Here is a 52,612-nt window from a genome sequence, read left to right as displayed (position 1 = left end):
TTTGCTGCTAGTACCTTTTCCCAGTTCAAATGTAAGCAGGACTAGTAGGTAGTACTAGCATGCATGTATGCTAACAAGGGTTACATCTAAAAGTTTCGGTGCTGGAACTGGTTTAGATGCAAAATTTAAAATTCCAAAATTATCACATCGAATGTGTGCGGCACATGATTTGCTTGTATTACGAGATGAATCTAATGAGTCTAATTATGTCATAATTAGACACTAATTTACTACAGTAATTGTTATAGTAAACATGTGCTAATGACAGATTAACTAGTTTTAATAAATCTGTTTTGTAATTTACAAATGAGTTCTATAATTAATTTTGTGATTAGTCTATTTTAATACTTCAAATATAAAAAATTTCACTTTAAAAACTTTACACGGTTCATCTAAAGGCCTGAGAGATGTTTTTGCTCTGCCCACCCCAGTGTAGTATTGAACGCTACGTAGTCACGTTCGTGAGGAATTTTTGGAGACAGGTTTGAGCTAGACGCCGGACCGGTCGTACTCGCCCTGGTCCACAAGGCATTTCAAATTTCCAACCCCTCGGCTTTTGTCCGCATCGTTAACCCCGGAAGAGGGCGGAAAATGCTAGTAGTTTCTGTTTGATGGAAATACTGTTTTGACATCACACATCCTAATAAACTGAACAGGCATTTAGAAATGTTTTGAGTACCTTAGTCGACGCCTAATAAACTGATTAGAATTGCAAAATATTCCTAATGAACTGAACATGCATTTAGAAATGTTTTGAAATACGCTTTTGACGGTACACAGTACACACCCTAATAAACTGAACAGCCATTCAGATTTTCCTTAAGTTACAAAATATTCCTATAGTAATGCTTCATATCTTTATCGATTAGAGTTATCTAACCACTAGCACTACTCCAATTCTCATAGGTTAAAAGTTTGGTCCAATTCCTACCATGAAAAGGTTGCATACACGAATCCAACGCCATCTTTCACCTTCTTTTAGCCGTGCACATAACCTATTTACTTTTGGCATCACCTTTAAACCAGGAGGTTTCTTTCATTCGAACCATTAAAAGGTGAAAGGAAACTTCCTAACCACGCGGTTTAAGCAAGGAATATCACTGCACATTACGTCTACTTTGCACCTTTATTATCTTCGAGGAGCATATGTACTGATGCTTGGATAACGTCCTTTTGAAATGAAAATGGTAAAGTAAGGACCACATTGGAAAAAAAACCATCAATTTTTCCCACATGATTATCCACGTAGTATTGCTTGGTTTGGAAGAATGTTTGGTTAATGTTTAATTATATAAGTACATGTGTAGGGCCATCAGTCAGACTAGAATTAGGTATCCTTGGCAGATTATCATGGACAAGTACGGACTGCAAGGCTGAGGGCTTGAAAGTTCAGACAATAATGCAATCTGGAGTCGTAAACAAACTAACAAAAAAAAGTAATGCAATCTGGTCGTGAGCTGGAGCTCAGATCTTCAGTCTACTTGTTCTTGGGTCATGGTGGGTTCCACATGTCAATTTAGTTGGCATAGTTGGAAAACAGGGAAGCAGACAAGCATGAACAAGGAAAAGGCTGTATCCTGAAATGCCTGCTGAAGAGTTCGTTATTGCCGCATTTTTGTTTCATTTTGGCAATTTAAGGTTCTATTTTCTATATTTCCGTTGAAGTCCATCATATGGATCGACTTCAAGATGGAGAATCATTTCGTAACGTGGTTCAGAATAAGATACAATATCTGGCAACCAAGTTTGTCATTGTAAGGAAAATTAAAATGTCGGTACCAATTGTTTCACACGTCTATTAAAAATTTGTAACGCGAGGCAAGAATCAAGATGTGATTTCTTTTTAAAATATTGAAAAAAATGAATGTTTTAGTTTCTATTTTGCATTGTTGACTTCCAACCGATGGAACGAGGTGGTTGGCAAGCATACAGCTAGTTCTTCAATTTCAGGCAGACCGCAGACACACTCCCATTTTTATACTGCTACTGCTATCATGTGGCCATTGGTCAGTCTATGAAATTCTGTATATATTGCTAGTTTCATAGACCACAAACCACATATTCTGATATGGATAACAACACTATTGTTAGAGCTGTGGACCACTGATGAAACAAGGACAATAATTGGGCAGGTCCCTGCAGGTAGGAATTGACCTACCCTAGAGGTTGGTCAGCTTGCATAGTAGTAGGATCAGATTTTTGTCTGAAAAATGTGTCCTTGCTGCTTTTGCTCTAGTAACACTATTACATAATCAAAGTACTACCCTGAACGAAAGACAAAAACATGGTATGTAGTTTTCAGCTATCTATTTATAGAGGGTTTAGCAGGTAAACCTAACATTTTTGTTGAGCTTTATTAGTTGCACTGCCTTGAAATGATACTAGTGTGGTAAGCCTGTAACCATTTGCACTGTATTGCTCTCTCCTTTCATCTTCAGAACAGCGGCAAAGGAGTGGCACACACTACTCTTTCTTCAATGCCAACTTTTCCTCTGCTTCATCTTGTCAAGTTAGGACTGGTAGGCACGACGAGTTGTTAATAGCAGCCAAATAGCAACTAGCAAGCATGGCGGTTGGTGATTTGATGGACATGCCCTGTCACGAGAGAATCGGGCGCTTTTTCCTTTTCAAGTTAACATATGTTGTTCAAAGCAGATTCTGCGAGTTACCTCCACAAGGTGACGCTTTGAGACCAATTGTTCCCGTGAAATATATATGGTATCTCAAATTAAATGATAAAATGTTACAATAATATTTTTCATGATGTTCTAGCAATATCTATTTTGCACGGTCAATCTAAGCAGTTTTTTTATACATTCATGGTCAAAATTAAAAGTATTTTACCAATCGGATCCTAAAACGACACGTTTTTTGAATCGGGGAAATACCCTTGTGATTGCTTTATACTCTGTATACTACTCACCTATGTACTCAACACTAGTATACAATAGTGTAAGTAAGGCTCCATAAAAGAGTTCTATAGGGGCCGTTTAGTTTCCAAAAATTTCACCTCCCCTTAAAACACATGTATGAAACACTAAATATAATTAAATAATAAAATTAATTACACAGTTTGGATGTACACGACGAGACGATTTTTTTAAGCCTAATTAGTACATGATTAGCAATAATTGCTACAGTAACCCACATGTGCTAATGCTGCGGCCAAAGGCCTCAAAAGATTCGTCTCGTGGTTTCCAAGCGAGTTCTGGAATTAGTTTTTTAATTAGTGTCCGAAAAACCTTCCCGACATCTGGTCAAATACACGACGAGACATCCAAAATTTTTTGACTTTGGAACTAAACGGCCCCATATTCGACATGTCCGGCCAACAAGAAGGAAACGACGAAAACAGGCATGAAACCAAATGGGATCATCCAACCGAAATCCCCAACCCCGCCATACACTTCCACTTGGAGAAGGCAGCTTAGCCGAGAAGCAAGAAGAGCGCGTGTGCGTACCGACCCTGCCGCGCTTTCTTTTCCGGAGCCGACCGTATCGCGAGCTCTCTTTTTCTCCGATCCCGTGTACGCAAAAGCACTCGCTCCCTCAGACACCCTGCTTGCTGCTACGTCCCCGTCACCCTTTTTCCCCAACCGGGCATCAGCAGCGCAGGTGCTGGCGCGGCCGGGGTTGGTTGGCCTTCTGCTTGTGGCCGGGGCGAGGACGAGGTCGACTGACTGATGGCTACACTCACTAGCTGAACCCTCCACTGATGGTTTATTCCGCGGGGGATCGGAAGCTCAGCTCGCTCCAAGTTTCAACCGGACGCACTCGATCTCCACCCCCGGGTGCGAAATGATGGTCGCTTCCATTACTGGCCAATAATGCAGTTGACGCCTTTTTGGACTGGTTCAAGCCAGATAATCTGCTGATAGTGGGTCCCCCCCACTGAGACTTAGCACAGTACTAGTTGAATGCCCGTGGGTTGCTACGGGTGGCGAAAACTTTTCATGATAATTTAGAGTAATCTTGTGTCGATTGGGTTAGAGCAGGAGTAGATACAAATTGGCAATTGTGTGTATAGTTCAAAGTCATTTTATGCTTAAGAGAATTAGACATAGAGATAACATGCCAAACAACAAATTGCTTTTGGTATAATTAATTATATTTTTTCCTAAGCACATGAATCTGAAATGCACTCCAGCATGTTGTAACAAATAAACTAATCCATCTCAAAAGTCTTGCTTTCTGCATTTCTCATTCTAAACAACTACAGTATATATGGATGATCAAGAGAAGGCCCAAAACAAAGGTTATCGACTTCTAGATCATTTTTTGAAATGTTGGATCAAACTTTATACTGATAGGTCCATGCACATGTGTTGCCACAAGAGACAAAATATTTCAACGCTATTAAAATATGAATGCAATAAATACATGAACCGGATAAATGTTGACTCCAAGCACAATGTTGCTGAACTTTTCCAAAAACTATAAGGAATCAGGTTACCAAATATCTCTTATACCACAGCATTAGAATTAACTTGGGTGGGTTCATAATACAACTTTCTTAAAAAAGCAATCATATTACCCAAGCCATCTAAATTGTGTGAATTAGTGCATAGCAAGTTGCAAAAGGGGGGCAGTGGTATAACTGTAAAATGTGTAGAAAAAAAGGGCTAAATGCTTCAAACTTGAAATTCCAGATAACTCAGTCCACACCAGCACATATGCTTCATTCCCATTTGGAGAACCAGGCTTGGATGCACAGTCAAGGAGATCAGACAAATACCATAGTCCTTGCTATGTATGAATGGATTCAAAGAAAGTTAGATGACAATTGCAGTATATTCTTGCAAAAATGTTAAACATATATCAATGCTTTACCCATTCATTACATCATGGAATAGAATTGTTATAACTTACAGAATAATTACACTACCTTGAAAACTAAATATTAATCACTCTAGGCTTTCTTTATTCCATCGAGGACACTGTTTTAAGGAGCCAGAGTAAACATAGTGAACAATTCTAATAATTATTTCAGAGATCTCTACATACTGGCACAAGTTTTCTGGAGAATAACCTTCGATTGACAACAAAACACTAACTGATTGTACACCTTTTATTGCATAAATCACATAATATATAATATTTATATTTACAAGATTAAAATTACAAGATCAAAGCACGAGCTTTGAAACCCAAAAAAACAAATAACAGGTCTTACAAAAGGAAGAAGCACAAAAGAGCAAGAAACTACAGAAAAACTACAAAAACAAATAGTTTTGGCCTCTAGCATCCCTCCAGCCCAGAGCATGAACACACAATAACCGTAGCTCCAGGAAAGTGAACAATAATTGTGTTGGTTTGAAACAACATGAATGGTTTGATGAGAATTGGGATAATAATCTTGTTGGTTATTAGAAATGTATTTAGTAGAAGAGATGAAAAATATTTTTATCTGTCCAACCATGCTGCAATGCCGGACAAAAATCGATGTAGTACTTATTCCACTTTATGTACAGACATGAGTACAGGAGGGCATGAACAAAAATTAAAAAAAACATGATTTTCGTATTACCTCCATACCGCTGCGACCGCAGGTGAACACGCATGAATGTCGTCTGATGAAGGCGTCCATAGCAGTGGTAATGTATCCAACTCCTAGAGCATTGGACATGATGATTTAGCTTCTATTGAAGTAAATAACCAGGGTACACACCACTTCAAATTTGCGACCGAAAAGATCATGAAAATCCATTCACATGGGCATCCCTCCTAAATGCCTGGTAGATCATGGTGGGCTGCTACTTCTCCATCATCCCAGCGCTAGCGTTTGTTCACCATCTCCGATGATCCGCTAAGCACCATCATTCTGTCAAATGGCAGTTTATATGATAAGCCAAATCCACTAAAGAATACGGTTTTGACCACATGCCTGTACCATGAATGAATCACACATTTCTCTAGATAGTTAGCAGTATACATACCCTTGCACGGCGTTGTCCTCCTCCTTCCATTGCTGTATGGTGGTCCCGACAGTGACGCCACAACATGTGGAGGTGGGTGCGCATAGATATCTTCAGAACATTCATATAATGACAATATTTCTGAACACTCATTTGATAACTTTGAATATTTAGCCCTCGGTGAAAATAAGATCAAGATGAGATCCAGACATGATCAAAAACCAAAGAGGAACTATAATATTCTCAAGTGCATTTGCCTCAGATATATACTAAATTCAGAACCACCTATAGCACTATAATCTAGGAGCACCTACACGCTCAAAAGATACACGCCCCTTGAACATTCTGCCACACTATCTCAGCTTTAGGGGCTTTCGGATGGGCAACGGGGCTTCAGGAGCACCTATATGCACTATACATGATGTCCTTAAAAGGCAGGATTGCATGCTATTAGCACATCAGGGTAAAACTCTTGACATAATATGGACTGTTAGGGAAAAATCATGACTCATGATTATACTCAGAACTGATTTCACATGCATTTCAGAGTAGACCAATTTAAAGGCACTTGAATGAACAATCTGGACCAGTGAAGTACCAGAGATGTAGCATTATTGATTAATGAAAGTGTGATTGAATGTTAGAACAGATTTGTACAGATTTCTCGCTAATGTAGGGATTGGTCACCTTATTCCCTCCTTGTTCTCTCCAATTAATGTTGTCATTGAGATAGAATGTTCACCTAGAAGAACTATGTGACCTCCCATCGCTAATAACAAGAAGTCCCTACGTGACCTCGTTAGAAAAATCTGGACACTGCATTGATCATGATGCAATATCAAATCTCACATGCAAATAACACATCGACTGACCTTTGTGACTGACCTAGAGGACCAGTTTCCAGGTGGAGGTAACAGCGGTGCCAGCTCAGAATGAATCGCAGTAATTTGACGGCGGCAGGAAATCAATGTTTCAGGAGGCAATCCAGCGCAGCAGTACCGCCACGGCGATGGTGCGACGCCCTGGCCTATCTGGTTGGCCGGCCCCGCACCCAATTCCTGGCCGTCGTTCAAGGGACACAACATGAACAGTTGTTCGGATTTGCAAAACCAAGCCAATCGTGATGGATTTTGTTGCAAATAGGCAAAACGGAAAGAGGAGATGATGAAGAGCTCACTTGTGATCCTGGGATGTCGCAAGGATGAGTGCCGTCGATGTCCTCGCGGCCTGATCTCGATCTTGCGTCGGGCGGAACGGCACCTCCGGCGGCGGCCCCTGCACCTGCATGTTAGATACCAGAGGTAGCGGAAGTAGAATTCAGAGAAAGGAAGCAAGAACAGAGGAGGGCAAGAGGAATTTGGCGTCGAAGCCACAAGGACACCTTCTTTAGTTTGTTACAATAATGTTCATGTCCTCTCTCTCAACTCACCCTCTCCTTTAATTGCTCACTCACGTGAACCCTCAATGCTCAGGCCCATTCGTTGCCGGCGTAGTGGCGGTTGGGCTGAGCGGCCCGTTTACTCCTGCGCGGCCCAGTTGACGCGGATGGCGTCTGCTCATCAGAGTTGCTGACACTCCCCCGCCGATAACTACCTGCTTGTTCCAGAGCAGGTGCATGTGGAAATTGCTGACACAAGGAGTCCATATTCTCCCAGGTGGCCAAAGAGTCATCCATACCTGACCATTTCACCAGCACTTGGGCAGTCAACTTCACGCCATCAGGATGCATACGTTTGCCCAGAATCTTCTCAGGGATTTGAAGCCCATCAGAGTTAGCTGGAATGGCAGTCGGAGCTAAGGAAGAAGACACTGCCTTTTTAAGCTGAGACACATGGAAAACAGGGTGAATTTGAGAATGAGCTGGCAGCTGCAGTTTGTAAGCCACTTTGTCAATCTTTGCTATTACTGGAAAGGGCCCAAAGAACTTGTACGCAAGCTTTTGATTGGATTTGGGAGCCAAAGACGACTGCACATAAGGTTGTAATTTTAAGAAGACTTCATCTCCTACTTCAACAGATTTACAGAGCTTCAAAAGGGGACATATTCAAAGCAGAATGCCAGCTAGAGTTGTACCAAAACTCAGTCAAATATATCCAATCCACCCATTTGGAAGGGCAGCCATGCACAAAACACCTGAGATATTGTTCCACACACTGATTCACCCTTTCAGTTTGACCATCAGACTGGGGATGATACGCAGAACTCATTCTTAACTGAACATTAGCCATTTTGAACAATTCTTGCCAGAGGTGACTAGTAAAAACTTTATCACGATCAGAAATGATGGAAACAGGCATCCCATGCAATCTATAAATCTGTTGCATAAATGCTTTAGCAACTACTGCAGCTGTAAATGGGTGGCTCATGGGTATGAAGAGACTGAACTTGGAAAACTTGTCAACAATCACTAGAATACAGTTCTTGCCAGCTGATCGAGGTAATCCTTCTATAAAATCCATAGAAATCATTTGCCAAGCTGACTTGGGGATAGGCAGTGGTTCCAACAACCCAGGGTACTTGACCCTTTCGGACTTAGCTTGCTGACATATCTGACAAGAGGACACAAAAACCTGCACACTGTTCTTGAGGCCAGGCCAAGAAAATAGTTGTTTCACCCTCCTGTAAGTGACAGGAATTCCAGAATGTCCCCCAACTGCAGAGCCATGAAGAGCCTGCAACACCTTATGGTGTAATGCAGTATTGGATCCCAACCAAATTCTGTTTTTAAACTTGGTTAGACCACCTTCCAATGTAAAGTGTGGTACTGCTGAAGGAGAAACTGCAAGCTTAGACAGTGACTGAATGGCAACTGGATCAGTAGTATAACTATGTAATTTCCTCACACCACTGTGGTACTGAAGCTGAAATAGCCATACATGTGACAGAGTCATGAGCCCTTCTGGACAAGGCGTCAGCCACTCTATTCTCAGAACCTTTCTTATAAATTATTTTGTACTGCAAACCCAACAATTTAGTGAATACTTTCTGTTGCCAAGCAATGTTCAACCTCTGTTCACTCAAGTGAATCAAGCTCTTTTGATCAGTGAAAATAACAAATTCCTGGTGCAGCAAATAAGATCTCCACTGTTCAATGGCCATTAAAATAGCCAAGTACTCTTTCTCGTAAGTGAAAGACCCTGAGTTTTAGGCCCTAAGAGTCGACTGATAAAGACCAAGGGATGACCATCTTGCAACAAAACAGCTCCAATCCCGTTCTGACAAGCATCAGTTTCTATGCAAAAGGGTTTGTGAAAATTGGGCAAGGTGAGAACGGGAGCAGTGACAAGAGCTTGCTGTAAAGTGGCAAAAGCAGTCTGCTGGTCCTGATTCCACACAAACAAACTATGTTTCTTGAGTAAGTATGTTAATGGCTTAGCAATTACTACAAAATTCTTCACAAACCGCCTGTAGTAGCCAGCAAGCCCCAGAAAGCTACGTAATTCCTTGACATTAGTTGGAGAAGGCCAATACAGAATAGCTTCCACCTTTGTCGGGTCAGTAGCAACCCCTTATTCACTGATGATGTGTTCCAAATACGAGATTTGTCTTTGAGCAAAATTACACTTGGACAACTTCACATGCTATTTGCCAGCAGCCAATAAAGAGAGCACTTGCTTAAGATGGAAAATATGGTCCTGGAAAGAGACACTATATACCAGAATATCATCAAAGAAAACAATGACACATTTTCTCAGGAGTGGTGCCAAAACAGTGTTCATTGCTCCCTGAAAGGTGCCAGGTCCACCACATAACCCAAAAGCCATCACTCTAAACTCAAAGTGTCCACTGTGGGTCTGAAAAGCAGTCTTGTATTCTTCCCCAGTTTTAAGTCTGATTTGATGATATCCAGCCCATAAATCAAGAATAGAAAACCAACTAGCACCATACAGTTCATCCATTAATTGGTCAAACACAGGTATGGGAAACTGACCCCTGACAATCAAGGCATTCAGGTACCTATAATCAACACAGAATCGCCATGACCCATCCTTTTTCTTGACTAGAAAAATAGGTGAAGAGAAGGGAGATGAACTTGGCTGAATAATCCCTTGATTCAACATGTCAGCCACTTGACGCTCAATCTCCTCTTTGAGTGCAGGAGGGTAATGATAGGGCCGTACATTAATTGGTCTGGCACCAGCTACCAAAGGTATAGTGTGATCACATTCCCTTGATGGTGGTAACTTAGTGGGCGTAGAGAAGACCACCTCAAAATCAGTAAGTAACTGTTTGATTTCAGGAGACAAGTCGGGTTGTGTAGACTGGTTGTCCTGAAGCTGAACTGACAATAACTCCACCATCAATTCTTCTGGAGGATGAGCAGTAATGCCCTGCAACAATACTGAGGACCCTTGATGAGGAATAAGCATCCATTTGCTCCCCCAATGAACCTTCATGGGACTGAACTTTTCTAGCCAATCCATGCCTAACACCATATCATAAGATTGAAGAGACAAAACTCTGAAATCTTGAGAAAAAGAGTGACCCTGCATTATCCAAGTACAAGCTGGGACAAGAGCTGAACAATGCATAAGGTCACCATTTGCCACTTTCACTTGAACATCCACAGGCTATACTGACATGCTGGACAATTGCTTGAATACGTACTCACTAAGAAAAGAATTAGTACTGCTAGAATCAACCAAAAATTGAATGTTCATGCCTTGAAGTGTGCCTAGCAACTGCAAGGTTTTGGGCCCTTCCTTGCCTGAAATAGCATCTGCAGAAATGGCCATACAAAGATGCAGTTCAGATTGAATGTCGATGTGTGAAGAATTACCATCATGGTCACCCAAATTGAATAATTCCCACACTTCTTCCATAGCGTGCAGTTGTACAGTAGTGGCACAACGGTGGTCTCGGCTCCACTTTTCAGCACACTTGTCACAAAGACCCTTGGCTCGCCGATAAGGCCTCAGAGCAATCAACTTCTCTGCAGGTGATTGGCCCGAGCCATAACTCGTCTTGGCATCAGCCAGTTTACTGAACTTTTCTGTGGATGGAGGAGGTGGTAGTGGTTGAGGGCCTTTGGGTGATTGCCTGGTCCAGAAACCATTGTCAGGACGACGATAATCACGTTTCTTGGTCTGCTTGGCCATCTCGTCCTGCAAAAGGGCCAAGGAGCAAGCAGTATCCAAGGAAGATGGACGTTGAACAGCAATAACAGACTTGATGTCATCTTTCAGACCATCTACAAAACGAGTGGTAAAGCACAAAGCGTCGGGTGGAGAGTCATAAGCAGTGAGTTGATCAACCAAACCCGAAAAACGCTCTACATACTCAGCCACAGTACTAGTTTGTCTAATGTGGAAAAGCTGACGCAACAACAACTCATGCTGATCACGGCCGAAGCGATCATGAACAGCTTTGCAAAAATTCAGGCCACTCAATGTGTTTAAGTAGTTTTTCAATAGACTGGATCCAGCGACCAGCTGAATCCGTGCAATGGTAAGCAGCCAAACCCACCCACTCCGAGGCTCGACATGGTACATCTCAAGGTAGTGCTCCACCCATGAAATCCACAACTGGGAATTCTCCCCATCAAAGGGAAATTTAACTTTGGCAATTTGCCTGTGGATGACTTGTGTGCCTTATGACCACGAGACCGAGCCAAGGAAGACTCATAAGCCGACCCATGAAACTGAGAACGTGGAGGTGGTTGTGGAGGGGGGATGGAAATTGAGCGTACCCTTGACCGGGGGATGAAGTACGGTCGTGACGGACCCGTATCCATCCTCCCGGTGAGTGTTGTCATGGCGGTGCCCACGTGGCCAGTCGGTTGGTACTCCGGCAGGTGGAACGCCGACAGCCGAGGGAGAGGACGCGACGATGCCGTGAGCAGTCGCCGGGTTCTCCAGTGCGGAACGATCGAAGTGCTTGTTCAACTTCTTCAGTTCCAACTTGATGTCGTCCATGGATCCGTCGACCCCGGGACGCCAATCCTGCATCTCGCCAACGGCTTTCTCCAGGACGACGACGCGTGCCTCTTGCGCCGCCTTCAGATCTGAGAGCTGCTACTCCCAAATCACGTCCCTGTCGGAGAGACGATTTGAAGCATCCCCTCATAAGAGAAGACTTAAATGTGTTACAAACATCAGTCCCAGAAGGCTGATGACACATTTATTACATCAGATGGTTCATTACCGTACAACTCTATGCGGTAGTGAGCAGAGAAGCGCTACTATCGCGAGGATTACAATCCACACACACGCAACGATATTAAATATAAAAAGAAGGTCATCAGAGTCTTGCGCCATACGGTATCTCCTGCGGGTGACCCTAATCCACAGGCAAGGCTGGGTGCAAGACGGTACCCCTACTCAACGTCGCCAAGTACAACGTCTGGATCTTTTTCTGTAGAAATAAAGAATGGGGTGAGTACAAACATACTTAGCAAGTCCAACCACACCCACGGAGGGGGTATAAACAGAGTATAATGCACATGGTAATTCAAGGATAAAGTTAAGGCTTACTTTTGCGGAAAGCAATCTTTTATGCAAGGGTTTATTTGAAAGAAAATATTTCCAAAACCAGTTTTCTTGTACCGAGTAACACGAAGGGTTGATCCACGCAGGATCCCAGTTTTAAGCTGCTACCGGACTCCTCATCCGCCGTAGCACACGGCACAACTGCCGGACACATTTCCAAAACAACTCACGCCAACCCATCCCATAGTAAACACTAGTTATGTGACCACACCGTAACTCGCCCAGTACCGTGGGCACGGCTATTCGAATAGGTTTTAACTCTACAGAGGTGTGCAACTTTACCCACAAGCGGGGTACCGCAACTCGATCACCTTAGTGTCGGTGCAGATCCCAACAAAGCCATTACCCACCTTAGCTAGACCTGACTAGCCATCACGGGATGCACCAAGGGGTCATTGACCTATCACAGAGGTTTTAACCGGGGCATAAGTCACACAGAGCTAATCCCTTCTCCTTGATCACCCGTTGCTCTCAGCTCTCCTGATGGCTATCAGACTAACTAGTGGGGTATATGCTAAGCCGTTGCCCATTCAACGATCGAGTGGTTTGCACGATAGTGGAGTTAGGTGAGATGACACACCAACTCAGTCCTTAATTGTGACAAGATGGATATCTCCCTTCCTTACTCTGCCACACAGGCACAAGCACACCAATCGGCAAATCACACAGAAATGCCATCCATCCCGTCTAAACTTATCTTTCAAAAATTCCACTTTTATCCCTTCCCACACACGCACACATTTTCTTTATAAAACAAGTTGTATTGTGTATAAGATCCTAAGCATTCTAGCAGCGATTAACGTCCAAACAAAATACATTCAGACATTAATCTAGGTGGTCAAGGAATGGGCATAACAAATCAAGGGGTGGCTATCCAACCGTGTTTTCAGCAGGCAAAACATATGCAATTTTGTAAAATAGGCCAATAGGTTGTGTTTATAAAAACTGGGACAAAACATGCATCAAAGGATGTGATTGAACTTGCCGTCTTCAAAGCCTTCGGGGAGGTCCTGATTGAAGCACTGTCCTTCGGGCTCGGGGTCGCGGAACTGGTCCTCGTTTGCTGGTTCACAGTACTACTCGTCAACGGGCTCTCCTTCGTTCATACCGTAGTCTATGACGCATACAAACAAACACACAATCAAGAAAAAGCAATAAAAGTTTTATCGTTGAGCTCGAATCGGAAATAAATAATATATGGAGTTCGGAGTAATATCTTTGGGTGGTTTCCTAATGGCATGGTCAAAACTATGTTATGAGAGGCGTAATAAAGTTTTGGGTTGATTTGAAACTGTTTGGCGCATGAAATGATAAGTTAATGAGTGTTTAGGGCCTAAACGAGGGGCCAGGTACTTGTTTGTAAATAGTAAAAGAGCCTGATTAGAATTTCGAGAGTTGTTTGGGTCATTTTGGAAAATAATAAGGTTTTATTTATAAATGTGTTTATATGATGGAGGAGTTATTTGGGAAAATAATAAAAGAGAACGTTTAATTTGAAAAAGGGTCAAAGGTGGAGGGGCTCTTTACATAATAGAGGAAAGGGGGAGGGGGTGATGTGCAAAAGCGCCCTGTTTCCTACCTCCCTCGCGTTGAGGAACAGGGGAGGGGAACGGCGCTCGCCGTCGGCGACTAATCCGGCCGTCCGGGCCATGGCGGCGGCCGGGAGCGAGCGGGAAAGGGAGAGGGAGTCGTGGTGGGTCGATTCCCCCACTTGATTTGGGTGGAGGTGGCCTATGGAGGCGCGACCATGGTGGTGGGTGGCGGCCGGCTCTGGTGTTCGCGGTGGCGGCACTGCGGAGCTTGGCAACGGCCGGGGTTAGGGGGAGGAGCACGAGGGAGTCTCGGGGAGTTGATTCCCCCGCTCACCTTGGGTGATGGCGGCCCGTGGGCGGCTCTCCACGGCGGCGGGTGGAGCTCGACGACTGTGGTGGTGGCGGCGGCGCTGGAAGCTCGGAGGGAAAGCTAGGATCGGTGGTGTGGCTCGTGGTGGTGAGTGTGGCGCTCGGAGGCTCTTTATAACCGAGGAAAGGCGGTGAGTGGCGGGGTGCGTCCGTGGCGGCCGACGAGCGGCGCGGAGTGCCTTAATGGCGATGCGGCACAGCGGCGACGTGACCGCTCAGGCAGGCGGCGAGCGGGGCCGGTGGCACTGTGCTGCTGGACGGCGGAGGGCGCGGCGAGCAGTGCCGCTCGCGTCGCGCGTGGGCGTGCACAGGGGCAGTCGGCAGCGGGGCGGGGCATGCACGTGGGCTCTGCTCGCGGGCTCGGGCGTCGAGGCAGGCAAGCGGTAAGCGGCGCGGCGGTGATGGCGTATTTGTGGCACGTGGCGTGGGCAGGCGGCAGGGCCTGGACGCGCGCGCGGGCGGTGCGGCGTCGCGGCTCGGCGCGCAGAGCGCCGCGTGCGCGCGTGCGCGTGTGGCGCATGGAGGGGAGCGCGGCGCACGGGGCAGGCGAGCAGGGGCAGGCCGGGAGCGGGGCGTGCGGAGCAGGGTCAGCGGGCAGCTTGCTCGCGGGAGGCGAAGGGGAGTCGGGCCGGGCCGGGCCGGGCCGGGCGTGCGGAGCAGGGCAGGCCGGGCTGAGCCGCGCTCGGGGAAGGAGAGAGGGAGGGGAGGAAGGAGAGAGGAAATGAAAAGAAGAAAAGAAAACAGAAAATGGGAACAAGAAAAAGAAAAAGAAAAGGAGGAGAGGGAGATGGAGAGATTCGCGCTGCGATCGCGGCGCCTGGTCGGCCACGCGCGGCGTCGGGCACACGTGCGCGGTAGGGCGCAACGCGCGGGTTGAGGGCGAATAGGGTGGTGGATTCAGATGTCGTGGTCGGGTCTTTCTAAGATCGGGAGATCAGGCGGGAAAATGGTTTGAGCCCAGCGACGAAAAACTTTTTAAACCATTTTAGCGTGTGATTTATTTCGGTGGATTTTGGGATGTTACAAACCTACCCCACTTAAAATGAATCTCGTCCTCGAGATTCGGCTGGCTCCTAAACAGATGGGGAAACTCCTCCTTCAGAGCATCTTCGCGTTCCCACGTCGCCTCTTCTACTCCATGTCTGCTCCACTGGACTCTGCAAATCCATATTTCGGAGTTTCTTGTTCTCCTGGTTACAGTATCCAGAATCTTGACCGGTATCTCCTGATATCGCAAGTCTGGCTGTAGATCTATTGCTTCTATTGGCACGTGTTCTGCCTCGGGTACCTTTAAACATCTTCTTAATTGCGAGACATGAAACACCGGGTGTATATCCGACATTTCTTCCGGTAGCTCCTGACGGTACGCTACTGCTCCGACTTTCCTCAGAACTCGGTACGGTCCAATGTACTGAGGGGCCAACTTTCCTTGTATCTGAAATCTTCGAGTTCCTCGGATGGGTGAAACCTTGAGATACACGAAATCTCCTGGGTTGAAACTTATTTCCCGTCTTTTCTTGTCCGTGTAGCTCTTCTGTCGAGACTGGGCTGCTTTCAGCTTTTCTCTAATCTCGGAAACTCTTTCTTCAACTTCTTTTATAAGTGCGGGTCCAACTAAGGCCCGTTCTCCAACTTCTGACCACATTAGGGGAGTTCTACACTTTCTCCCGTAAAGAGCTTCGAACGGTGACATGCCCAAGCTTGCTTGGTAGCTGTTGTTGTATGAAAATTCTGCATAAGGTAAACTCTGCTCCCAATCCTTGCCATAGGTAAGGACACATGCTCTCAACATATCTTCCATGATCTGATTCACCCTTTCTATCTGGCCATCCGTCTGCGGGTGCTAAGCGGAGCTGAAATCCAACTTGGTTCCCATGGCTTTATGCAGACTTTTCCAGAATCTAGAGGTGAACTAGGTCCCTCTATCTGAAACAATTCTGCTAGGCACACCATGCAACTTTACTATGTTTTCCACATAAAGCTTTGCTAGCTTTTCTCCACCGTAGTTTGTTCGTACGGGTATGAAATGGGCCAACTTAGTGAGTCGGTCCACTATTACCCATACGGAGTCGTGTCCTTTCTGGGTCCTGGACAAACCCACTACAAAATACATTTCCATCTCATCCCATTTCCAAACCGGGATGGGTAGGGGTTGCAACAGCCCTGCTGGCTTCTGATGTTCGGCCTTGATCCTTTGACAAGTATCACAACGGGCGACAAACCGTGAAATGTCCGCCTTCATCCCGTTCCACCAATATTTTTGTTTTAAGTCTATATACATTTTGGTGGATCCTAGGTGAATGGAGTATGCCGAGTTGTGAGCTTCATCCATGATTATTTGCCTGAAGTCTCCTTTCTGGGGCACACAAACTCTATCCTTATACCATAAGGTTCCCCTATTATCCACCCTAAAATCTGGTGTCTTATTTTCTCCAGTCTGCCTCCGGAGTTCCATCAGCCCCTTGTCCGAACTTTGTGCCTTTCTGATTCTGTTCTCTAGTGTGTATTGGACATCCAGCACTTGGCTGGAACCTCGAGGAACAATGTGCACATTCAATCGTGCCATTTCCTCTCGCAGGTGATCCTCCTTGGGTCCATAGGATTTCCGGCTGAGGGCATCAGCTACCACGTTTGCTTTTCCGGGGTGGTAATGAATTTCCAAATTATAATCCTTAACCAATTCCAGCCATCTTCTTGGCCTTAAGTTCAAATCCGGCTGGGTGAAGATATACTTCAGGCTCTTATGGTCAGTATAAACCTCGCACTTATTTCCAATCAAATAATGCCTCCAAATTTTAAGTGCGTGCACTACGGCTGCAAGTTCCAGATCATGGTTTGGATAATTCTGCTCATGAGGCCTGAGCTGGTGGGAAGCATATGTGACGACTTTCCCATCTTGCATGAGTACACAATCCAATCCTTGTCGGGATGCATCACAATAGATGACAAAATCCCGATGAATGTCCGGTAGGGTCAGCACTGGGGCGGTTGTCAACCTTTTCTTCAATTCTTGAAAACTCCTCTCACATGACTCTGTCCAGGTGAATTTCTTCTCCTTCTTGAGCAGCGCTGTCATGGGCCGGGCTATCTTGGAAAATCCTTCAATGAATCTCCGATAATACCCAGCTAATCCGAGAAAACTTCTGATCTCACTGACGTTGGTCGGTTGCTGCCAGTTGGAGACTGCTTCGACCTTCTCGGGGTCCACTGCTACTCCTTCTGCGGTCAGAATATGACAAAGGAAAGCTACTTTCTCCAGCCAGAATTCAAATTTGCTGAATTTGGCATATAGCCTGCGTACTCTTAATTTTTCCAGAACTACTCTCAGGTGTTGCTCGTGCTCCTGGACACTCTTTGAGTAAATAAGTATGTCGTCGATGAAGACTACGACAAACTTATCTAACTCATCCATAAATATCTTGTTCATGAGGTTCCTGAAATAAGCAGGGGCATTTGTGAGTCCAAAGGACATCACAGTGAACTTAAATTGCCCGTATCGGGTGACAAAGGCTGTCTTTGGGATGTCGCTCTCTCTAATCTTGAGCTGAAAATATCCTAACCTTAGATCAATCTTGGAGAAGTACTTGGCCCCTTTCAATTGATCGAAAAGGTCATCAATCCTGGGGAGGGGGTACTTATTCTTAATGGTGACTTCGTTTAGCGCCCGGTAATCCACACACAACCTCATACTCCCATTTTTCTTCTTGAGAAACAGGACTAGGGCTCCCCAAGGCGACGAGCTTGGTCTGATGAAGCCGATTCGTTGTAACTCTTCCAGCTGCTTCTTTAATTCTACCAATTCAGAGGCTGCCATCCTATAGGGTCTCTTGGCTATAGGGGCGGTTCCAGGGACAAGGTCGATGACAAACTCTATATCCCTATCTGGTGGCATCCCAAGGAGTTCTTCCGGGAAAACATCTGGGTACTCATTTACCACTGGGACTTCTTCTAAGGACTTGGCTTCCATGTTAAACACCATCGGGTCTGATCCTCTTACCCGGGTATGGCAGGTTACTTGTACTCCTTCCGGGTTTGTCAGGTGTACCACCTTGTCCGTACAACCTATGAGGCCATTGTGTCGGCTTAACCAGTCCATTCCAAGGATCACGTCTATTCCCTTGGACTTTAGTACTACTAAGTCTGCTAAAAATTCTAGCCCACTTAAATTGATCCTTACCCGCAGACAACCTAGTTGACACTTGATGTCACCTCCAGGCGTCCGGGTTATTAGGGGTGTTTTTAGTAGTACTGTGGGTATTTTGTGCTTTTCCACAAAACTCGAGGATATGAATGAGTGTGATGCTCCAGAATCAAATAACACTGTTGCAAGAGCTGAGCTGACTAGGTACTCACCGAGCACTACGCCCTGAGCTCCTTGAGCCTCCTGTGCGTTGATATGGTTGATGCGGGCTCGTCCAAATGACTACTGGGGCTGCCTCATCTGCTGACTATTGTTGTTGGCGTTGCTGTTGTTGCGGATGGGCACTCGGTTGGCACCTGACAGAACTGGCCTTGGTCCATTCACTGTATTGGAGAAGGCTGATGTAGCCGGCTTGTTCTTGGCATATGGGCAGTTGGCAATGAAATGCCCTGTCTCTCGGTAGTTGAAACAGACCCTAGCATTGCTGTTGTTGGTGGTGACCTGGTTTGCATTGCTCTGTAGGGCCTTCATGGTGTTCTGGCTCCGGAACTGCGTGTTAGAGGCTTGTGGGCTTGTCACTTGATATTGAGTCCTATATTGCATTGGAGCCTGATACCTTGGTGCAGTATAGTTGAAGCTTCTTGGTTTCTGGAAGCGATCCTGCTGGCGGGACTTGCTTTCCAGAAACTTACGCTTGTTATCTTTCCTCTCATCATTTTTGGCCCTCTCTGTAAGAATAGCCTTGTTCATCAGGGTGTTGAAATCCGGGTAGGTCTGTGGAGTAAGTAAGGTCCGGAGTTCTGGGTTTAATCCTTTCTTGAATATATCCTGCTTCTTTTCATCGTCATTCACCTCTTCTGGGGCATATCGGGCCAACTCCATGAACTGATGGGTGTACTCTTCCACCGACATGCTTCCCTGCTGCAGAGCGCGGAACTCATCCGCCTTGCGCTTCATGGTGGCCGAGGGGATATGATATCGGAGGAATTCCTTCACAAATTCCTTCCAGGTGATGGTGGAGGCATCTTCGGCGGCGGCACAGTAATTCTCCCACCAGGCTAAGGCAGTCCCGGTGAGTTGGTGTGCTGCCAGCAGGACTTTGTCTCAGTCCTGACACTTGAACGGCTCGAGCTTCCTCTGAATCGCACGTAGCCAATCGTCTGCATCCAAGGGGTTGCTGGATCCGGCAAAGGTGGGCGGCTTGGTCCTCAGAAAAGCCGTCAGCTTGTCATTCATGGTTTGTCCTCGTGGCTGCTTGTTGACAAGGGCATTGGCCAGTGTTTCTAGGATGAGGGTCTGATTGTGGATTATTTGTGCCAGGTCCCCGATGGGTGGAGGTGGTGGCAGTGGCACTTCTCCTTGATTCTCTCCTCGGTTCTGACTCACTTCCTGTTCATCTTGGATAGGGTTCTGTCCATTAGGCTGCACTCCCGTGCCAGCGACGGCTGGGTTCCGAATGCGGGAGGCCCTCGTAACGCTTTGGGAGGCCATCTGTAAATTGGGTAGAGTTTTTGTGAGATTGAGATTAAGTGATGTTTAAGTTATTTAATTCGAAATTTTGAAAAGGCAGAATTTATCTTCTGCCGAAGCACACAACTAACAAGCACACAAACATGGCAAACAACAAGCACACACAACTTTATTACTGCAAAGGAGGGTACAACGCGGGGCAAGGCTAAAACACGTACTACACGTTCGGGTACAGGTTCATACTTAAGGGTACAACTTAAGCCAAGGGCTTGGGAGGGTACAACACTAGGTCGTCGTCGGACATCCTACTCGCGAAGCGAGCCTTCTTCTGGGGCGGAACGTGCTTCCAGGGGAACAGACAACTCACCCTCTTCTATATTTCCGTTTTCCAGGGGTTGCGCAGTAGCTTCTCTTTCGACGGCGGCAGTAGGCCCTTCGGGGTTCTCGGGTTGGGCTTGTGGGGTTATCACGAGTGGCCCCCATTCTATGACAGGTGTCCCGAGTAGAACTTGGTTTTCCCCAATTGCCGAGACTGGGGTTCCACTTCTGGTCCATTCTTGCATACGCCGGTCTCGGGCTTGCCTGAGGCTCTCCTGAGCAACTGCTTCGCTGCTGACCGCGGCTGTGGCTCTTGCCTCGGCTTGGGCTGCTCGTACCTGTTGCAGTCTCACCGCGAGCTCTGCTTGCTCGGCTCGATGGGTCTGCTCCCTCAGAATGTTGGCTTGCTCGTCAAAGAGCTGATCCAAGGCGGCTAGGTAGGTAGCCACTTGGTACAGAGGGTCCTCTTCATGGCGGCGCCGTTCCAGACTTCTCATGCGTGCTTCCCAAATTGGGGTTCTGATGGCCGACGGAAAGAACCTCATTGGCGTGGGGGCTAGGTGTTCTTCAAAAATCCGGCACAGGTAATAGAGTGCCTTTCTAATGGCCAAGGGATAGGTGTCTTGGTGCCTAAACCCCGTAGCGGTCACTCTCCAAGGCTGGATGTCGGGGTAGCGATCATTCCTGGTGATGACCAGGATCACCCTGCAGCGGAGGGTACCATGGTGCTCGTACTCTCTGCTGTAGTACCTTGGGCGTTCCGTAACGCCAAGGCTCTCCAGGGCATTGATCAACAGGCTGGGGAAGCCAGGTGCAGCTTGGCAATTGCCCTGGGTCCATCCTTCCTCAGCCATCTGAAAACAAAGATAGGGTGAATAAACTTGCACAATTATTTGGGGTACACAAAGGGAGTAGATGATATTTATTATTGCAACATGGTGGGATACAGACTTCATGGATACACGATTATTTGGGCAAAGGTTCTAGCTTGGGGTGCTACTCCTATCATGGGGATTCTTCCTCGATCCTAAGAGGGCGCTTCTTCAGTGGAAGACACTGATCCATCACGTCATCTTCGGTCTGAGTACCTTTATCCCAATGGATTTCTTCGGGTTCTTCTTTTTTAGTCTGAGTGCCTATGTCCCAATGGGTTTCTTTGGGTGCTTCTTCTTCTTCCTCTATCCACCCACCTATTCCTCTGCGAGCCACGTACTCTTGCAATCGGGCTTGGAGAGTGGCTAGGGAATTCTCGGCGCGTGTGGCTCTTGTCTGTTGTTCTTCTAGTTCTGCCTCACACTCTTCCATTTGGGCTTGGAGAGTGGCTAGGGAATACTCGGCGCGCGCGGCTCTTGTCCGTTGTTCATCCAACTCCTGGGTTGCCTTTTCTGCTCTGTGGACCTGTTGCTTCAGTTGTGCCGCTTGTTCGCGGTAGAGCTCATCCAGGCCAGTGAGATAGATGGATAGGTGGGAGACCGTATCTTCTAGGTCTTCTTCTTCTCTTCCAAGTCCTCTCATCTGGGCAATCCATGTGCGTCCTCTTCCTTCAGTCGGCGGGAAAAATCCCATAGGAGTCCGCTGAAGGTGGTGCCTGTAGATCACGCGTAGACGTCGCAGGGCTTTGCGGGCGGCTTTTCGATAGGTGTCCGGAAAGCGAAAACCAGTGGTGGAGATGAACCAGGGATCCACATCAGGGTAGCGGGTGCTCTTTCCCACGAAGACCATCAGGTCGCACCGAAGAGTGCCCTTGGAGTCGTACTCCCGGTAGGCATACTCTGGTGGGTCCGCAACTCCGATGCGTTCCAGGCTGAGTATCAACAACTTAGGAAGGCCGGGCTCTGCGTGACAGATTCCGCCAATCCATCCATTGTCAGCCATCTGGAACAGGGCAAGAACCAGTGGTGAGTGTTTGTGTGAAAGAAGGAAAAAAAGTTCTAGTGTCAAAGGGCCAGAAAAAGGGTTTCGCTCCTAGGGTCACGTCCCACGGTGAATCTACGGCTCTGATACCACCTGAAGCATCCCCTCATAAGAGAAGACTTAAATGTGTTACAAACATCAGTCCCAGGAGGCTGATGACACATTTATTACATCAGATGGTTCATTACTGTACAACTCTATGCAGTAGTGAGCAGAGAAGCGCTACTATCGCGAGGATTACAATCCACACACACACGCAACGATATTAAATATAAAAAGAAGGTCATCAGAGTCTTGCGCCATACGATATCTCTTGCGGGTGACCCTAATCCACAGGCAAGGCTGGGTGCAGGACGGTACCCCTACTCAACGTCGTCAGGTACAAAGTCTGGATCTTTTTCTGTAAAGATAAAGAATGGGGTGAGTACAAACGTACTCAGCAAGTCCAACCACACCCACGGAGGGGGTATAAACAGAGTATAATGCACATGGTAATTCAAGGATAAAGTTAAGGCTTACTTTTGCGGAAAGCAATCTTTTATGCAAGGGTTTATTTGAAAGAAAATATTTCCAAAACCAGTTTTCTTGTACCGAGTAACACGAAGGGTTGATCCACGTAGGATCCCAGTTTTAAGCTGCTACCAGACTTCTCATCCGCCGTAGCACACGGCACAACTGCCGGACACATTTCCAAAACAACTCACGCCAACCCATCCCATAGTAAACACTAGTTATGTGACCACACCATAACTCGCCCAGTACCGTGGGCACGGCTATTCGAATAGGTTTTAACTCTGCAGAGGTGTGCAACTTTACCCACAAGCGGGGTACCGCGACTCGATCACCTTAGTATCGGTGCAAATCCCAACAAAGCCATTACCCACCTTAGCTAGACCTGACTAGCCATCACGGGATGCACCAAGGGGTCATTGACCTATCACAGAGGTTTTAACCGGGGCATAAGTCACATAGAGCTAATCCCTTCTCCTTGATCACCCGTTGCTCTCAGCTCTCCTGATGGCTATCAGATTAATTAGTGGGGTTTATGCCAAGCCGTTGCCCATTCAACGGTCGAGTGGTTTGCACGATAGTGGATTTAGGTGAGATGACACCCCAACTCGGTCCTTAATTGTGACAAGATGGATATCTCCCTTCCTTCCTCTGCCACACAGGCACAAGCACACCAATAGGCAAATCACATAGAAATGCCATCCATCCCGTCTAAACTTATCTTTCGAAAATTCCACTTTTATCCCTTCCCACACACGCACACATTTTCTTTATAAAACAAGTTGTATTGTGTATAAGATCCTAAGCGTTCTAGCAGCGATTAACGTCCAAACAAAACACATTCAGACATTAATCTAGGTGGTCAAGGAATGGGTATAACAAATCAAGTGGTGGCTATCCAACCGTGTTTTTAGCAGGCAAAACATATGCAATTTTGTAAAACATGCCAATAGGTTGTGTTTATAAAAACTGGGACAAAACATGCATCAAAGGATGGGATTGAACATGCCGTCTTCAAAGCCTTCGGGGAAGTCCTGATCAAAGCACTGTCCTTTGGGCTCGGGGTCGCGGAACTGGTCCTCATTCGTAGGCTCGCAGTATTGCTCGTCAACGAGCTCTCCTTCGTTCACACCGTGGTCTACGACGCATACAAACAAACACACAATCAAGAAAAAAGAAATAAAAGTTTTATCGTTGAGCTCGAATCGGAAATAAATAATATATGGAGTTCGGAGTAATATCTTTGGGTGGTTTCCTAATGGCATGGTCAAAACTATGTTATGAGAGGCGTAATAAAGTTTTGGGTTGATTTGAAACTGTTTGGCGCATGAAATGATAAGTTAATGGGTGTTTAGGGCCTAAACGAGGGGCCAGGGACTTGTTTGTAAATAGTAAAAGGGCCTGATTAGAATTTCGAGAGTTGTTTGGGTCATTTTGGAAAAGAATAAGGTTTTATTTATAAATGTGTTTATATGGTGGAGGAGTTATTTGGGAAAATAATAAAAGAGAACGTTTAATTTGAAAAAGGGTCAAAGGTGGAGGGGCTCTTTACAGAATAGAGGAAAGGGGGAGGGGGTTATGGGCAAAAGCGCACTGTCTCCTTCCTCCCTCGCGCTGAGGAACAGGGGAGGGGGACGACGCTCGCCGGCGGCGACCAATCCGGCCGTCCGAGCCATGGCGGCGGCCGGGAGCGAGCGGGAAAGGGAGAGGGAGTCGTGGTGGGTCGATTCCCCCACTTGATTTGGGTGGAGGTGGCCTGTGGAGGCGCGACCATGGTGGCGGGCGGCGGGCGGCTCTGGTGTTCGCGGTGGCGGCACTGCGGAGCTTGGCAACGGCCGGGGTTAGGGGGAGGAGCACAAGGGAGTCTCGGGGAGTTGATTCCCCCGCTCACCTTGGGTGATGGCGGCCCGTGGGCGGCTCTCCACGGCGGCGGGTGGAGCTCGACCACTATGGTGGTGGCGGCGGCGCTGGAAGCTTGGAGGGAAAGCTAGGAGCGGCGGTGTGGCTCGTGGTGGTGGGTGTGGCGCTCGGGGGGCTCTTTATAACCGAGGAAAGGCGGTGGGGGCGGGGTGCGTCGGTGGCGGCCGGCGAGCGGCGCGGAGCGCCTTATTGGCGTCGCGACAAGGTGACGCGGGCGGCGATGCGGCACAGCAGCGACGTGACCGCTCAGGCAGGCGGCGAGCGGGGCCGGTGGCGCTGTGCGGCTGGACGGCGGAGGGCGCGGCGAGCAGTGCCGCTCGCGTCGTGCATGGGCGTTCACAGGGGCAGTCGGCGGCGAGGGTGGGGCGTGCACGTGGGCTCTGCTCGCGGGCTCGGGCGTCGAGGCAGGCAAGCGGCGAGCGGCGCGGCGGTGATGGCGACTTTGTGGCGTGTGGCGTGGGCAAGCGGCGTGGCCTGGACGCGCGCGCGGGCGGTGCGGCATCGCGGCTCGGCGCGCCGAGCGTCGCGTGCGCGTGTGGCGCGCGGAGGGGAGAGCGGCGCGCTGGGCAGGCGAGCAGGGGCAGGCCGGGAGCGGGGCGTGCGGACCAGGGGCAGCGGGCAGCTTTCTCGCGGGAAGCGAAGGGGAGTCGGGCCAGGCCGGGCGTGCGGAGCAGGGCAGGCCGAGCTAAGCCGCGCTCGGGGAAGAAGAGAGGGAGTGGAGGAAGGAGAGAGGAAAAGAAAAGAAGAAAAGAAAATGGAAAATGGGAAAAAGAAAAAGAAAAGGAGGGGAGAGAGAGAGAGAAAAAGGAGAGGGAGATGGAGAGATTCGCGCCGCGATCGCGGCGCCTGGTCGGCCACGCGCGGCGTCGGGCACGCGTGCGCGGTCGGGCGCGACGCGCGGGTCGAGGGCGAACAGGGTGGTGGATTCAGATGTCGGGGTCGGGTCTTTCGAAGATCGGGAGATCAGGCGGGAAAATGGTTTGAGCCCTGCAACGAAAAACTTTTTAAACCATTTTAGTGCGTGATTTATTTTGGTGGATTTTGGGATGTTACACGCTTGATCTAGGAGGCGTCGTTCTCATCGAAGCGCTTGGAGAGCTCGTCGGAGAAGCGCTTGGATATCTCGTCAAGGAGGACCTTGTGCGTCGGATCCATGGCACCTTGTCGACGTTGGAGACGGGTGAAGTGTTCGTGAGGTGGAAGGTGATCCAAACTGGGATTCACACCACAAATCGACTCAGCGAGGAAAGAAATTACGAGATTTCGAGAAGAGCAATTTGCCTATCTATCGGAAGAGCTCAACCGGATCCGGTGCCGAATCAACCGATGGAATATGAGAATCGACAGTAGGAGACCCAAAATCGACGAATCTGATACCAGATTGTTAGATACCAGAGGTAGCGGAAGTGGAATTCAGAGAAAGGAAGCAAGAACAGAGGAGGGCAAGAGGAATTTGGCGTCGAAGCCACGAGAACAGCTTCTTCGTAGGAATAGTTTGTTATAATAATGTTCATGTACTCTCTCTCAACTCACCCTCTCCTTTAATCGCTCACTCACGTGAACCCTCAATGCTCAGGCCCATTCGTCGCTGGCGTAGTGGCGGTTGGGCTGAGCGGACCGTTTACTCCTGCGCGGCCCAGTTGACGCGGATGGCGTCTGCTCATCAGAGTTGCTTACACTGCAGCATTCACGAGGGGGAGGCCGGCGTTCCACCTCGAGGGGGAGGGCTCAGGGAGGCCGGCGCCATGGGAAGGGCGGAGTGAAGGGGAGGGCGATGTGGCGTAGCGTGGAGGAGAAAGTTCAGTCGGGAGAAAAAGGAAGCTGCGGGGGAGGCGCGGTCGAGGAACAACGTAGATGATGGACTGCGGGTTGGGGGAGAGGCGGCCCGTGAGGGCTGGCCGTGGGTTGGGGGAGAGAGGCACGCCGGAGAATTTTTATATTATTTTTTTCCAATTTATCAAAAATATATGCCGATTTTTTTTGTAAAAATGTCATCCTGCCGCCAGTTCAACCGGCGGAATGAAGGTACCGCCGGATGAACCGGCGGCAAGTGCACCATAGAAAACATACCGCCGGTTCATCCGGCGACAGGTACTGTAGTGATTTTCATTGGCACTGTAGCGACTTACCGCCAAATCAACCAGCGGTACTGTAGCATTTCGCTGTAGCACATTTTCAAAAAATTATAACAAATTCATATGGATTCGGATGGTGATAAAATTTATACGAAAATTATAGACCTCGACGAGATCTACAACTTTGTAATTCAAACTTTTTTTCATTTGGAATCATTCTGGTGTTTAAATAATCGACACAACATTTAGATCTAAAAAATCAGATCTAAATATACGAAAATTATAGACCTCGACGAGATCTACAACTTTGTAATTCAAACTTTTTTTCATTTGGAATCATTCTGGTGTTTAAATAATCGACACAATATTTAGATCTAAAAAATCAGATCTAAACAAGTCGTGCTGCTCATCGGGAGTGCACCGAGAATTTTTCATCAAAACCCGGTGCACTCCCGATGAGCAGCACGACTTGTTTAGATCTGATTTTTTAGATCTAAATGTTGTGTCGATTATTTAAACACCAGAATGATTCTAAATGAAAAAAGTTTGAATTACAAATCTGTAGATCTCGTCGAGGTCTATAATTTTCGTATAAATTTTATCTCCATCCGAATCCATATGAATTTGTTATATTTTTTTTGAAAATGTGCTACAGTGAATTGCTAGCCAATGAAAATCGCTACAGTAACCTTTCGCCGGATGACCCGGCGGTCTGTTTTCTACAGTGCACATGCCGCCGGTTCATCCGGCGGTACCTACCTTCCGCCGGATGAACTTGCGGCAGGATGACATTTTTGCAAAAAAAAAAAAAAAATTCGGCATATATTTTTGATAAATCGGAAAAGAATAATATAAAAATTAAAAAAATTCCACGCCGGGACTTCATCGGCGGCGTGACGGCCCGTGGAGGAGGGATGCGCGAGCGACGGCGCCAGGAGAGAGGCCCGAGCGACGGCGCCAAGGCGATGGCGGCGGAGGTGGGGGTGTGTCATGTTGGGGTGAGGGGGTTGGGGGTACGGCTCTGCTCGCGAGTGGGTAAGACGTGGGGTGACGCGCGGGGAAGGGAGGCAGAGCCGCAGAGCGCAGGCAGACGCACGGGGAGGCGGACGCACACTGAGAGTCGACAGAACATCGTGCTTTTTAGGTAGTAGGAGATTAGAGAGACTCTATCCAGTGCAGTTCATAGGTTGAGCTTATTAGTTATCAGTTGGAGGTAACAAATGTGCTACACTACTGTTTCTGCTAGATAACCAGAACCAGGCATGCACACTTTGACAGATAGCACTTTGTGCTCATATATACCTCTTCCGATCCGGATTCATCCAGGTGCAATGCCCCATTCTTAGCTGCTATTTTTGCCCATGCTCTTGACCCATCATGGTAGATGCACAAGGATATGGCTCCGTTCGTCGCCACCAGTCCCTTCCGCGCCCCGCCCCCGGGCCACCCCCCCCCCCCCCCCCCCCGCGCGCCGTCGTACGTGGCAGATAACTTCACATTCGGCACTGTTTACTGGCGAGTACCGTCACTGGTTCAGTGGATGCTCGGTTCTTCTAGAACACTCCCTGAGTTCATCTCAAATCGAGACTCCGCCTTCAGACCGACGGTGGTTGAAAACGCGGCTTTCCTTCCTCGAAATGATGGCAACGAGCTTAATAAGATGAGCAAATTGGGAGGCTACTATTTATCTTTTGGAAGATAGATAAGCCATTCACCTTTAAAATCCACTTTGGTTCATTATCTGCTGTAAACATGTTCAATATTTTGATAAAATTAACTAAACATTTTCTTAAACAAGTTCAACATTTGCTTTTAATATGTTGAAACTATAAAGACGAAATGTTGATGTTGAAAATACTAAAATGGAGAAATTGAATTGGAGCTTTCTTTTCCGGCGAGCACAGTCTTCTTCTCCAGCACGGGCGCGGCATGCGGTACAGGGGAGCGCGCGACAGCACAACACAAGGTGGAGGGGCGCGCACAGCGGCGCAGCTTGCAGGGGGCGGCAGCCCATGGGGGTGAACGGCGGCGGTGGCGGCGCATGGGTTGGGGAGAAGGAGACGTGTGGGGTAGCAGGGTTAGGGTTAGGGAAGGATGAATGGATAAGATTGGTTGCACGAATCTTAAATACTAGAGGATGGGTAAAGAAAATTTTCGGAACATATATTGGATTGGTGAGTAAATTGAGCCTTTAAAAAACTATCTATACAAGACTGGGAGCGCTCGTGATTGCAAAGCCGAGTCCAGCTACATTGTTTTTCTTTTCCAGGGCCAATTAAATCGTAAACCCACGGATATAGAAGCCCAGCCCATCTACCCCACCACCAGAAGACTCTTCCTCCTTCCCGTCATTCCACGAGCCCACGGCCCAGGCGGCCTCTAATCTCTCCGCGCCATGGAGCTTGAGCTCGAAAGCGGCGGCGGGGGAAGCAGGGCGGTGGCACTCTCCGTTGACTCCCCAACGGCCGACCTCGGCCGCGGGGACCTGGGCGGCGGCGGCCCCTCCGCGGACCGCACCGTCTCGCGCCGCCACGTGTCCCTTCGCCTTCTCGATGGCGGCGGCGGCGGCGAGCCCGGGGTCGCGTTCGAGGTCGTCGGCAGGAACCCCGTGGCGGTCCGCTCGCCGGACGGCGGGAGCAGAGGCGTGTTCCGGCGCGGGGAGAAGGGCGAGCTCAGGCCCGGGGGCGCGCTGTCGCTGTCGCTCAAGGCGCCCGCGTTCTGGGCCGTGCGGAGGAGGGAGGGGAACGGGGAGGGCGCGGTGGGGGTGGAGGGCGCCGTGCTGGACGCGGTGGCGAGGCGGGAGAGGCGGACATGGGAGCGGAAGGAGAGGGAGAGGGAGAGGGAGAAGCGGGCTGCGGAGGAAGAGCCCATGGAGGTCACCGAAGAGGAGGGGGCGGCGGCGGGCTCCGAAACGGAGGGTTTGGATATCGATCTAGCAAGCGTCGATCCGGTTCGAGGTAAGGTTGTGTTCCTTTACCTTGCATTCCGAGGAACTTGAGATTTTCCAAGTTCCAGGACAAATTTGAATTCGTTGCACATAAGTTTCTAGCGGTGAACTGGTACGGCTCTAAATTTAGGTCAGTTTGGAGTGTCTGTCTCGCATTTGATTTCATTTCGATGGTTCCCTGTGTACTCTGCACGTGTTGATTGATGCTAAGTTCAGAATAATTGTTGGCCACCCTGTCATATTTCACAACAATGCTGGTGTGTGATGCAGAAGTAACAGTTTGGTGTAGCTTTAGGCTTTTTGTACTGTATTTTTTGGAAACCTGATGCAACTATGTGCTTGAAAGGAATGTGTGAATGGGGAAGGTTTCAGTTCCTCTAGAATTTGCGTCGATTTTCTGGATTCAGTTACAAATTTGAATTTTATTGTATATAGCCTTTTTGCATCGAATTGATACAATGATAATTTAGGTTGTATTGGAGTGGTGTCGCTTGCAATTAGTTGGGTTTCAACTTTTCCTTATGTACTCTGCTTGTGTTAGCTGATGTACATCCAGAATACTTGTTGTCTAGATTGTCGATTTCTGAACAATGCCGCGTCCTATGGAGAAGGAACAGTTTGGTTTAGATTCAGGTTTTTGTTCTGTATTTATCGGAATTGTTATGCCACTGCATATTTTGATTGGCTTAGGCACATGTGAATGGAGAAGGTCTCGATTCCTGGACACTAGTGAAAAAACGAAACATTTCATATGGTTAATAATTGTACAATTGGAGTAATGGATTATTGGTCATGGTTCTTCAATAAAACCATATTTGGGCATTAGTAATTTTTTTGGTGTGTTTCTCCTGTTGCCAAGAGAAGCGTTAATGCTAAAATAACTACCCACTACCCAGATGTTTCTGGCTTATTGTCTTTATTATTGTCCAATGTATTTCTGTTTTTTTGGAAAAAAATACATTTCTGTTTCATTGAGTGACGAAGTATGGTTTTTCTGTAGAATTTGGGTTCCTGTCGATGGGCCATGAGTTTGACAGTTATCCAAAGGGAAGAATTCGTGCTCCAAAGGATTGGAATTGGTTTCTAGAGGAAACAAGGAGGACCTCCGACGACGACGATGATGATGAGATTAGCAACGGGAGAGGTAGGTCAAAAGGTTGGGGTCAGAGCAAGAAGAAGAAAGATAGAGAAGGAGAAGATGAGGACTGGACTGATGAGAGTGAGAATGAAAAAGAATCCCTGTCAAGAGGTCCTAGTGTGAAGAGATCGAAGTATGTCACAAGATCTAAAGACCCAAAAAAGCCTCGTCAAGAAAACTCAATGGTTAAAGGTGGAGACAATGATGGTGAGCATGAAGAGGTCGAGAAAGAAGAGGACGAGGAAGATGAAACTCTGGGAGGTTTTGTAGTTAATGATGAGGACGATGAGCCTATGGAAGAGCTGAGTGATGAAGAGGAGGAATTCGACGATGAGGAAGATGATGATTGATAACACTATCAGAAATCGACCTTCTCAGTGATGATGTAAAGCGCTGACAAGTAGGTTGAGTTACAAGTAGTTCTGTTTTGTTCTCCTTTGAACTTCTGTATATACTGTTTGACAACTGTTGGGAGTGTTCTTACTTCTTAAAGAATGACGTGTTGTTCGCTAAGCTGATGCAATTTGCTTTTGTTCTCATGGCTCTTAATCCGCATTGCCTATTTGTGCGTTGAATCAATTTGCGCTCACCTATGTCTTGATCCTTTGACGTTGACGTGCGGCCACGAATCTGCGTCAACCAATTCCATCGGAGATGCGGCCTGCACGATCAACAGAAAGTCTGAAACGCAGCCGTGATCAACAAAAAGTCCGAAACACGCCTCAGCTGCCTTGATCAAGATGTGACGTTCCTATAGATGGCCGGATGGGCTAGGCTTGACTGGCCGCACTAGGCCCGACACTAAAAGAAGACACTAACCCAACATGGCCCGATGAGCACAGTGTCCGTGCCAGTCCGGACATGATACAATTTTGGGCCTGGCACGATTAAACCCGTTTACGACCATAAAATTCCTTATATATATTTTATACTCTCAAAAAGTTTAAATCTATGGCCGTTTTGGCAGGACTTCGGCTCCTCCAAAAATAACTCCGGCTTTGGCTCCTCTAGTGGAGTACCTTCTCTGCTAGAGCTGGAGCTGTTTTGAAAAACGTTTGGCAAAACGGCTTCATCTATTGGATTAAAGTAGTAAAATGTCTAAAATACCCTTCCTTGTATTTTCTTTTTCCTTCTTATTTTTCCCTCCTTTTCTTTTTCTCACCTATTTTTTCCCCTTCTCCCCTCCTTATCCATTCGGCCCTCTCCACCGCGAGCTCCCTCCGTTGGCCCTCTCCACTGCGGCGTCTTCTCCACGCCGCCGGCCACCTCAGGCCCCGCCTCGGCCGCGAGTTCCCTCCGTCGCTGCCCTTCTCCACGCCGCCGGCCGCCACAGGGGCCCGCGCCGCCGCGAGCTCCCTCCGCCGCCGGCCGTCTTGCCCCCCCCCCCGCCGCCGCCACGAGCTCCCTCCGCCGCGGCCTGCCTCGTGATGGTGCAGGGCGCCGCCGTGACCGCCTTCGCTAGCTGCCCCGCTGGTCCCGCCCACCTCCACGCGTCGCTGACCTTTGTGTGCACTGCGCCTCGCTACCTCCGTCCGCTTCCCTCGCGAGGACAAGGGTGTCCACGGACTGGAGGGGCCGCGTGGAGCCACATTTTCTGGCTTCACCTTCCCAGTGGAAGCCGGAAGGTGCTCCAGATGCGGCTCCTTGCCTGGAGTTGCTGGATTTTGGACCGTTTGGCAGGGCTCCCGCTAGAGCCGGTTTTGGAGCCCTGCCAAACAAGGCCCTAAACTCATCTCTAACTTCCTATCCGGTCATCCACTCACACGCGTGCGCCTCACGCATATCGCCACCGCATCCTCCCACGCCCCTCGCCATCCCAACCGCTGCCTCCCTGCCTTCCTGCGCCCATCGATGTCGAGCACGGTCCGGTGCCCGGCCGTCGTGCTAGCACGACACGACACGTCCTCCTCTTCTTCGCTCAGCTCTTCCTTAGGCTCATTGTCTTCATCATTAACTACAAAACCTCCCAGAGTTTCATCTTCCTCGCCCTCTTCTTCCTTGCCCTCTTCATCCTCACAATCATTGTCTCCACCTTTTCCTGTGCTCCATCACTGTGACGCACAATTAACACCACCACGACAAGGTGCGCAACTGCAGCGCTCTGCTGCTCCAATCACTACCCTCACTGAGGGCCAAGGCGTGGCTGCAGCTCCCTTCAGTGTTCCACCGGCTCTGCTCAGCAGCGGCCTGTGCTCCTCTTCGTGCGATGACAGCGACAGCTCGCCCTCCTCCAACGCAGGAGCACCATGGATGTGGTGCGGCCGAGCTCCCAAGCCGACGAGGCAGTTCGGTGGTGCCAACTGCCGGCACTCGTCACAAACGATGGGGGTTGGATCAAATGTGGTCCTGTAATGACTATGCGCTAACCCCGCGTCAATGGTGCCTGCTTCTTATCCACCCCATGCAAATATTGGTCCATGGTAGACTGATCGTGGGGTCAGGTTCCAGTCAAAAGAAACCCGTTGGTGTTTTCCTTCGGTCTGTGCCCGACTCAACCCAATCAGACCCGACCATCGAGCCAGATTTTTTTGCCCCGAGCCTGACCCGACACGGTTCGGTCAGGCTGGGTTGGGGGTGCCGATTCATCGCTCTGTAGGATTGGAACTCATCCAATCTAGAGCCAAGTGCCCCCGCCTTCCCCGCCTCCTCCAGCTTCGGCACCTTTATCGCCACCCACATTGTTGCATCGCTAATCACCCAACCTCAAGCTCCCCCGTCCGTTGCCTGGCCCATCGGATTTCAATTCGCCGCCCCTGTCCGCGCCAACCGCCGCCATCTGCAGCCCGTCACTACTGCCGGTCTTCCGATTCACCCTCCTCCCCCCTCTTCTAAGGCTGCCGATGACCACCGACGCCCCGGCAACCCCTCGTCTGCTAACCCGTCAGCCATCACCATCGCAAAGGTCGAGAGGAAGAAGAAGAACAGTGCGGCGCGGGCCCATCTGCAGCGACGCCCGCCTCCACTCGCATATGTGAGAAATAGATTTTCACGCCGAGTTCGAGTCGGGTCGAGTAAAACCTAATTTTCATGTGTAATTTTCGGGTCGGGTCGGGTTGGATTTTTCAGGTTAAAAATTTGGGCCCTACCTGGCCAGACTTTTATGGCTGGTCGAAAATTTCGGCCCAAGCCCAATCCATACATTGGCCCTGTTTGGTTTGCACCACACTAGGGACTGTAGCAACTTTGACCATTAATTATGGGTATTAAATAAAGTCAGTTTGCAAAGCTAACTTCACAACCCCTGCGCTACTTCGCGAGACGAATTTAATGAGGCCTTTGACCACACAATTAGAGGATGGTTACTGTAGTATTACTGTAGCCAATTATGAATTAATTAGGCTCATTAGATTTGTCACCCAAAGTTGCATCCATCGGTGAAAAGGTTTTATAAATAAATTTCATTTAGTACTCCATGCATGCAAGATTCTCTTATAGCGTTAGTAGCGCTAGGGAGAACCAAACACGGCCATTCATTGGGTTAGGTTTTTTCGGGCGGTTTGGGTCGGGTTCGTTGAGTCAGGCGGCCCATAATTAGCCTCAGAGCCCACTTGTTCTATAGTAAGGAGAAAATCGGAGGTTGCCGATAAACGCGTTTATTGGATTTCTCGAAGGAAAATTTTCTCAAAGTTTACATAAAATAATCTAAATTATCTCCAAACAATCAAATGTGAAAAATAAGACATCACAATGCATAGAAATGTAAAGATATATGGACTAGGAGCAAAGGGTGGGTACGGATTGAAAATTGCCGAGAATTTTTAATAAATAGGTTACCACCAATAAATGCGATTATCGGTTTTCTCATTTTTTTAGTCGAGAAAATTTTCCCTGTCGTAGACAAAATACATGATGTAATGGGATTTGAACTGTAGATGCACTAAAGTGTCAAATTCATGTATGGGAATATCGGATGAAGCGAATTACAAGTTCATGGATCAATTTGCACGTGCATGCCTAGTTGTTGTATTCAGGATACAATTTACTCCTGTTTTTTTTATTGGGAGCTAGCGGGATCCACCTCTTTGGATCTGACCGGTCAACAAAGTCAGACCTCAGTCTACTATGGGCCCCACTCTTGGACTCATTGGCCATCGTGCACTCTTGATGCTCTTACATCAACCCACCTGGAGCAGGTGGCTGCATCTAGGGCTGGACTCGAGCCGAGCCGAGACTTTTTTCGAGCTTTTTTCGAAATCAATATATTCGTATTTATTATAGTCTCCCGCGTTGTTTGATATGCAACTTCAAATCGAGCGAGCCGAGCCGAGCCGAGCCGAGCCGGCCAAAATTGACTTTTGTTCCAAATCAACTAATCTTTATTTTAAAAAAAGAACGAACGTAATCGGAGCAATTTTGAAAAAAGCACCGAGCCAGTTAACGAGCTTTTTTTCCAGCCTAGCTGCATCCATGGACGGTCCTTGGGTAGGGTGACACAGCGCCATCATCGGAGAGGAAGACTAATGATACACATATGTACATGACCATTATGGTCCATCCCGAGGCACACTACAGTACCAGTGCCGCCAATGTAAGGTTGCTGCAATGGTGCTCAAGGTTGCTGCTAAGAGCTGAGCACTGAGCATTGCAGCTGAAAGGTCTACACCTTGCGGAATCGTGGTGATCAAGGGCTCGGCGAGCCTAGGCAGCCAATCTGCTGCACCAGCTCCTCCACCTCCTCGTCGCCCATCTCCTCCCACGGCTCGGCCGCCTCGATGACAAGCTCCTCCACCTCGGCGTCGATCTCCCCCTGCTCATCCCCGAGCAGGTCGTACCATATCATGTCCGTGGCGGTGGAGGTGCTGCTGGAGCCTTGGCTCGCCGCTGCCACGGCCGGGACGGGAGCCGCCTCGACCTCGGCGCTCGCCGCCAGCGCCAGCTCCATGAAGGCGAGGACGTCCGCCGCGGCGTCGAGCAGCGGCCGCTTCCTGCCGGCCTCCACGGGCGCCGCCCTGCCGCGTCGCTCCAGGAAGCCCGGGTTCCCGAGGGCGCGCGCCAGGAAGGCCGTGCACTGCTCCTGCCGGCGCTCCGTGCCCCGCACGCGGCGCTCCATGTCCAGCAGCTGCGCGCGGGCGTCCTGCTGCCCGCGCCGCAGCCGCTCCAGCTCCCGCGCCAGCGCCTCCCGGTCCCGCCGCAGCCTCTCCAGCTCGCTCTCGCGGCCGCCGCTCCCGCTCGCGCCGTTCTTCGCGCCCGATGGCACTGTGGATCCTCCCGGCGCGGCGCCGCGCCGGCGGTGGATGTTGGCGAGGAGGTGGCGCTGGCCAGCGAGGAAGTCGGCATGCGCGAACTCCCAGTTGTCCGGGCTCACCTTGCGGAATCCCTGCGCAGCATTATCGCGAGCGCAGGTACGAGTACAACACAACAATTAGCAAACAGAATCAGTAAATTGATTTGATTAGCAAAAGAACGATACACTAGTAGTGCTACACTGTTAATTTCGTTACTCTAAAACTAGTAGTGCTACACGCGTGGCCCCGTTTGGTGACGCTCCAAACCAGCTCGACGCCGCTCCAGCTTCCAGCCGCTCTCGCTTCTTGCCGTTCCAGCACCCGGTTTAGACCGTCTGGTAGCGCTTCTCCCTGGGCTCCAACTCCAGCTTGACAGCGAAGATGAAATCCTGCCGACAGCGACGCTCGTCGCCGCAGGTCTGCCCTCCTCGCGCTCTCCTCCCAGGAAATCGAGATCCTCCTCCTGCGAGTCGAGCTCTTCTCCCACTAATCGAACTCGGCCGCCGTTGAATCGAGCTTGAACGCTCGCCAAATCGAGCTCCGGCGAGGCACGGCACGACGAGCAGGGAGACGAGATGAGCTGGGCGCCGCGCCGAGCAAAGCGAGAGAGGGGGCAGGAAGCGTCGAAGAGGGGCAGCACGGTTGGAGAGGGGTAATTACGAATTTACGAATTGTAAATGCGATTAATTACTGACGTAGGTGTTGAGCTGGCGGAGGAAGGTGGAGAAGTTGGCGTGCTTGAAGCGGCGCGGGAGGAGCCCCGCCGCGAAGGCGTGCGGGTCCCACACCACGAAGCTGTTCCGCGCCGCGCCCCACGACACGACGCCGTCAGTCGCCGGGTCCTCCACCAGCTCGAATGTCTTCGCCAGGAACGGCGGAACCTGAGATGCCGCCGGCGGTGTCCTCCAGGGCTCCGTCGCCGGCGCCGCGGCTGCTCGCCCGCCGACGTCGCCGGCGGCGTCCACCACCACCACTTCGTCGTCCTCCCGCTCCTCCTGCTTGACCGTCACGGCCGCGGGGTGCTCCATCCGCCTGAGTCCGCTGCGTTGGGTAGGCGGGTGCGCGGGTCTGCGCTTCGGCGGGAGCGGCGTTCTGGAAAGTACGAGAAGGAAGGGATGGAGGAACTGGAGCTGCGTTGGAAGCTTTTCGGGGGCGGTGGAGCTCGCGGGAAGACGGCGGCCGCGAGATTTTTTTCGACTAAGGTGTGTTTAGTTTGGGCGCAAAATTTTCAACGCATGTGGGGTTTTTTTTTTGAGCAGCAACGCATGTGGGTTGCGATAGAATGCTATGGGCCTATGGCATATGGCGCAAACAGAACCTAATTTGCTATTTAGGCCGTGTTTAGATGCCGTAAAGGCAAAACGCAAAATTTTTATAAATTGCTTGCATGATATATTAAATATAGTCGAAAAATAAATCGTATTATACAAATGGACTGTAAATCGCGAGACGAATCTAATGAGCCTAATTAGGACATGATTAGACACTAAATTGCTACAGTAAACATACTCTAATAATGGATTAATTTAGCTCATTAGATTCGTCTCGTAGTTTACAGACGAGATATATAATTAGTTTTGTGATTAGTTTATATTTAATACTTCAGATATTGAAGATTTTTTGATAAAAATAAAAAAATACAAAATATAAAGTGATCTAAACACACCCTTAATACGTGGGTTGCGATCGAATGCTATGGGCCTATGGCGCAAATAGGTTTTGTCATGGATTGGACTAGGCCAAGACCGCGAGACAGCGAGGGAGCGAGGCCACCAACGCAGGACGACGGCCGGGGGTGGGCACGAACGGGCGCAGGCAAAGCAAGGCGAGTGTGGCTTTGTGAGAGTGAGCGGGGGATGGCAATAATGGAGGTAGGCGCGAACTGCAGAAGATGCTTCGTCCACCAGTAGAAGCAGCCCGCAGTGGAGGCGACGGAGATCGCCTGCAGTCGCTACTGCGACTTAGTAGCGACTGTAAGATAGCGACTGCACAGGAACTCGGTCCGCATCCGCGCATTGCCATCCAGCGAGCTTAGGCGTTGAAACGCAAAAAAAATTGGAGATCGCCTGCAGTCGCTATTGCGACTGCAAAATAGCGACTGCACAGGAACTCGGTCCGCATCCGCGCATTGCCATCCAGCGAGCTTAGGCGTTGAAACGCAAAAAAAAATTTGCGAAATTTGTTTGCTAATTTGAAATATTAAATGAAGTCTATTTACAAAACTTTTTATACAGATGAGTTGTAAATCGCGAGACGAATCTAATAATACTAATTAATTCATGATTAATGGATGGTTACTATAGCATCACTGTTGTAAATCATAGATTAAGTAGGCTCATTAGATTCGTCTCGCGATTTATAGCCCATCCATGCAAAAAGTTTTGTAAATAGATTTCATTTAATACTCCATGCATATGTCGAAATATTCGATGTGATGTTTTTTTGTGTTTACGGGGTTTATGGGGGTAGAACTAAACAGCGCCTTACTGCACCAGCGCTCCTGGCGGACTGCGGCGGTGGCGCGTGGTGGTCCAGCACTCTTGTCAGAGACCCGATGAGCACGAGAGCCCAATGCGGAGACTATGCTGGCGCTTCTGCTTGACGGTGCGAGAGGCCGCCATTTTGCTCAGCCATCAAATTGAATCCACCTGTTGCTTGTAGCCTCTCCCCTGATGGAGATGAGATGGGGAGGACATGAGCAACAACGAGGGAATAATGTGAGATAGCGCTGTTGACTGGAATCGTAAAGGGACGAGAGTGTGACCGTTTGAGACTTGAGAAGATCGAGACACAGTCTGCTCCTATGGACTGTGTGCTTGATTTCGGCCATAGACAGGGGCGGATCCAGCGTGGGGGCTGGGGGTGCGCCAGCCCCCCCTACATGCTTGCACATTAAGGAAAAATAGAGGAGGAATGAGGGGAAGAAGAAGAGAAAAAAGAAGGAGAGGGGGGGCTGGAGGAGGAAGAAGGATGTCAGCCCCCCCTGTCCATGAATTCTGGATCCGCCACTGGCCATAGATAAAAGATCCGACAGTGGAGAAAGAATGGCGACGTGGCCCAATCTCCTGCTCAAGCTGATGGGGGCAGATTTCGTTAGGTAAAGATTGCATAAATAGGTTTTGTCAAATGCCATTATAAAATAGATCCTCCTTGTAAGTTGACTTACATTTAGCTATGTGTAAACCTTCCTTTAAGGCACCGTTTGAACTGTTGGATTGGTGATTGAAAAATTGACTTGGCCGTGTTTGGTTCATTCTAGGAATCCTAGAATATATTTTTCGAGAAGAGAATCTTATACGCATGGAGTACTAAATGAAATCTATTTGCGAAACCTCTTTAGGAATGAGTGTAACTTTTCGCGGCGAATCTAATGACGGTAATTAATTGATGATTGGCTACAGTGATGCTACAGTAATCATCCTCTAATCACACAGTCAAAGGCCTCATTAGATTCTTCAGAGTTCCTAGCGCAGGAGTTTTATAGTTGGTTTTGCAAACTGACTTTGTTTAATACCCCTAATTAGCGGTCAAAGTGTGTTTTAAGATCTTCTAGGAAGAAACCAAACATATGTAAGTTCCCGTTTGAAAATCCAACAGTGTAGATTAAGTTTTCAACGATCCTACACAAACAGTTTCATGATGTGTATATATGGCACCCTGTTCACCCTAACAGGCCTGCTATATGCTCTGTAAGTGTGCCCAGGTCATCTGATCGGTCAGTTTTGTTGACAGACCTGTTAGGATAATTTGAGCTGTATACAACATTGAGCCCAACAGACCTAGACTCATTGTACTAGTTATCTTTCAATTTTCACAAGGATTTCACGTACTTAGAAAAAAAAAATAACAGTAGCACACCGTCTATCCAAAATTTACATACTTAAAAGCTAAAAAATGATAGTAGCACACTATCTGTCCAAAATTTACAAGTATTTGGCATTCAAAATTTGAAAAAAACAAATAAACAGGAAAGATTACAACATTGCTATGGACTCATTTCACACACTAAAGCTGTGATCGATTCTAGACCTGCCAACAACATTTAGGGAGGCATGTCAATCTAACGTAGAATTCATATAACACAATGGCTTCTATGGCGATTGAGTGACAAGTCAACTAAGCTTCTAACATTAGAAATGTCTGGTTCAGGATCATATTGCTAGTTGAAACATGATGGCATATGAGTGACTTATCATAACATATCAAACACCTTTGCATAGAAATAGAAGTATACACATCTGGGTCATAAGATTGTGTTTTATTTCAATACACGGCAAGATACACAAGAATACTAGTCAATTTAGCACAGGTAATTACATATGAGAAATTGCACAGCGTGGTATAATAATATAATCTCGTTAGAGCACTAGCTTGTATATGTATATTCTGTATCAGGAAGCCCACTTTGTGGAAGGCTTCAATGACTGAATAAGATGTAAGTACTTCCAGTGACTTTTTAAACCCAATCTCAAGTATAAACATACAAATAGAGAGGGACCAAGCCAGAAAAATCAATGTATTCTAAAGAGAACAATCAGATTACTTTGCACTAGAGTAGAGAAACATCAATATATCAGCACTGCGGTCATGATGGAGCAATACCAAGTTATGTATGTTTACACAAAATTCAGTATATAAATAAGTAGCTTGGAGATAGGAAATAGTACAGAACTGGAAGCTTACCTTTGAGAAATAACAAACTTGATTTGTCAAAATCAATGACAAAGAAGACCACCAGTGGGAGCATGCTGAATCACCAGGCCCTTACACCACTAGGATATAAACACCAAAATTTCTGTGATTGAAAGGTTCTCAATGGTTCCTCGTATGGCTCTTACAAAAATCTAGTAAAGTGATGCACTTTGGCATATTTACACTAACAAACAAAAGAAATTACAATACTAGATAATGGTATAATTGTAGTATAAGTTATCTGTTATTTTATAACAAAATTGAAATTAAAAGTTGTGTTTCTAACAGTAACATATTACTTTCAAGATTGATGGGTTTCAGAATAGAAATTGGAGTGCAGAAGAAATATGCTCAACAAAGTAGGTTCAGAATAGTCTCACTTTACATATTGCAGAAACATGGTGAGAGTGAGAGCCTTTAATTTAACATAAATGCACATAAACAACCAAACAATATAGCCTGCCCCAAGCCTATTAGATATGGTACATATTTAAGGAGTCGGAGGAAACTTAACAGACATGTTTTTCTTTGCCTAATTTTTGCCTAATTTCAAGTAAACGATAATGACCAAGTATGAAACTTATATCTAATTTTGACCTATAAAACAACACTAGTGCTCACTTAGGATCAGCATTTGCACTTCACAAAATAATCGACTATGCTCTGTCAAAACAACCAGGAATGACAAATCACAACTCTAATCAACACTACTAGCTTAATTATACAGTTGTTGCATGTTTTAGATTTTTTCATTGCAAAAATTGATATCACTAAACTAGGAAATCTGTAAGAAATCAGATATGGAGACAGATCGATGCTGCACACTGATGGGTAACTGATAGGGAGAGTCACCAAGGATGTGCACAACCCTAGCAGGACACATGCAAGTGCAAATTACTACTAGATCGATCTCAAATCCAACACAAATAAATAACATATCGAAATTCACGGACATACGGACATATGCTGCACACTGATGGGTAATAACATATGTAAGTCATTGTCTTCATTTGTGTCTAGAAATCATTCACAAACATAAATTCAAAATTTGAAGAAGAAAAATCAATTTCCAAGTCACTATCTATCTATTTCTTAGACTCAATTATAAGAAGCAATGAGCTGACCTACTTTATGAAACAATTATAAGAAGCAATGCAGGTTAAGGATTCAGATTTTTCTAATTTTCTAATGCTTGGAGCCAATCTGATGCTGGTCCCAAGAGATACCCTACATGCACACATTGTGCATTATGAAGTATGAGCAAAAGGTCCAAAAAAATACAAACAAAAAATTACAAGGAGGGTGTAATTCTCACTTGACATACTGCCTTCTCACTTGTCAAGCATACACTATGTCATATTGTACAGTTAAAAATGAGGAAATTACAATGATAAATGAGGGTGTAATTCTATTATAAGTTTACTCATAGATTTCTTGTCATTGGTCAAGAGTGATAATTAACGAAAAACAAAATGACCAATCAACAACCACATATAAGAATGTGTGTAAAAAAAATCCTAGTACCGAGAACTTGACTCCACATAACGCAAGGTTCACATACTTAGGGGAGCCAATTTAGCCATCCCTGTCAAGCAATATTTCCCTTCGCAATGCAGGCATTATTTACTATCCAAAATTTAAGCAGATGAACACAACCTACAGAAGTTATTCTTATAATGCTGTTTTGTGATGTAGTGTTTACCCAGAACAAAGGAACTCCAAAACACATTTGAGCTTCGACAGTTGTTCTTGTTGCACACCAAGAAACCTTACAAAATGGAATTTATTGTCCCTAAACCGAGCTTTGGAGGTTTACATTTGGATCAGTGTGGTCACCATTCAACACATGTTGATCAGAGTCATTAAAATAGGCAGGTTGCAATACCTGCAGCACACCAGAGGTGCAATCTCTATAACATCAGCTGTTGAAACTACTGGAAATCAATTCAAAATGAATATTGGTCCAGGTAGACTGATCATCCGTCGGGTCGGGTTCCAGTCAAAAGAAACCCGTTGGTTTTTTCCTTCAGTCTGTGCCCGACTTGACCCAACCTGACCCGACCAAAGGGCCGGATTTTTTTGCCCCGAGCCTGACCCGGCACGGTCAGGTCAGGCTGGGTTGGGGGTGTCGATTCATCGCTCTCTGCGATTGGAACTCATCCAATCATAGAGCCAAGTGCCCCCGCCTTCCCTGCCTCCCCCAGCTTCGGCGCCTTTATCGCCACCCACGTTGTTGCACCGCTAATCACCCAACCACGAGCTCCCCCGCCTGTTGCCTGGCCCACCAGATTTCAAGTCGCCGCCCCTGTCCGCGCCAACCGCCGCCACCTGCAGCCCACCACTACTGCTGGTCTTCTGATTCACCCTCCTCCCCCATCTTCTAAGACCGCCGATGACCACCGACGCCCCGGCAACCCCTCGTCTGCTAACCTGTCGTCCATCACCATCGCAAGGTCGAGAGGAAGAAGAAGAACAGTGCGGTGTGGGCCCATCTACAGTGTCGCTCGCCTTCACTCACATATGTGAGAAATAGATTTTCCCGCCGGGTTCGAGTCGGGTCGGGTAAAACCTAATTTTCATGTGTAATTTTCGAGTTGGGTCGGGTTGAATTTTCAGGTTAAAAATTTGGGCCCTACCTGCCAAGACATTTATGGTTGGTCGAAAATTTCAGCCCAAGTGCAACCCATACATTCATTGGGTTAGGTTTTTTCGGGCGGTTTGGGTCAGGTTCGTTGAGTCAGGCGGCCCATAATTAGCCTCAGAGCCCACTTGTTCTGGATAAACGCGTTTATCGAATTTCATGAAGTTTACATAAAATAATCTAAATTATCTCCAAACAATCTAATGTGAAAAATAAGACATCACAATGCATAGAAATGTAAAGATATATGGACTAGGAGCAAAGGGTGGGTACGGATTTAAAATTACCGAGAATTTTTAACAAACAGGTTACCACCAATAAATGCGATTATCGGTTTTCTCATTTTTTTTAGCGGAGAAATTTTTCCCTGCCGTAGACAAATACATGATGTAATGGGATTTGAACTGTAGACAAATACCGAAGCTTACCTTTCTTCAAGATGCTCCGCAATGCAAAACAAATTTGAATGGTGTGACGAACAAAGAGAAGCTCTTCGATCACTATAAGAGTATTTGCAAAACATGATCAAGATGAGGTCCCCAAACCTGAAGGATGTGTTGCTATTATACATTGCTGACTCACACTTCGCTGTCAGCGCTGCCCTTGTTCTTGAGCGAGAAGTCGAAGGTCACAAGAAACAGTTACTAGTGTATTTCATTTCCGAAGCCTTGGCCGGCTCCAAGCTCTTGTACTCAGAACTTGAGAAAATAGCCTATGCCGTGATTATGTCCGCTCGCAAGCTACTTCACTATGTCAAAGCACATAAGAAAATTGTCGTGACAGATCAACCGCTGCACAACCTCTTCAACAACAGAGAAGCTTCTGTTAGAATAGCCAAATGGGCTTCAGAACTCTCATAATTCTACATTAACTTTGAAAGAACAACCATAAAATACCAATTCCTAGCAGACTTTATAGCGGATTGGACATCACCTGCCATCAAGGAGGAACCTCTGACAAAAACCTGGATCGTCTTGCGATGGTGCCTGGTGCGAGGATGGTGTTGGCATAGCTGCAATCCTAGAGTCCCCTTCTCGAGCAAAAACAAGATACACAGCCCGTCTCTGCTTCACAAACCCTGACCCATCAACAAATAACACAACTGAGTACGAGGCTCTACTTTTCGGCCTTCGGAAAATGAAAGCCCTGGGTTATCAGAATTTTATCATAAGATCATATTCCAAGATCATTAGAGATCATGTCGAGAAATACGCCGAAGCTAGAAAGCCAGAGCTTATTGAGTACCTGGAAGCAGTAAGAGCAATTGAAAAACATTTCAAAGGTTTCGACATCGTGCACGTCCTAAGAGCTCTGAATGGGGAAGCCGCCAAGCTAGCAAAGGCAGTAGCTAGAAAAGAGCCATTACCTCTGGACGTCTTCTTCAAGGAGATTACAGAACCTTCAATCAAAGCAAAAAAAAAAGCAATGTTATCTCCATTGAAGACTGGAGAGCCCACATAATGGCATATCTTTGTGGCTTCCTTGAGCCAGCAAGCGAGCTAGAGGAAAAGAAAATGTTCCAAAGGCAAGGGGATACACAATCTCTTAAGGTGAATTATATAAATCGAGCGTCACAACCCCATGGCTAAAATGCATCCCCACCTCATAAGGCATAGAATTGCTCAAGAAAATTCACTATGGTCTCTGCGGCTCGCACATTGGATTCAGACAACTCATTTCTAAAGCTTTCAGACAAGGCTTCTTCTGGTCTTCGGCATTAAAGGACGCTCGGCATTACGTCAAAACTTGCCAAGCCTGCCAAATGATGGGGCCTAAGTCCACAAGACCTTTGGAACCTTCACAGCTCATTGCACCAACTTGGCTCTCTGCGAAGATGGAGAATCGATCTTATCAAACCACTTCCCACGGCACAAGACAATTACAAGTCAGCCGCTGTCGCGATCGAGTACTTTACAAAATGGATCAAAGCAAAGCCACTAATAAACATAACCTCCAAAACAATCTGCAAGTTCTTCTAGCAAAACATTATATGCAGGTTCAGAGTCCCCAAACTAAGCACATCCAGCGAAACCAACATAAATGAACAAGGAACGTGAAAAGTCATCATCTTTGCTTACCCAAGGGAGTGTTTCAGGCATTGCTTTCGCACTTTTTGAGCGGCTGCAGCTGCAGCTGCACTTGCTGGAGACAGGGGAGGCCGACCACCCTTAGCTGCTGGCTTTTTGGCCGTTACCTTCTTGGCCGCCGCACCAACCGGGAAGCCCTTCGGCTTAGCAGCAGCGACCTGGGCACTGCCTCGCACAGGAGGTGGCAGCAGGAGCTGGACAGGCATCGGCGCAGAGGGTGCACCGTTCTTCCTCGTCGCTTCTGGATCTAGCGCTTGCAGGACGGCATCCCTTTGGGACGATGTGGGATAAGGACGCAAATGAGCTAGAAGAAGAAGAAGAGCCGCAACTGCAACAATGGATTACTAGGTTAGGGATGAGGAAGAGCATCGCCGGCTATCAGCTTGTCCTATTTTGGAGTTCTCCACCATGGCTCCGACTCTAATGCGCAGCGACGGGAGCTGCAAGTTCGTGGTTGAGGCCATGAGGGGCAAGGGCGCGTGGGGCTGTGCCTACGTGATGCTGCGGTGCGGCAGCTGGGATAGGCGGGTGTGGGTGGAGGTCGACGCATGGCCAGCCGGCCATGGAACGGCGAGGGGTGACTGGGCGAGCGCTCGCTCAACCGTGCGAGGCCGTTAGTCCGCACCGCGAGCCCTTACGGCGGCCGGCGACTTGGTCTGGGAGGGGAGTTGAGTGTGGATTAGGGATAGTGTTTCAGGGGTTCTGCAATATATATAGCAGAAGCATTTGGACCAAATACATGTGCTATATGGGCTGAAATGAGTTAGGCGTTTGGGCTAGTTTGTTGTTGCATACGTGCATTTTTTACCCGTGGATAAGTGGGTATGGGTGGGATACATCCACACCCGTACCCGTCGTACCCGATGGGTACAAAATTTTACCCAACAACGTACCTACGGGTAAAAAAATTATTCTATATCTGTCTTCTTATTTGGTAAAACCCGTCGGTTACTCGGATTTCGAGTACCCATTATATTGCCATCTTGATTTGTCTCCTGGAGCTTATTTTTTGACTACTAAACAAATCCGTCGCCCATTACGGCCTTTTGCTGCTGAACAAATCCATTCTCATGTACAGATAACGAAAACCTTACTCCCTCTATTCAAATTGTAGATCCTTTTAGCCAATCTAAATACATAGATTTTACTATGCATCTAGATAAAAATTATATCTAGATGCATGATAAAAGTTATGCATCTAAATTTGCTAAAACAATCTACTTGGAACGGGGAGTACTCCCTCCGTTTTAAATATAGGTCGTTTTGACTTTTCTATATGCATATATTTTGCTATGTATCTAGACATATGTTATATCTAAGTGCATAGCAAATAGTATGAATCTGGAAAAGCCAAAACGACCTACATTTTTGGAACGGAGGCAGTATATGATATCTATTTTCGTTTCGTCAGGTGGGCTATGTCCACCCGTTGGACCTGGAAGAAATTCCTAGGTCTGACCTTAATTGGTTGAACCTAGCAGTGACCTTGTTGAAGGCATTGTTTGGATTAAGATGAATTACTCCCTCAGGTGAAAACCTTTGATCTGGCCTTAATTGGTTGGGTCACTGCAATGTCGGCACGTGCGCGTGCCGTTTCCTCATTGGAGGCATTGTCTCGGGAGCCTACTTCATAGTCCAAGAGCTGCTTCGGTTTGCGAAGCGGATGAAGGTGAAGTCGCTTGTGGTAGTTTGCTGCGGCATGATCTTTAGGTCATGACGTTCTATTCTTTTTTTGTTTCTTTTTCTTAGACTGTGTGCATCTTAGTTATGCAGAGGTCGGGATGGATCTTATATAATTGTATCACCTTGATGTAATTGTCTAAGATCAATAAAGCTTCTCTTTTCCAAAAGAAAAAAATCAAACGGCATCCATTCCGTTTTTTTCCTTCCTCTATGAGGCCCTGTTTCTTCTTCTTGGCGTGCTTCCTCACGTGCTCACAGCCCACCCAGGCCCGTCCACCTGCTTCCTGTCTCCGATAGCGTCCTCTCACTGCTGGATCTGTGATTACTGCCCTTGCCCCGTACCGGGCTCCATCGAGGCCGTCTCCTCTCTCCTGCCCTTAGGTGGGCACCGGCACTCCATATCCGGCGGTTGTCCGCTGCTCCTCGGTGGCACCGGGTGGTGGTGAAGCAGGTTCTGTGAAGGTCGCCGTGAGAGGGTTGTGTCGAGGAGCACCACCAGGATAGAGCAGTTCTTGGCGGCGAGGCAGGACGGAGTTGGGCATTTCTTGGCGATGAGGAAAGCCGGAGTTGGGCACTTCTTGGCGACGAGGAAGGCCAGAGTTGGAAGGATTGGCAATAGGGACCTGTGTGAAGAAGGATCGACGACGAGTCTTCGCCGGGGTACCCGCCGTTGGCAGTGGAGGGCGCACGCCACCGGAGGCGCCTCCATGAGATCCGGAAGGCCTCTACTCCATATCGGGAAGATGGCGGGGTGGTAGAGGCGGCGCTGGCCGTCCCTTACGTGGAGTGCAGCTGCTCCATGCTGCGGCGGGGTGGAGGTGCCGCAGGCGGCGGCGCGGGGAGGTGACGGGGCGAGGGCGACGGGGTGGAGGCGAGCAGGGCCAAGGGCGGCGGGGTGGCGGCCGGCGCGCCGTTGCGCCGGTGCGGCGGGGCAGGGAGGTGATGGGGCGAGGGCAGCGGGGTGGAGGCGTGCCGGGCCAAGGGCGGCGGGGTGGCGGGCGGCGCGCCCGGCAGCGTGAGGCGGGGCGGGGAGACGTCGGGGATTCGGGGCGAGGGCAGAGCGTCGGGGCGTGGGTAGGGTGTCGGGGCAGATCGGTCCATCCTTTTTCTAGGGGCCTGCTACTGTAGATTGAGAGTCCATGTAAAATGAGAGCCCATTTGGTGATCCTGCTGGAGTTGAAATTCCTCCTAAACTCCTAAAAAATGATGTAGGGGCCATGTAGGATCAAGAACACCGACTAGAGGGGGGTGAATAGGCGGTTTAAAATCTAAAACCAACAACACTAGAGAAAATTAATTAGTAACAAAGGAAAGCCCTATGTCATGCTACTACTATCTCTAGATGGTTTGCAACCTAGGGTGACAAGATACAAATCAAGCTCTAGTAAAGTAAATTGCTCAAAGCAAAAACAAGAATTAAAGTGAGCAAGAAAGGTAACCAAGCTTGACACACGAATTTATCCCGTGGTGTCGATGACTTACCGGTCACCCCTAATCCATGTTGAGGTGGATTCCAAGAATCAACCGCTCCTCTATCAAAAAAACTCTTGATCTTGAACCGGCTTGAATCAAGGAACCGCTCCACACATCGATTCCACTAGAGTTGCTCTTCACCACTCCGGTGAGGTGAGCACAAGACCTCTCACAACCGAAATCGGGGCTCCTCAACAATCTCCATGGAGGAGCTCCACGAAATCCTCTTCTCCAAGCCGTCTAGGGAGCGGCAACTCCCAAGAGTAACAAGTCGATGACGCTTGCTTGAAGTTTTCCTAGTGCCACAAAGCTCAAACTCTTGATGCAATGCACTAGGAAGCCCTCACACTCTCAAGAATACAATCTCTAAGCAAGTGTGTGTGAGAGAGGGATGCCTTAGCTCTATAGTGTCAAGTATGCAGTCCAAATGACCAAGAGAAAGACCCAATGGTCAGGCATTGGGTATATATAGACATCCCCTCAAAAACTAGCCGTTAAACTCTTTTCTACGAAGTCGCGGACCGTCCGCTCTTCAAAAACCGGACCGTCCTCCGTTATAAGCCAGTGAGTCAGAGTGCATTTAATGCGTGTCAGAACTAGCCGTTACAGCCCTAGAGGACCGTCCGCGCCCCAGGGGCGGACCGTCCGCAGTTAAGTGTTCCACACCACCAGAGACGAACATCGTCTCTGGTACAACTTCGAAATTAGCCGGCGGACCGTCCACGCCCCAGGAGCGGACCATCCGCCATTCATCCTTCAAATCCACTAGAGACAACAATGTCTCTGGTACAAATTGTCAAATAGTCGGCGGACCGTCCACGCCCCAGGGGCGGACTGTCCGCAGCACAGATCATAAGCCCAACCAGAGAAAACACCCTCTCTGGTACATTTTGAGTTTGAGCGGCGGACCGTCCGCCCACATGGGCCGGACTGTCCCCCAGTCACATCTAATTTCCACCAGAGCCAAACATGCTCTCTGGTACGGGTGCGGACCGTCCGCGCTCCAGGGAGCGGACTGTCCGCGCTTGTGCAGTCAGCTCTCAAACTTGTTCTTTTTCAAATCTTGTCAAAGCGTCGTTAGCCGTCATGCATGCACCTAGACATTTTGAGCAAAATGGTACTAAAGACCCGTCAAGCACGAGTACACAACCCCTCTTGATAGTACGGCTATCTATCCAATAAATCCGGTCACTTTTCATCCACTAAATGCCTTGTGACCGGTAAAATACAAAAGCCCTATTTTATACCTTTGTCTTGATCCCGAGCTTTGCATATCATCTCCAAACTTCATACGTTCACAACCAAATGTCTTTCATCTATGGATCGACCTATGCTCATTATCTCGAATGAAATTGTTAATCCACAAATCATTGTCATTAATTACCAAAACTCGAATTAGGGGCCTAGATGCTTTCAATCTCCCCCTTTTTGGTAATTGATGACAACACTAAATTTTAGAGTGATAAAAGTATTTAAGTCAACTTTATACACTAGGCATAAGATGGACTTGGAATTGAACTTTGGAAGAACTTACTCATTTTTCTTGAAAATTTCAGAATATGGTATAAATAAATTCACCAAGTTCGATGAGTAGAGAGAACTCCCCCTTAATATGTGCATATAAATTTGAATGAATACCAACAGCACATATATATAATTTGAAAAATTTGACGGAGTTTCCCCTACAAGTGGAAATCGAGGCATACAAGATACATGATATATATATGATATGAATTTTAGCTTAGTTAGCACAACCTCGCAACCACAAGATGAACATAAGTAGATAAGAGTAACACAAATCAACATAGTTCATCACACATTACAAACCAAATATTCAAATCCAACCACAAATCACAAACCGAGTTCATGCAAGACACAAATCATAAATATGTAATGCAATAGTTCAACACAAATAAACACGAGTAGCAAGCGGAAGCCGAAAGCGAATGATTTCCATGTGAAGTCCATGAGCTCCCCTAGATCCAAGCACTCCAAAGCTCCAAAGCTCCTTCTCCCCCTTTGGCATCAATTTCCAAAAACGTCAATCCATCGGCGGTGGAGGAGGTGGCGGTGGGTAGAACGGCTGGTGCGGTAGAACTCTGGAGGCGGCACTGGAGCCGGAAACACTGAGTAGAAGTGGTCAGAAAACCTGGTGAAGGCTGTGTTGAAAGTATCAAAGCGCTGCTCTAGATGCTGCTGCCTCTGCTCAAGCTGCTCAAACTGCTCAAAAGAAGGCAAATCCTTAAAGCGTGAGTCAAGAGCTGCTATGTCTGAGTGTAAACTCTGCTGAACCCCCTGCCTCTGAGCCATCATGGGCTGGAACATCTGCTGCTGTATGTTCTGGAAGTTGAGGTTCATCTGACTCTGCATCTGGCTAGCCAACCCCGCAATCTGAGAGGACATGCTCTCTTGCATGGATGCAAAGTAAGGGTCAAAGTAACCAGCTGGAGGAGCCCACTACTGCTGTACTGGAGGCTGTGGTGGTGGCATGGCATGCTGAGCTGCAGTTGCTCCCATGTGAGCATCATTATCACTATCATCATCACCATCCTGCCCCTATGCTTCAGCATCCATATCATTTCCAGGGAAAGGAGTCAAAGGCCTCAAAAGAAAAGCAATGTCATTCTTGAATGGCCTGAAAGGAGTGTGCTTACTCTCACATATCCCTCTGAAGTTAGACTTGACGTTGATGATGGACATAATATATGGAGCAAAATATAAGTTCATCTCCATGTTAAGTCTTAAATCTGCAAGCTGATCCATAATAAGAGTAATGACATTTATTCTATTTCCATTCATGATATGAGATATCACATTCCAATAGAGCCCTCTAATCTTGTCCTTGTTGCCACCCTTAGGCATGAATGTGACTCTGACAATTTTATTAATCACACCAGGATGATGCCTCAGACCCTGAATGCCCCCAAAGCATCTAGCAATACCAAGATGTGCAGGCTCATAGTACATGGGGTAGTCATTCTCATCTAGAAGGTTTTCTAACACAACATTCACACTTTGCTCACTAGTGATGAAATCATAATCCAACTGATTAGCCTCAGCAAACTGTGCAAATGTAGCATAATAGGTTCTCTTGCCAGTTGTCCACCAAAATGTTTTCTCAACCATGTTGATCTCTAGGGTGGCATAGAACTGACGTATGACTGTTTCATTCCAATCACACTTATGCTGCAGAAAATTTGCTAACTCCATTTGCTCAAATCTATCCACTGGATCAGACATGACTTGTTGTGATCTCATATAGCCTAGGTCAATGATCTGATGTTTGAATACATTCTTCTTAACTAGATGACTAAAGTAAGCATCTTTTTGTATCTCAGTTTTGAAGAAGAGGATGTTGATGTCCCGAGGCAAGTTGAACTGATTCACTGCTTTAGCATTGGCATAGCTCTCAGCAGTCCACTGTCGGCTAGGAAGATCTAGCCCCATCAGATCTGTAACATCATCCTCAACTTTCTCAGTCTCTTCCTCTGAAGATTCATCACCAATATCACCCACTGAAGATGCTGCAGCCATCTCACTGAGATTGGGAGCGTAGTCCACATCATCAGAGTCATCACTGTCTCTTTGTCTTTTGGAAGACACAGCCTTTTTGATTTTGGAAGTAATGGCCTTGAGGGTATTCCGGGGTGGCCTGAGATCAATAATCAATCATAATATTCATATATTCAAGTATAATATCCAAGCCAAGTAAGATCATCACAAGAGAACAAGAATCAGCCATTCTGTGCACTAGCGGACCGTCCGCATGAAGAACGCGGACTATCCGCGTCCATGTGCTGATTCTGCCTAACGGCGGACCGTCCGCCAGCCAGGCGCGGACCGTCCGCGATGCATCTGTTCTTGCGTATTATGCGCAGAGAGCCCAAAATCGCCCCAAACTTTGATTCATCCATATTATGAGTTCTAGATCAAATCCACCAACCAAAATTTAACCATAGTTCCTCCTCATCACTAGGAACAAGATCCCCCAAGTATTTTCAAGAATCCATGGCCCAAAAACAGATCAGAGCCCTTAACCCTAACTCTTTACAATGATGAAATCCATGAACAAGA

General features: G+C 47.6%; 2 protein-coding genes and 1 long non-coding RNA gene across 3 annotated transcripts; 1 reads left to right on the top strand and 2 right to left on the bottom strand.

Annotated features, from left to right (window-relative positions):
- Positions 1–5,050: 5,050 nt before the first annotated feature.
- LOC120703699 lies at positions 5,051–7,296 on the bottom strand. Its single transcript, XR_005687156.1, has 3 exons — positions 7,093–7,296; positions 5,937–6,973; positions 5,051–5,821 (listed from the first exon to the last, which is right to left on the bottom strand). It is a non-coding gene; the product is annotated as an uncharacterized LOC120703699 (long non-coding RNA).
- Positions 7,297–28,991: 21,695 nt separating this feature from the next.
- LOC120704886 (sodium/potassium/calcium exchanger 1-like) lies at positions 28,992–31,255 on the top strand. The gene is made up of 2 exons (XM_039989425.1): positions 28,992–29,609; positions 30,600–31,255. Exons 1-2 carry the CDS (start codon positions 29,048–29,050, stop codon positions 31,085–31,087), a joined length of 1,050 nt encoding a protein of 349 aa, XP_039845359.1. The 5' UTR covers positions 28,992–29,047; the 3' UTR covers positions 31,088–31,255.
- A 3,923-nt stretch (positions 31,256–35,178) lies between these two features.
- LOC120704885 (putative heat stress transcription factor A-6a) lies at positions 35,179–37,246 on the bottom strand. Its single transcript, XM_039989424.1, has 2 exons — positions 36,658–37,246; positions 35,179–36,054 (listed from the first exon to the last, which is right to left on the bottom strand). Exons 1-2 carry the CDS (start codon positions 36,988–36,990, stop codon positions 35,359–35,361), a joined length of 1,029 nt encoding a protein of 342 aa, XP_039845358.1. The 5' UTR covers positions 36,991–37,246; the 3' UTR covers positions 35,179–35,358.
- Between the last annotated feature and the right edge of the window lie 15,366 nt (positions 37,247–52,612).

Source organism: Panicum virgatum, chromosome 4K (assembly GCF_016808335.1).
Source record: "Panicum virgatum strain AP13 chromosome 4K, P.virgatum_v5, whole genome shotgun sequence".
NCBI lineage: Eukaryota > Viridiplantae > Streptophyta > Magnoliopsida > Poales > Poaceae > Panicum > Panicum virgatum.
This window is presented reverse-complemented; position numbering and strand designations above follow the sequence as displayed.

What these genes read in the sequence shown, in the direction of transcription:
- LOC120704886 (XM_039989425.1), top strand. Translation starts at nt 29,048, where the DNA reads ATGGAGCTTGAGCTCGAAAGCGGCGGCGGGGGAAGCAGGGCGGTGGCA. An exon ending in AAGCGTCGATCCGGTTCGAG is followed by an intron (nt 29,610 to 30,599) that starts GTAAGGTTGTGT and finishes GTTTTTCTGTAG; the next exon opens with AATTTGGGTTCCTGTCGATG.
- LOC120704885 (XM_039989424.1), bottom strand. Translation starts at nt 36,990, where the DNA reads ATGGAGCACCCCGCGGCCGTGACGGTCAAGCAGGAGGAGCGGGAGGAC. An exon ending in TCCGCCAGCTCAACACCTAC is followed by an intron (nt 36,055 to 36,657) that starts GTCAGTAATTAA and finishes AATGCTGCGCAG; the next exon opens with GGATTCCGCAAGGTGAGCCC.